Source organism: Thalia democratica, chromosome 3 (assembly GCF_965202585.1).
Source record: "Thalia democratica chromosome 3, ktThaDemo2.hap1.1, whole genome shotgun sequence".
Lineage (NCBI taxonomy): Eukaryota > Metazoa > Chordata > Thaliacea > Salpida > Salpidae > Thalia > Thalia democratica.
The window spans coordinates 35,846,817-35,918,905 of record NC_139167.1 but is presented as its reverse complement, the minus strand read 5'-3'; positions in this window follow the sequence as shown (position 1 = coordinate 35,918,905).

Here is a 72,089-nt window from a genome sequence, read left to right as displayed (position 1 = left end):
ACTTCACCTTATTTTAGAATGATTATTATTCAAAATTGCCATTCTTTGAAAAAAAACGGCCAGCTTGAGTCAGCCTATGATTTACTTAGGTTTATGTAGTAAGTTTCAAAAAAAAATTTTGGTTAAATTAAGCTTCAATACTAATATTACATAAACAAAACAAAAATATGTTATATCTAGAGAATAGAAATAAATTTAAAAGAGTAATAAAAAATTTAACATGAACTAAACATAACTCAACATAGCCTGAGTTTTACACAAAATTACAAAGTATCTTGCTTTTGTAAGTTATTTGAATTAAAACTAAAAAAAAACACGAGTTAACCAATAGTTTCTTCAAATATATTCAAGTTAAACTGTTTTTCTTTTGTAAAATATTTTTTTTTAAGTTTCTTAGGATACTTCTAAATGAAAGACTTTTTTTTTGCACAAAAGTATTCAAGTATTGGCTTTATATTTTTTTAAAGACATTTTTACAATATTTAAGCTAGTTAACATTAAAACAAAATAGAAATGGTCAAGACTACACTTAACAAACAAAATTATTAGAAAATAACTACTACATACTGTTTTAGAATTAGGTAAGTAATTTTTTTATTGGTTTATTTTTATTTAATCATTTTTATAGGACCATTTTGAGCCACTTTGTTTAACTCGACATTCAACCCATTAAAATAAACTTGCACTCAAGGAAGTCAAAATTTCTAATATAAAAAAATTACTTCCTATACCTTCTAGGGGAATAAAAATATTACTTCTTTGATGTTTTAATTTGATTTTTCTCTAAGAAATCAATTGACTTTATAATCTTTAATTGTTCATATCTATAAAAATGAGTTTCTTATGATATAGTTTTAAAAGCAACTTATAACTTGTAAAAAGTTTTACAAAATAAAACTAGCCTAAGAAGAAAAATGAAGTTTAACTACTAAAAGTGCTAATAAAGACAAAAGTTTTAAATGCCAAAAGTGCAATGGTGGTAAAAGCTAAAAAAAATTTTTTATTGTAGTTTTTTTTGTGTGATTTCCAAGGCTGAAAATTACTTTCATCCAAAAACTTGATGGTTGGTTATTAAAAAAACTATGTTTGTTAATGTTCCTGATTATATGGAAAAGTATAGAAAAGTTTTAGTTAAAGATTAAAAGTCGCTTTTTTCCATTAAACATTACAATTTAGGTTATAAATCGCGAACATTTCAACAAATTTGGTTATTCAGTAAATTACTGGATATTATTTCAAACTTACATATCAACTCAGTATCCCGGTGCATGTGTTATTTAGAATAAATGGTTTTAAAATTTTCGTGATAAAACTGAAAAATTTACCAGAAAATAATACTAACATTAACATAACAACAACTAAAAATTTTCTTGCCAAAAAATATTAAACATTTTAATATGTTCGGGCATTCATTTGTTTGAAATTATATCCTCAATGTCTATGATGTAACACTCAGACGCTTAGAAGAATGAAAAAACTCATTTTAAAAAGTTTGTATTCAACTATTCTTAAAAATAAAAAAGATAGGTATTTATACCTATCAAATCTTTTTTATTTATTTTATAAGTTCTTTAGAAATTAAAGATTTGAATTTAAAATAAATGAAAATATCAAAACACATAAATGAAAACTTTAAATGTTACGAATCTTCCAGGAGTACAGATTCTGTTTTACCTTAACTTAACTTGCCCTTTTATTAAGACTTATTTGCTATTTTTAAAATCTTAGGAAGTATTTAGTTGTGTGAAAATTTACTAAAAGTTTTATTATTTTAATATCAGTTTGAACATCACGACACATAAGCATTACAAAAATAATTAATGCCAAAAACAGACTTTTCTACCTACCTACTTACTAAAAATTTATTACAGTAAAACTTGCACAATGAAAAATTTTCATATACTTTATAACGAAGATTATTACCTACTTAATATAGCTTGTTGATAATAAAGTTTTAAACATATACCAAAATCATATACTTTGTCAAATATGAATAAAAATCAAGTGCAAAAAAATTAACTTCTATGTTTAAATTTCTTGGAAAAATCATTTTGCTATTAACGAAGCTTACATTTATAACTTTTGCAATATACTTCAAACAATATTCATAAAATAATTTTATTAAAAATATTTTGCGATTTATGTAGAACTAAAGTAAAAAAAAATTTATATTAAACCTTAAAGTACATTTTTTTACCGTGCTTTGCACATTTTTAGTGAGTTTTGAACTTGGGGTGCACTATTTTTTAAACCCAGTTTAATGTGCACAGATTTCGATAACCGTAAAGACCACTGCTTTAAGCTGGACTAAATTAAAAAATAGACAACAAAGTTATATATTTGATCAAAATTTGAAAAGTAATGCTTAAATCCAGTATTTTGGATTTCGTAACAGTTGTTAAAATAGTTTTTAGCCTTTAAAGTTACTTGCAATAAATTCTTTTTAAATCATTAATAAAATAATTTTAAATTACGTGGCAGTAAGGTGCTGTAAACAGTTATAAACTTTACACTTGACAATTTTAAATTTACATTCAAAGTATTTCAAGTTACATTGTGACGAAATCTTTAAAAACTAATTTTTTATATTAATTTGTTTTGTTTATAAAAATTTTTTAAACTTCCCTAAATCAAAGTAAGTTATTTTTTTGTTATTCCGAGAATAATCGTTTATTAAAAATTAATTTAACCGCTAAAAGTACTTTATTTATGCTTTGTTTTGTTGATTTTAGCATACTTTTACACAAATCATAAGTCTGTGATTTATAAGTATTAACGCTACTATATTTTTTTCTACTAAAAAAAAGTTTGACCCAAGTTTTAAAATATACAAGTATTGTATAAACAATTAATTAATATTTAAATAGGATTTTTGGGTTTGTAAAACTTTTTGTTGATAATGCTACTCTTTTTTTTTTCTTTGCTTACTACTTCATTAACAGCAATAGTCAAAAGCTAACCAAATTTAAAACCATTGTTTTAAATAAAATGAATTGTTTAGAAAAGCAAAATACCATAATTCACTTAATGCAACTAATATTATTGTTTTTTTTTAATCTTTGAGTAACTATCAGTAGCGACGCGCGGTATTTTTAGGGGATGCAAAAAATTTAGAAGTCTTTTTTAAAAACCTTAGTTTGATACTTTAAAAAACTAGTTTAGTGAGATAAAAGTAATAATATGAGTAACAAATACAGTAAATCATCATTTAAAAAGATTAATGTTAAAATATTATCATATTTTCTTAGGTAGAGCATCTGATCCAATGCTCTACATCAAGCGAAGCCCCTGGTAAGGGTGCACGACTATTCAATTTTTGACGAGTCAATTCACGACTATTCAAATTCTGACGACTCAAATCACACTCGGACAATTCGAATCCCGACAATTCAAAGTTCAAAAATTCAAACTTGACAACAAAAACTCCGCCAATTCAAGTTTGGGCAACCAAAATTCCGAAAAATTTGGACAACTTAAATGCGACAATTCAAACTTTTTGTTACTTCAATTCAAATTATGAAATCTGACGATTTAAATTCTAAAAATTCAAACTCTAACAGTTCTAACAACTAATATTGCAAAATGTGACACAAAAAATTCTTAAAACTTACAATTTTTTTCATAATTTTTTTTTTTAGATTTGTGATTTTAAAGTTTTTTACCGAACCTTTTTTACTATAGTGAAGAAAAATATTGCTTTAAAAATTTTAAAAATGGTAGAATTAAAATCATGCTTAAAATTGAGTTATTATTCAGATATTATTAGAAAACAATTAATAGTTGTTACATAAAAAATAAAGTTGTCATCAATTCATACTTATAAAAAAATGTTTAAGCATTAAACTTTTTGATTTCTAATACAATTTTTTATCTATTTCAGCGTTAATTTGACTTAAACATGTACATAACATGTAAAGCAGGCAAAATTTTATGATAGTTTTTGTTGCTTACTTAAAAGATTAAGGTGAAATTGTAACTTACTTTTTAATTTAAACTTTTAAGATTATACATTTTTTCACTCATTATTGTAAATCAAAACAGCATTAACTGTTTAATGAGTCACTTTGTATTTACATATGTATTGCCATAAACACTTCAAAATCATTGTAAAGTGTTGTTCTAAAGCAGGGGTCGGCAGCCTTATGTAACTCGCGGGCCAACTTTCCTAGAAAAAATTGCTCGCGGGCCGCACTATTTGGAAAAAAAAAAACTTTTGAGGGCCGCATTTATCTAAACAAAAGTTCTAATAATCAGCAAAAAATTATTATTCAAGACCAAAAATATGATAAATTAAGAAATATTAAAGCACTAATAAAGAGTATATATTAAATTAAAAGCCTAAATGTAAGTTTTTATTACAAAACCTTTAATTGTTATTTGTTTTTAAATGTATATTTCTGACTGAAAAGGAGTTTGTGGGCCGCAGATTTTAACTTCGAGGGCCGCAGTTTGCCGACCCCTGTTCTAAAGATAACTTATTTAGATTAATTGTCATTAAAGAAGCAATCGATGACAACTGTTTTTATTAACTTTCAAAGTAATTATACTACTTTGTAAATTTTGTTTTCTTTCTTTTTGTCGTATGGTTTGTTTTTTAAGGTTTAAAACTTTTTACGGTGATTGACTGCGATTACTCATTAACTAATGCTTTGAAGTTTAAAGGATGCTAAAAACTTTTTAATCATCTTCAAGTATTTTTATCTAACTATATAACTCTTTCGTCCTAACGCTAAGCATCCAACTTTGAATCTGAGCATAATATTAATTATAGAATAAATATACCGTAACCAACTAAGCATGTTGTTTTATAAAACAAACAAATATCTTTGAAGAACGACAAATAAGAAGATACCTCACAATAAAAGTACAGTTTTATTAAACAACTATATATTACACAGTAACATATTTTTAACAATTTTTGTATTTCTTTTTGAGTTAATACAAAAAAAAAACTAGTGCTATAAAAACTAAAAAAAAAACAGAAAAGACGGTGTTTGCTATAAAAAAATCTTAAATTTTTGTTTTGAAATTGGGTTCAAACTATCGGATTTTAAATTGTCGAAGTTTAAGTTGTCTAAATTTGAATTGCCCGAATTTGAGTCGTCGGAAGTTGTACAATCAGAATTCAAATTGTCTGAGCTTGTGTTACATTGATCCAGCTACAATTAACGGCATGTAATCAATTAGAACTGCTTAAGAAGAAATGATTTAATTAGCTAAGGATAGATTGGAACAAATATTGAATTGTACAAACAAAAATCAATACAAAAGCATTTATATAGTTTTAAATTTAAGTACATACCGTATTTTCATGCTGTAAAAAATATACTTTTTGTAACTTTTTCGTTGATTTAATTTCTAGTTTTTAACAAGATTGGTAGAACAACATTTTTAAAATTGTAATCAAAAACAAGTAGCAAATATAAAAGGTTTTATTAAATGAATTTCATTCTCATGCTTCATATTTTATTTCACAGTATTAATTCATGTAAATAATTATATATAACTACAAAGGTTTCATTGTTGAATACTTTATTTCTAAAAAAAGTTAGAATTTCACACAAGAATACACTAAATACATTGAGCAAAAGGCAATTTAATTAATATAGAAGAAGAAAAGTTTTTCAATAAATATAATGAAATACTACTTGCTTATTAACCTTAAATAAAAAATTAAAAAGACCATATGTGGTAGCAATGTCGAATTAATAAACTATTTAAGAAATTCAAAAATAAATAGAAGAAAATAAATTCGTCGAATTTAAATAATCAAATCGTAATGCATCAAAAGATACCAAATATTTCAATAAAACACGTTATTAATTCATAAATAATTTCATTTCTTACAAAACCACCGCCGTTTCTTGTTTTTGCTTCAAGACTCAAAGACAATTTTGAAGCTTTCACATTGAACTTCTATTCATGCCGTCATCACTGAGACTGCTAACTCCACTGTCTTCAGAACAAAACCTCGACAACTCTGACGTCACAAAACCGTCACTGCGCGCAGAAACTTCACGTGATGGAAAAAATAGTTTTCACTGAGAAAACATACACCGAAAGCCTCAACATTGCGTTTCAACGCAAACACGTTTCATTTGTGGCGGGTGTTGCAGTTCTGACGAACCAATTCGTCGTTTCATAATTTTGTTTGGAGGTTCCGCAGCCAACTGGCGGCTTCTGACTTGCGGCGTGAAGTTCTCGCCAGAGTTGCTGTCTTCAGAAAAAACCCCGCTGTCCCCAGAATCGTTTGACACGTTTAACACTTTTTCTGACGTCATGGTACTTTGGTTCGTCACGTCTTCGCATGCAGAAGCTATGCATAAAGTTACACCGTCGCAATTATGACGTCGTTCGTCGGAGCTCGGAATTTTTTCGTCGCAAACGAAACAGGTGTACGGGAGCCTCGGAAGCTTTTTTCTGTCCATTTTTGTTGAAGATATTTCGTCCAAGTTGACGAGAATCGAATTGCTGAGAAGTGAGTTGAGTTCTGGTTTGGGCACTTCAACAAACTGGTTTGCAGTGTTTCTGCTTCTTGGTTTTAATTTTTTGAGAATGAGTGCGTCGTAATGCCTCCAATTCATTTTAAGGAAAGTTTATTTACTGTTGAAGCAACTATAAATAAACAGAAGTTTTACTTAGTTAGTTTATTTTTTTTTTAATTAGTAATTCTCATATTAGTTCAAAACAAAATTCTGATTAGTAAATTTACTATTAAAAAAACTTAAGTTTCACTAACTAAAGTAGTAGCAATTAATGCTACTTGCAAAATTTTAAAGTATAATTATAAAAAAATTGAATAAATACTTAAAACCATTAAGGTTAGCAGGAGTACAAAATACAAAGCTAAAGGCTATATGGTTAGCTAGATCAAAAAAAATCAATATCATGATCTAAAATTGATATTACTTTATGTTTGCAAACTATTAATATCTACAAAATATTACATTTTCAGCTTTACTTTCAATTACATTAATTTAAGCTTTAAGTAATAATACAAATATTAAATTTATTCACTTTCAAATGAAGAATCATAGATACTTATAAGCTTAACTCAAAAACTTTTATGTGTTATTATGTTTAATTAGTAAAACTTTCTAATCAAGCATTTCTTTGATAACTCAAGTGTTTTGATTAGCAATTAAATTAATATTTTAATTATTTTAAAGAGCGATCAAGGCAGTTGACTTAGTTTTTAAATTAAAACTCAAGATTATCTTTTTATATCAAACACTTAAAATCTTTGAGGTTTTTCAAAGTATTTTAATGTTCCTATTAAAATATTGACTAGAAGTTTTTATTTGTAAAATCCACTTAAATTAAATTTTAGTTTTGGTTTTAATATTTAACGTAATTTTTAAATAAATATTAAGTAGGTAACTATTGAAAAGATTTTTCTTTAGTTAAATTATTTTTTTACAAGAATGACAAATAATCTCGAAAAATAAAAATAAAAATAATTCGGTTTGCAATGTTAAAAGAATTTATGAGTTTGCACATTTTTATACATTTTATTTAAATACGTGTGGAATATAGACGATGATAATCTGGTAGTCCTATTGGGTAGTTAGCTGTTGATTTACAAACCTAACAAATTGAAATACTAACTAACGATCTTGGAATGATATAAGTTGATCTGTGGGAATTTTTTTACTTAAAATCTAATAAAATAGATAAACTATTAACACATTGCGATATGGAAATTATTTTTATATGTTGAAGGAGAGTTATTATAACTACTTTGTTTTTGAATTCAGTCATTATTTGTTACTTTAATGATGATGAGCCAGTCTTGACTGTAGTAAGATTTTATTATTATTTTTATTTATTGGATTGTCAATAAAACATAATGTTTGATAGTTTTTGAAATTATGTATAAATTTTTACTTTCTCCTAATTTTGTATTTGCTTCTAAGTTTTACAAAGTTATGTTATCTATTTTCTTATCATATTTTTTTCTTGCTTTAAAATTAATATTTTCTTCGTTTTTTTTAAACTTAAAACAGTTTAAGGAAATGAGTGGTGTATAGCTCGATGTCAGAGAAGGAGTTTTATACATCTGATCAGGAGGTCAATATCATATTTATAAGGGTAATTCAGTCTTTATGTATGGGAAAGCAGTAAAGTGTCCTAATGTTTATATATATTTGACGTAATTGTTAGATATATTTTGTTCAAACATTAGCAATGGTAAAATAAATAATTTGGATTAGTTATTCATCCCATTAAAGTAAACAGTTTGTTTAAATTATGATTTGTTGTTTTGTTGTGTATTTTACTTCACTTAACTTAATTTAGACTTAATAATTACAAACATTATATAGACTTTCTTAAGTTTTTATTTTATTTTTTCAAAAAATTTATAGTATCTGCGTGCTTTGAAATTTTCTTAAAATCGTCTTAAATTTTGAACACGTGTGTTTTTTTGTTATAACTGCCACATGCAAAAGACTTTTCTGCAAAAAACTCTAAGTTCGCAACTTCTGTTCCTAGGAAAATCAGAAATAGTTTTAACTTTTTGTCACGTTTTTAAATTAGAGTAAGTTTTGCACTTGGTATTGATGGGTTTGCCAAATTTTAAGTATTTTTCAGCTGAAAACCCAAACGTCGCGTATTAAGCATCCTGGTATACATATTATTTAATGTTATAAAATAAACATCAGTCTAAAACTCTTCATTGTTACTATGTGTAATTAAAAATAATTCCTTATTTTCTGTGTAGTTCTTAAAAAATTTTAGAAGGGTTTTTTGTTATCTCCAATAGCAGGAAAAAAAAAATTAGCCATAAAAGTAAAGTTAGGCGCCATCTACAACTTGCTAAAATATTGTGAAAATGCTGCATAGATGTCCATATAAAAACTATCATTGCTAAGGATGGCCAAAAGAACTGCAGATCCTAATGCCATCTAACAAAGTAAGTCAAAAAAAATTACATTTTTTTCAAACTGTTCATTATAAATTATTTACACATAGTGCAAAACTTTGAATAAATAAAGTGTGGCCTGATGGCATAAGGGTCCTAATGATGGCTTTGTAAACTTTTTGAGTTGAAAGTTGTAAGATCTAAACCCATAGCCAACACATGTACAAAACTAAAAGTTGTCTAAAGAAACATTTAATTAAATAAAAAAAAAAGCAATAGTTAATTATATTGTTACATCTTAAAATCCCAGAAGAATTTTTTTTTAATTAGGTTTTTTTTTAGGTATTAAGTCCTTTTGTTGTATAAAGTTCTTCAAGGTTCACTAACAGTATTTTTTAAACAATTTTTAGATGTTACTTTTTTTTCAGTCTTTTTTCCCATGCACTTGCTGAAGGACAGCTAGTGCAGTTCTGAACAAAGCCTTATTTTTGGCAATGTTACTCAGGGTTGCCACACACTCAGAGTACTCAGGGAAACTTTAGAAGTTTTGAAATTTTTAAAGAATGGCAACCCTGGTTACTGCATCTATATTAGGGTGCATCTGATGTCCCTAGTTTAGAGTTAAGCTTAGTTCAACTTTCTGTGCATAGCAAATCACATAAACAAAACAGCACAAAAATAAAGCTTACTAGCTATTATCCAGTGAGAGCAAAATAATTTTAAAAGTTTTACTTTTTCTTGTTTTTTTATATGTTTACCATGCGGGGATATTTTATATTTTATTTTTACTTTAGCTATATACTGTAGAATTTTATCCAAGCAATAAGTTTTTTTTTTAAAGTTATTTAAAAACAAGTTAACTTTTTAAGATATAAGTAATTAAAGTTTGTTAGTTCATTGTGTATTAGTAAGTCAATAAGTTACTACTAGCTCCAATACAAGGGGCTACTGAAGTGCTTGTGTGAAACTCAAAAAGTGTATTAGTAAGCCAATAATTATTTTTGTTTTTATTTTATGGTAAAAAAACATCAGTCTCAAACTCTACCCTTTGCAACAATAAATGTTTTCAGGGAAAAATTGAAGTTATTTGCCTAGCATACAGGCATCATCTACTCTACTAGCTGCTACTAAATTAGTTTTTCTCCTCCTAGCTATAACATAATCAAAAACTCTAGAAGTCTTCAAAAACTAAACACTCATTGGCAAAATATGTTGCATCAGTTTGATGGACATTTTGTTTTGAATTTTTCAATTATTTTAAAATTCACCAAAAATATTGAATAATAATTTTTTTTGTCTGCCTGCTAATGATTAAGAGCTTGTCAAACTAGCCTTAACTTACATTAGAATTCAACTCTCCTAAGGTTTCACTCCTCAACGTCCTGGAGCTGTTTCTAGAGCTAAATGGATAAGCAAAGTCATTTACGCTCTTAAAATAGTTTTGCCTTGGCAACAGAACTCATTAAAAATAATTTTTTACATCACTTGTTTGTAGAAACTGAGAGGTTTTGTTGATTTTTGCATTAACTGTTACATTCCCTATTAGATTAATTGTACTGTAGCTTCAGCAGCTCCTGGCAACAAGTTGGGTTTTTAAAATACAATTTAGAATTACACAAGTACTGATGAGATGTGTGCAACCTCTGCATTAAAAGCCATGAATCGCCATCTCTAGTATCTTGTTAAAGAACTAGTTCCTTTAAATTTGTTTGATGATGATACCAGTCTATCAGTCAAAGCTAAAGTTGTTGATGCTTTAAATCATCAAATAAATCAGGATAAGCCCCAAAGATTTATAAAAAATAATGGGTTAATTATTCTTCCTGTTTGGCCTAATGATAAGAGATTTTGTTGAAAGTAAATCTTTTTTTTTTTTTTTTTTAATCCTAGATTGCAGTCATTTTTTTTATCAAACCGCTTGAACAATGGACTAGCAACAAAGATTAATTAGATGCAATAGAAATAGCAAATTACATGGGTGTAGTCACTGATACTGCTAAACAAAGTGTTAAACTGTCAAGAAGTTTTGTAACTTCTTGGAAAATTAAATAGGCGTTTCAAGAGAATCAACAAATTATCTGGAAGGATAGGGATTACAAACCAGACTTCAGATAAAAAATAGTTCAAGAAAAAAAAATTGTGATTAGTTTTACAGTTGTGTTTAATATAAAAATTCAACTATCAAGCAAAAATTGTGGTAATGTATTTTTGTAAAAGAGACAATGCTCTAAATAAATGTTTAAAAAATATTTGAAAACAAGTTTTTATATGTTCTTTAAGTTATTTTACAACCAAGACTAAAAAATTTTTTTCCCAAAATATCAATATAGAGCAAAATTAAAAAAAGTCTTTTGTTTTTACATACTAACAGCTAGGAAACTTTTTTTTTTCTGCTGTCTTTTTATGTGATTTATCTCCCACAAAAAGTTAAACTACCACAAAATTTTCATTTTCGAGGAGAATAGATGCACCCTAATGAACATATGTTTCTGTATTTACAATTAAGACTTCTTTAAATCACTCTGTTGATGCATAAAGAATTTATGACAACAAAATATTTATTGTAGTTAAGAACTTTTCATGAAAAATTTAATGCACATACAGTAGTAAGCAATTTAAAAACCTTATAAATTTTCTTATTTTTCTAAAATGGTCCATAGATTGTTAAATCTGTTGGTTTGTATTTTTGTATGTAGTCATGATTACTAAGTTGGTTGACTTTAAGCTAAGAAGTTAATTTTAAAAAGTCTTTAGTACAACATGGACAAATTAGCAAAAGTATCTTTTTTTTTATTGATCAACTGGTGTACAAGAAAAACATTTTCTTTTCTAGTCATACTCAACAAATATAGTTTAATGTCAGAGTCCAGGACATAATGTACAGTAACTTTGCCAAAATTAAGATTCTGTTTTTATTGTGTTTATATCAAGGAGGCCATTTAACCTAGAATTTTAAAATTAAGGCAAAAATTGAATTTTCACTTTTTTTTATATATCAAGTAAAGCAAATTAGGTTAAATTCAAAATATCTATTATATAAATTTTTTTTAAAATGTTTATCATTCTATTATAAAAACACATTTATGCTCTACATATTACTCAGGGTGCCAAAAAGCCTGGAATGCTGAAAAAACTGTAATTTGATAGATTAGGCTAAAAAACCTGGAATTTGAGAAATTTTGAAAAAAAAACTAGAAAAACCTGAAAATTTGTTGTAAAATTTTGATTTGACATAAAAAATTATCATATTTATATATATATATATATATATAATTTGTCAACATTTAAAAATATTAAATAACACATTTAAAGTAGCTCTACAGTATCTTTTTAATGTTGTTATACTATTCAACACAGTGTTTTACTTTAAACTTAATTTTAAACTAAAAATAATCCCAAAAACAAGTACTTTCAAAAACCTGGAAGAGATTTCTCAAAAATCAGTGGCCACCCTGTTTACCTATAAATATTTTTGGCCTCGTAGATATTTTAATTTAAACTTTTTAAATAATAAAAAAACTTTTAGTTAAGGAAAATTTGTCTTCAATTCTTATTTTTTATACAGAAGTTAGAGCTAAAATTTAATTTTGGATAATATTATAAGTATTATTTATTAACAGAAAGCAGTATCTTAACAAAGAATTTTCAGCTAACAATGGATTTTTCATGAAAAGCTGCTAATAAGTCCATTTAAACCACAGGTATGCTGTTGGTCATCATTTTTCAATTGATTCTAGTTTAATTAGTTAAATATGAAAATAAAATGCTAGTTTGACTTGGCTGGTTGAAATCAAATAAATAATGCTTATAAGTATCAATGATTTCTATCAATTTAAAACTTTTTTGGTTCTTTTCACTAATCGGTTTCTTACCTTGTTTTTTTCTGTTTACTTTAAAAAAAAGAATAGTACTAGTTTGCATGATGATATAAAAAATGGCGAAATGAAGACATTTAAGCAGTCAAAGTTTCAATCACCAGAATCAACTAATCTTGATATACTGCCTTTTGTGTGCTTTGTGACATCACAGTCACACAAAACTCAGTGGCGGATTATTGTAAAAAGTTGTTCAAATTAACAATCCTCTTTGAATAAGACTGATGCAACATCAAAGACTTTTTGTTTGCGTTTTGAAACTGAGGCACATTATGACGTCATTATAGGGAGTTATTATTGGTGATTGTTACTTAACAATGGCTGCTTGAAATCATGGTTACTTCATCTTTGGTAATCTGACAAACTTTTGAATGTTTAATTATAAAATAAATGTGTCTATTATTTACAATGTTATTTTTTAATATTAATAAAAATATTTCAGGTGCAGTGGATCATGATTCTATTTTTGTATGTTTGTGGCAATTGAGCGTGTAGCTAATTCAAATGCTGTGGGTTATTTTCAAGTGTCTCAAGTGTTTTCCCATTTGGTTTGAAGTAAGTTGAAGTCATTTTTTTATACTTATTTTATAAATTTTAAGTATGATGTAGAACATTTCATTGAGTTAGTAGCTTTGTCTTAACATTGTTTTTTTTAATCTTAATATTACTAATATTTTTTTTTAGACAAAGCATAAAAACTAACGGTGATTCTAACTACACTTGAGCTGATTTAAAAAATGTTTTTGTCTTTTTAATTTTTTTTTATATGGCCAACTTGTAAAAAATTGTTAAATTATGCAGATTACTCACCATACAAAAAATTATCTGACTAATATGAAAATTTGATAGAAAATGGTCAATTTAGTTCACAGGTAAATGTTTGTTATATGTAAATTTTTAAATTAGTTGTAACAAGTTTATATACTTAAATTTCATCTCTTTTAAGTAATGTAATAATTAATATATTTACTTAGTTTTGTAGTGATTAATTAAAAGTATTTGTTTAAGAAGTAAAGTATTCGATTTTTAGATATCAGGTTCTTTTCTAGTTTATTTAAGTGTTTTAAATCGTATAAGGTTAGTCAAAAGTAAACTATAACCTTCAATAAATTTCAATCAACAACTATTATTTAAGTTATATATATATTACAACTGTTATTTATCAAGGCCATGTTGGAGTTGATTTATTTTTAACAAATTAAAAAAAATTGAAATTTTACAAAAAAAATTGAAAATGAAAAATATATTCTTGCTAAGTTGCAAGTGGTTTTTGAATACATCAAAATTCATTCCAACAATAGAACTTTATCATATATTTCTATAGTCAATTTTTTTTTGATATAGTTTTTTTTTAGCTAGTAACCTAATACTGTTTTTTGTTGATTTGACAAGTTGTGTTTTGAAATATATGAATATTATAACTTTATATAAAAAACATCAAAAAACTATTGTGGTTTTTCAATAAAAATAAAAAAATTTCAAACTTTGTATTACTTCTGAAAATATTAGTAAGGCACTAACTGTAAAATTAAACATGATAACAAATTTAAATTTTCTCTTTTTATTTATTTATTTTATTTGATTCTTTTTAAACTCACCAATATCTCGAAAAAATTTTTATTTTTGTTAAATGGTTTAACGTATCTGATGCCTGAAATACAACTGCACAAAATTAAATTAACTTTAGTTTCAAGGTGACAAAGTATAGTCTATACTTGGTTTTAAATACATAATTCTTGATAATGAAGTTTTAATATTAAGTATGCATGATGTGATGGTATAATAAATGGCTCAAGAGCTATTTTTTATTTTGTTTGACCAAAAAAAGTACTGTTCATTTTAAGGGCATGGGGGTTAAAATACTTATTTAAAAAAAGTCTTATTGAAAAAATATAAGCTACCACTTACCAGTTAATGTTATGCGCTTGATAAAATTCGAAATAATTTCTGAGATATAAGTGATCAAAGTGAGAGAGTCCAATAAGTTCTCAATAGGAGGGAGGTGCAAACTAAAAGGCAAAAGTAGATTATTTCACTAAAATCTATTTTTTTCCTCAGTTTTTGAGCAATTGTTTATCAGAGTTGTTTTTTTAATGAGTTGTAAACAACTTGTAGAAAACTTTTTGTCTAAGTTTTGTAATAAAATTCTTTTTTTTTTTTGCTTAAAATTTTTGTGTTGTTCATTTATTTTAGTCCGCATCCTACAAACTGTTTATAATGTTGACAGGGTTGCCACAAACAAACCTGTGATTTGACAATACAGGCTAAAAAACCTGGAATTTTTATAAATTTCTACATGTTAAATAGTGTAATTTTGATTTGACACGAAAAGTCTACTAATAAACAAGAAAAAAAATTGTCATCACCAAAAATTGTTTTTCTTAAAAACAAATTTAAAGTAGCTTTATAGTTTGATTTCAATGTTGATATACTACTTAACACATTTTTAATCTTAAACTTAACTTTAAACTAAAAATAGACCCAAAAACGTGTACTTTCAAAAACCTGGAAGAAATTCAGAAAATTTAGAAGATATTTCTTGAAAACCAGTGGCAACCCTAGAACCCAAAACATTTGAAACAAATTGCTTTGAAAATGAATGAAAATATAAATTTTTAGTGAATGTTTTCGTGAAAAAAATCGGCCTTAAAAATTTTATATGGTTGTGTTGGTTTTTTTACAAAGCTGGTTATATTTCAGAAATTTATTAATAGCTTTTGTTTTAGAATAAGGATCTACATTCTACATCATATACTTTATACTTTCAAATAAAAGTAAATTATATTTTTGTAAAAAAACAAAGTTGGACCCACTGATCCTTATGCCTTTAATTGAAATGAACTAAAAAAATTACGATAAATAAATATAACATCAAATGAATGAATTTTTTCAAAACAGCAGATGAATAGAATATTGTTCTTTATTCAGATGGTGCCAGACTAATCAAGGCTGATTTAGCGGAGCTAATTCAAAAGAAATCACTACGTTGATAATGCCAACATTTGTTTTTCTAAGGTTTGTTGTATTGTTTTGAAAAATATATACGTCCTCTTCATATAAAAGTCATAGAAATTGATTATAATTATTTGTGCTATTCTGTTTATTTATAACAAGTTAAATTGTAACAAATGAACTGAACATATGTAAATCAAATCTAGAAATATTCATAAAAAATAAAGATGTATTAGTTTATAGTTTTTATGATCAAATGATAATGCAGTAGTGTTTTTTTTTTTACTTTTACGACTTTGGGGTTATTGTTTTTATTAGTTTAAAGTTTAAGTTATTACTCTGGTTGTTTTAGTTATTTAATACTTAAATAAATCTTTTATTTTGGTTCTTTTCACTAATCGGTTTCACCTTGTTTTTTTTCTGTTTATTTTATTTATAAATGTAGAATAGTACTAGTTTGCATGATGATATAAAAAATGGCGAAGTGAAGACATTTATGCAGTCAAAGTTTCAATCACCAGAATCAACTAATCTTGATATACTGCCTTTTGTGTGCTTTGTGACATCACAGTCACACAAAACTCAGTGGCGGTTTATTGTAAAAAATTGTTCAAATTAACATCCCTCTTTGAATAAGACTGATGCAACATCAAAGACTTTTTGTTTGCGTTTTGAAACAGAGGTACATTATGACGTCATTATGGCTAAAATTGGTGATTGTTACTTAACAATGGCTGCTTGAAATCATGGTTACTTCATCTTTGGTAATCTGACAAACTTTTGAATGTTAATTTATAAAACAAATGTGTTTATTTATTTACAATATTATTTTTTTTATATTCATAAAAATATTTCAGGTGTAGTGGATCATGGTTCTATTTTTGTATGTTTGTGGCGATCGAGCGTGTAGTTAATTCAAATGCTATGGGTTATGTTCAAGTTTCACAAGTGTTTTCCATTTAAGTAAGTTGAAGTAAGTTGAAGTCATTTTTTAATATTTGTTTCATAAATTTTAAAAATGATGTAGAACATATCATTGAGTTGGTAGCTTTGTCTTAACATTGTTTTTTTTACTCTAATATTATTAATCTTTTATTTTTTGACAAAGCATAAATACTAACGGTGATTCTAACTACACTTGAGCTGATTTAAAATAATTGCTTTTGTCTTTTTAATTGTTTTATATGACCAACTTGTAAAAAGTTATTAAATTATGCAGATTACTCACCATACAAAAATTCATCTGACTGATATGAAAATTTGATAGAAAATGGTCAATTTGGTTCACTGGTAAATGCTAATTTTATGTAAATTTTAAAATTAATTGTAGCAAGTTTTTGTATTTAAATTTTATCTCTTTTAAGCAATATAATATATTATTTACATAATTTAGTGGTGATTAAGTGAAATTATTAGTTTAAGAAGTAAAGTATTCGATTTTTTAGATATCAGTTTATTTTCTAGTTAATTTGAGTGTTTGAAATCATATAAGGTTAGTTAAAAGAAAACTTAAACCTTAAATAAATTTCAATCAACAACTATTGTTAAAGTTATCATAACAACTTTTTTTAATCAAGTCCATGTTGGAGTTAACTTATTTTTAACAAAATTAAAAAGGCTTAAAGTTTACATAAAAAAAGTAAAAAATATATTCTTTTTAAATTGCAAGTGGTTTTTGATTACATTTAAACTCATTCCGACAATAAAACTTGATTATATATTTCTATAGTCATTTTTTTTCGAGAAATTTTTTTTAGCTAGTAACCTAAAATTTTTTTTTGCCAATTTGACAAGTTGTGTTTAAAAAAATTAAGAATATTATAACTTAAGATAAAAAACTTCAAAAAACTATTGTGGTATTTCAATAAGAATAACAGTTTTTTGAAACTTAGTACAAGTTATGAAAATATTAGTAGGGACTAACTGTAAAATTGAAAAAAAAATATTTAAAACTTTTAAAACTTGATATTAAATTTAAATATTCTCTCTTTACTTATTTTATTTGATCCTTTTAAACTCACCAACATTGGTTCATATAAAATACTTTTATTTTTGTTAAATGGTTTAACGTATCTGATGTCTGAAATTCAACTGCACAAAATTAAATTAACTTTAGTTACAAGTTGACTAAGTATAGTTTATACTTGGTTTTAAATACATATTTATTGATAATAGAAGTTTTGATATATAGTATGCATGATGTGATGATATAAATAAATGACTGAAAAGCTATTGTTTATTATTTGACCACAAAAAGTACTATTCATTTTAAGGGTATGGGGTATAAAATATATTTTTTTAAAAGTCTTATTGAAAAAATAGTTAAGCTACAACTTACCAGTTAAAATTAACCGCTTATTAAAATTCGAAATAACTTATGAGATATAAGTGATCAGAGTGAGAGAGTCCAATAAGTTCTCAATAGGAGGGAGGTGCAAACTAAAAGGCAAAAAAAGATTATTTCACTAAAATATTTTTCTTTCCTCAGTTTTTAAGCAATTGTTTATCAGAGTTTTTTTTTTAATAAATTTAAAACAACTTGTATAAAACATTTTGTCTAAGTTTTGTAATAAAATTCTTTTTTTTTGCTTACAATTTTTTGTGTTTTTATTTTATTTTAATCCGCTTCCTACAAACAGTTTATAATATTGACAGGGTTGCCACAAAACATGGAATTTGACAATAAAGGCTAAAAAACCTGGAATTTTTATCAGTTTCTACATGTTTAAATAGTGAAATTTTGATTTGACACGAAAAGTCTACTTACAAACAAAAAAAATTGTCATCACCAAAAGTTATTAAAAAAAAAAAATTTTTAGTAGCTTTACAGTATCTTTTCAATTTTGTTATACTACTTAACACATTTTTAATCTTAAACTTAACTTTAAACTAAAAATAAATCCAAAAACGCGTACTTTCAATAACCTGGAAAAAATCAGAAACCTGAAAGAAATTTCTCGAAAACCAGTGGCAAGCCTAGAACATAATCAAAACATTTGAAGTAAATTACTTTGAAAATGAAGGAAAAGCTAAATTTTAAGTGAATTTTTTATGAAAAAAATCGGCCTTAAAAATTCTATACAGTTGTGTTGATTTTTTTACAAAGCTGGTTATATCTCAAAATTTAAATAATAGTTTTTGTTTTAGAATAAGTATCTACATCATATACTCTACACTTTCAAATCAGAGTAAATGAAATTTTTTGTAAAAGAAAAATGTTGGACCCACCACCCCTTATGCCTTTAATTGAAATACACTAAAAGAATTACGACAAATAAATATAGTATCAAATATATAAATGTTTTCAAAACAGCAGATGAATAGAATATTATTGTTTATTCGGATGGTGCCAGACTAATCAAGGCTGATTAAGCGGAGCTGATCCAAAAGAAATCACTACGTTGATATCATCATTTGTATTGCTAAGGTTTTGTATATTGTTTAAAAAAATATATATATACATCCGCTTTATATCAAAGTAATAGAAATTGATTATATTTATTTGTGCTGTTCTGTTTATTTAAAACAAGCTAAATTGTAATAAATGAACTGAACATATGTCAATAAAATCAAGAAGTATATATAAAAGATGAAGATGTATTAGTTCATAGTTTTTTTTGATCAAATGGTAATGTAGAAGGGTATTTTTTACTTTTACGACTTTAGGGTTATTGTTTTTATTTGTTTAAAGTTTTAGTTATTACTCTAGTTTTTTAGTTAATACTAAATAAGTCTTATATTTTGGTTCTTTTCACTAATCGGTTTCTTACTTTGTTTTTTATGTTTACTTTTTTTTATTTAAATTAAAATAGTACTAGTTTGCATGATGATATGAAAAATGGCGAAGTGAAGACATTTAAGCAGTCAAAGTTTCAATCACCAGAATCAACTAATCTTGATATACTGCCTTTTGTGTGCTTTGTGACATCACAATCACGCAAAACTCAGTGGCGGGTTATTGTAAAAAGTTGTTCAAATTAACAATCCTCTTTGAATAAGACTGATGCAGCATCAAAGACTTTTTGTTTGCGTTTTGAAACAGAGGCACATTATGACGTCATTATGGCTAACATTGGTGATTGTAACTTAACAATGGCTGCTTGAAATCATGGTTAATCATCTCTGGTAATCTGACAAACTTGTGAATGTTTAATTATAAAATAAATGTGTTTATTTATTTACAATGTAATTTTTTAGTATTCATAAAAATATTTCAGGTGTAGCGGATCATGATTCTGTTTTTGTATTTTTGTGGCGATCGAGCGTGTAGCACTATAATTTAAATGCTATGGGTTATTTTCAAGTGTCACAAGTGTTTTCCCATTTAAGTAAGTTGAAGTCATTTTTTATATTTGTTTTATAAAATTTAAAAATGATGTAGAACATTTCATTGAGTTGGTAGCTTTGTCTTAATATTGTTTATAACTCTTAATATTACTAATCTTTTATTTTTACACAAAGCTTAAATACTAACGGTGATTCTAACTACACTTGAGCTGATTTAAAAAAATGTTTTTGTTTTTTAAATTTTTTATATGATCGACCTGTAAAAAGTTATTAAATTATGCAGATTACTCACCATACAAAAATTCATCTGACTAATATGAAAATTTGATAGAAAATGGTCAATTTAGTTCACAGGTAAATGTTTGTTTTATGTAAATTTTAAAATTAAAGTAACCTTTTTTTAAATTAGGGGTAGGGAGTACTTGGGTGATATTAGCTGAATTAATGAGGGGATATGATTTGGATGTGTTTTAGCTTTATTAAGAAAATGCTTAAAAAAGTTAAAATTTTGCAAAAAAAAGGTTGCTGCCCAAAAAACTAATTTTAACCCCAAAAGTCGCATATTTTTCAATCTCTTGACTTTAATTGTAATAAAATCACTTATACATGTCCCAGACTTATAACTTATATCTTAAATGAAAGCTTATAATTGTAGGCATAAGAAGACGTTTCAACAGATTTTGTTGTACTATGACGTATTTATTAATTAAAATATGCAAAATTTGTCTGTAAAATCGTTTTTTATTATTATAAAAACCAACTCCTTCTGCTGTTTTTACTTTTAGTTCTTTTGATTTTGAATGTAAAATATGTAGAGTCAGCTAGCCAGAAAGATATTACTGATGTAATGCCATTTCAATTGCATGTTGATATAAATATTAAATACATTTTAAATCACTTTCTGTTATTAGAAATCATGATTATTAAGAGCACCTGTCTAAGAGTAAAAGATCTTTGCCTATATGTCATAGAAACTGCATGTAAATTTATTAAAATTAGTCTAATTTTGTTTTTAAATATAAAGAGTTTTTAATTAATTAAATAATAATTATTTATATGTACTAAGTTTTTTATCTTAGCTTTAAGTATGTTATTGTTTTCACATTACTATTAGTTTAAGTTTATAAAGTGTTATACATTTAAATTAATTAAAACTTGGTTTGTTAGTTTGTTTAAATGTTTTAATTCTCTAATTTAAAAGCATAGTATCAAATATCCTTTATAGTTTTAAACTCATAGCAGTTTATCATTATTGTATTTACTTGTACAAATGCTATTTACAAGACTGACCACTTAGTAAGGTATAAACTTATATCTTTATAATATATAAAAAGCTTATACCTTGATAAGAGCTATATTATTCTTAACTTAATAAAATTCATTTTTATTAGGTATGCAGTTGATATATTAACTATTATTTAATTTATTGGTAATCAATAATATTAATTTAAGCATATTCATTTTTTTTTACAAAGCTGGTTATATCTCAAAAGTTAATTATTAATTTTGCTTAATAGTAAATATCTACACCATACACTCTATGCTTTTTATAAGAGTAAATGTTTTGGAAAAATTCCCCTTATGCCTTTAATTAATTTACACTAAAAGAATTGCAGTAAATAAATATAATATCAAATAAATATTTTCAAAACAACAGATGAATTGAATTTTATTGTTTATTCGGACGGTGCCAGACTAATCAAGGCTGATTAAACGGAGCTGATCTAAAAGAAATCACTACGTTGATAATGCCAACTTTTGTTTTTCTAAGGTTTGTAATATTATTTTGAAATATATACATGTCCTCTTTATATAAAAGTCATAGAAATTGATTATATTTAATTGTGCTGTTCTGTTTATTTATAACAAGCTGATTTGTAATAAATGAATTGAACATATGGAAATAAAAACAGCAAATATTTATAAAAGATAAAGGTGTATTAATTCATTGTTTTTTTTTTGATCAGATGATAATATAGGGTATTTTTTTTTGTATTACGATTTTAGGGTTATATTTTGTATTTGTTTATAGTATTAGTCATTACTCTCGTTGTTTTAGTTAATAAGTCTTTTATTTCATTAGTTTTTGGGTTAAGGTGGGTCGGTATAAGTTTACAAAAAAATATAGATTAAAAAGGTAATATTATAGTGAGATTGATTCGGGGTATTACTTTTAATAAACAACAAAAAATAAGTTCAGGGGAAAGGGTATATTTTGCATAATTTTTTAACTTGAGATGATTGGCTTAATCGTTTGATTGGCTGTTTTGTTTCGTTTGATAAAATGTTTTTAATTAATCTTAACTGACTTTTAGGTTTTCTACATAATGCTTTTAATCAAAAAATAAATACCTAAGAAAACGTACGACAAAAAAACTTTAGTGACTCAGTTTTACATTTATTTTACTTTTTCAGGGTTCTGCATTGGTCGAGGGTATCCTGGCAGCGGGTTGCCATCGTTACGTGACGTCACCTTAGTAAAACGCAGGGTCAAGTCAATAAAGTTACTAAAAACCGTCATGTTTCGTAACTAGAACTAACAGCGTGTTTGGATGAAAAAAATATTAATCTTATACTTTTTAAAGTGTTTTCTTTATAAAATTTTTCAGCATAAGCTTTTTTAAATGCTTATGTATTAATTACGACTTTATTAATTTACATAGAATTTTATCATTTAAAAAAAGTTTTAAGTATCTGATACAATTGTTATAATTAAAAAAAAAACTTTCATACCAATACAAATATATTTTCTAAGCTTTTAAACTTATACTGTGCTTTAGTTAACAATAATTGACATGTATAAATGAAGTAGTATTTTAGCAGAAATCTTAAAGGTAACAAATTTTTAGCCGTTTTTGTTAATCCGTTAAAAGTTTTTTTAAATATTGAACTCTAGCCATGGATTTTTCACTCTTTTTAATGTTAGCCCATTTGGCAGAAATTTGAAAGTATTTGCCTTATTTTTTAAGTATCACCCCTTTACTAGTTGTTAGCCTTTTAACAACTCATTTAAAGAAGCTTCGCGATATCTTTTCAATGTTTTTATACTATTTATCATAGTTTTTAACTAAAAATAGACTCTAAACGTTTAATTTTATAAACTTGACTTTAATTTTATAAACATGGAAAAAAACTGCCTAAAATATTTGGCAACCCTATTTTAAAGGTCTCCGCTTTTTTTGTATATATTGTGTGTGGTCTTAAGATAATTATACAGTGATAGAGTTTTGTAAAAGGTTAATGTTTGAACTAAAGTTACAGTTTGTTTTAAATATTAAAAATTATAAAAATTTTTTTTTTGAATAATCCTTATAAACAGTTTAGGATAAACAAAAATAAATGATGTTTCCCTATTATAATTGTCATAATGAATTACTACTAAAATTAAGTAACAACTAGTAAAATAGATATGCACAGTTTAAGCTTATACTAATAAAAAAAGCATAACTAGTACAACATTTTAGTTTTGTTATAAGTAGTGATCTACCGAGTCTGGCAATATTTTTTAAAGATCCTGATCCTAGTTTAAAAAATAAATCTTGATTTCTAATATAAATCCGGATTTTAGCAAAAAATTCCGTTTGGATCCAATTAATAAAAACAATAATTAATATTTAGAAACATAACGTATAGAAAAACAATCATTTTAAGTTCATCAAAAAAAATTATTTAAAAAGACAAGTTTGTTAGTTTCTACTGTATTAACACTTACACAAACTGTAATTGATGTACACTGTAGAGCAGGGTTTCCCAAAGTGGGCGATATCGCCCCCCTGGGGGCGATTTTAGTATTTTGGGGGGCGATAATTAGTAAGGGGGCGAAAGGGTGGGCGATAACTAGTAAGGGGGCGAAAAGGGGGCGATTTTAAAATTTTGGGTTGTCATAAGATTTTTACTTTTTTTCTTGCTATTTTACTATTTTTAGCTTGCTATTAATTATTTGACGTAAAACGTAAACAAAAAAGTTTATTTTATTTATGAAAAAAAAAAAGAAAAAAATCTAGTGCTTATGACTCCTACTTTCAAGTAAATACTATATTTTCATTTATATATTTCCATATTTAACAATTACATATATCATAGACCAGTGCATCTGAAATGGGGTTCCGCGGAACCCTAGGGTTCCGCGAAGCCAACGAAATTGAAAAAAGAAATTTGAAAGAAAAAAAATATATAAATCATAAAACTTAAAAAAAACTAGAACACATAAAATGGAAAACATATACAATTATAGCATTCATTGATCTGCTTAGTGTGTATCTAGTGGTAGAAATTTTAATAGGTATTCATTATTAATAGGTGTCCTAGTTGCGCAAATTTTTGTAAATTTTTTGAATTTCTATTTTAGTTAAGTCATTAAAATACTGGTATTATCACTAAAGCAAACAATGTAGGAGCGATCAAAACAAATTCTAAGGTTTACACAATAAAACTAAATAAAAGATCGTTATCAGAAACTTATTTCTGGTATATTATATTGTTTTAAATGCTGTAAAAATGTATAAAAAGATGTCTATTAGCTTGATTTAAAATTTAATATGTATAAAAGCTTATTTTCTACTTAAAAAATGCTACTATAATGAAATGAAAAATTATAGTGTCGAAAATTATTTCATGAGCAAGGGTTTAGAGTGGAATAAATATGTCGGCATTTGTACTGACGGTGCAGCATCTATGACTGGGTCCAAAAATGGTGTAGTGAGGAAAATAAAGAATAAAGCAGTTGAAGCTAAATGGATACATTATTTTTTACATAGAGAAAATTTGGCAACAAAACATCTTCCTTCTTGATTACAAGAATTTCTCTCAGCGTCGATTAAAACTGTTAATTTTATAAAGAAAAGTGACACAAAGGCCAGATGTTTCAATAACTTATGTGAAAGTCTAGATGCTAACCATCTGCGACTTCTTTATCACAACGAAGTTCGCTGGCTGTCGAAGGGGCGGACACTGGTTCGTCTCGTTGAATTAAAGAAGAAGGTGTTCGCCCAGTAAGTAATGGTTAGCAAAGGTTAGCAATGGTAATTTTGCGATGTTTCACCGGTTTGATGAGGCCCATGAAAAATGCAAAGAATTCAACTTCTCTGACGAAATATACAACCATCTTAATCTTTTGTCTATAAAGTTTAAAAATTATTTTCCTGAAGATGTTCGCATCGGAAATTTATTGATTTTGAATCCTTTTATGTGTGATATTGCTTCAGAAGAAGAGAATCTTCCTACAGATACAGAAAACGAATTGCTGCAACTATCTGAAGATAGCAATTTAAAACTGAGTTTCAAAGGGAAGGAGTTTTTAGATTTTTGAATATGTGCAATTTCAGAGTACCCCGTCTTAGTAAAGCGTGTAGTAAAATTCATTTTACCATTCACCACCACTTATCTTTGCGAGTCCGTCTTTTCGCATGTAACAAACATTAAAACGAATCAAAGGAACTGAATGCTGACTCCAACCTTATCTGCCTGTCTCCGTCTCAGTCTATCCAAAATCCAGCCACACATTGACATGCTTGTTGCTAAGAGACAAGTTCAAGCTTCGCACTAAATGTTTTTTATTTATTTTTGTTAGGCCCCTTACCCGTTTATTACAGTAATCTGTGAATTCGATTAGGTTCATGTTCATTTCGTTATTGTTTGTAGCTCTCATGTTTTTATTATGCAAGGAAAGATTTTTATGACGTTGCGATCAATCATGTTTGTTTTCGTTTACTTATCATAGGATTATAAAATACCTATTGCCTCTGGCGCACTTTGAGTTTGACTCGACTTAATACTATTACAATTGGTATGATTTCTAACAATGATATAGTTTTGCAGAAAAATTAGTTTTTCACTGAAATTCTTTTGTTTTTTGCAGGAAGTATTATATTAAACATTTTATGTAAAATTAAATTAGGGGTTCCGCGGAAAAGTTGAACTTTGGAAAAGGGTTCCGCCACTAGAAAAAGGTTCAGAAGCACTGTCATAGACGATTGGAATCCCTCTCACTATTTTATAACCTGACATATATGTTATTTGAGGTTATAAATGGTTTGTAAAAATTTATGTTATTTATTACTAACTATCACCTCATGATATTTCCAGTTGCTTTTTGAAAAGTCACTAAGTTAGACTAAGAAATAAAACTATACAGGGTTGCCAATTTACCTAGAAACCTGGAAAAACCTAGAATTTGACAATTTAAGCAAAAAAAAAAACCTGGAAAAAATCTGGAATTTCTAACAATTTTAACATTCTAAGTAGTAAAATTTATATTTGACACAAAAAAGCTATCATACAGATAAAAGTATGGATCCCTTCGAGGCAAATACTTTTGAAGTAAACGACTTACAGGAAACCTTCTCAGACTTACAAACTGACCTTGAACTTAAAGTAAATTCTTCCAAAGAACGATATGAAAGCTTTTGGACTCAACAAAAACTAAGGCAAAAGTATCCAATCATTTTAGAGGAATTTAGATTGTTGTTTATAGCTTTTCCTTCTAGCTATGTTGTTGAGAAAGCTTTAAGTTCAGTTATCAACATCTTGAGCAAAGGTCTAATCTAGATATATAAAGGAGGTGACTTAAGGCTCTATTTTACTAATTAAGAATTAGATTAGAAAAACTTGCAAGCAGTCATATTCCTCACTTTTCACATTATATTAGACTTCAGTAGCAGACATTATTTATGGAAGTTTTTTAATTTTATTTGATCTTTTGAAGTATTTCTTATTTAACCTGGTTTGTATTGTATTTAAGTAGTCTTTTTATAATAATAACTTTATTAAGCTATTTATTCTACAACAGGTTTGCATAATGCCTAAAAAATATTATTTACGGTAGACTTCCTCTTGAGTTCGCACTTTTTACCAAAAAAAAGTGCAAATTTATATTTTCTTAAATTTAACTAAGTAAAGTCTATTACTAACTAAATATTAATAAAACAAAATATATATAATATTTAATAGCTTATATAGATCTATTTATTTTAATGAAAGTTTGTTTTATGTTTTAGTGGATTTCATGTTTATTCATAACATCATTGCATATAACATATTGAAATTTGTCATTTTGTAAAAAAAATATGGTAATAATTTTTTGAGTTTGCACTTTTTGATTTTTTTCAAAGTGCGAACTCAAACGGAAGTCTACTATATTTATTAAATGGTTTATGTTTTAAAGATTTTAATAATTTTATTTTGACCTGGTTAATTTTGTAGTTGATATTCGTTGTTTTACATTACACTAAAAGTTTTTATAGCATAGTAATTTCTCCAAATAATAAACAAATACTTCGGAGTAGACAGTAAATTCAAAAAATACTTGAATAAGAACAACATCAAATTAAGTTACAGCTGTTTGCCAAACATTGAGACAATCATAAAGAATCATAACAAGAAGCTCACAAACTGCAACAAGAATGATGAAGATGAAACATGTAACTGTAGAAACAAAGAGAAATGTCCTTTGAAAGGCGGTAACTGTAGGGCAAAAAATGTCATATACCAGGCCACAGTAAAAACTGACAATGCAACTTAATCATATATTGGTCTAAGCGCCAACCAATTTAAAAAAAGAGTGGCAACCCACAGAACGACAATAAATAGCAACCCAGAAGATAGAAATTATATTCAATACAAACAAGCAACTGAGCTATCAAAATACATCCACACATTGAAGAACGAAAATAAGAATTATGAATTGACTTGGACAATACTGGAAAAAGAATATGAATCAAGACCGAGAATCGAGACGTGCAGGTTGTGCTTGAAAGAAGCATTAAAGATCCTACAAGCAGATAAGAACTGTATTAATAAAAGATCAGAAGTAATGAGCTCTTGCAGGCACAGAAACAAATTTTTATTATTCTATTGGAATGAGTCTAAAACCTAATAATTTAAATATTTTTAGCATTTTAATCATCCGTTAGTTTTTTCAGAATTTTGTTAAGAATTTGTTGTGTTTTCGTTTATATTACTGCATTTAGTTTTTTAATTTCTTTTATTTTTATTTATTAATTAATACCAATATTTAGTTCACCTAATTATGCATTTTTCATTAAAATTTGAATAGTTAATGTTTATTTATTTTTTACGCATCAATGAGTTCAGATTCACATTACTGCCAATGTCTAAATGTTATTTACTGTTTTGAAATTATTTGAAAAGGTCGGCTAAGGCTCACCGAAACCGGTAATAAACCAAAGCAGTGCTTAAACATTTGTTTTATTATATAGCATAGTGATTAAAATATTTGTTTGAAAGACCTTTATTTGACAGGTTTTTGTTATTACTAGTTTAATCTGTATACAACTTATATCACTATAAAACTATTATCTGATTGTAATATTTTGACAACCATTAAAGTTTTTATTTTTAAAAAGATTTTTTTGGTTTTAAAAGAGTATAAATTTGAGGTCTCTATTTGAAATGACTTCTACTTTTTCATTTAAAAGTTTCTTAAACACAATTTTATTTTCTAACTTGATTTATTATTGTTCAAAAGTTTATTATAATATAAGGAGTTTTAAACTATTAATACAACTGTTTTTTGTTTTATCTGAATTTAATATATATTAGCAATTAGAATATACTTAGTTTATTTTAATACTTCAACACTAGCTTTTAGTTTTTCACTATTTTCCTCTGTTAAATTATTGTAGGCTAATAGCTAGAAAAAAAACATTTTAAACAGAATTAAATAAGCTATCAAAAAGACTGCTACAGTTACAAAACAAAATTTAAACCTGTTTAAAAGTTTTTTTAAATTGATTACTTTCTGTTTACAGAATTAACTGTAAAACATTGGATTTTTCTTTGAATTTAAATAAATAAAAAAATTGTTAGAATTAAGGTTTAGTTCCCTAAAGATTATTCCAAGTCAAATGCTATTTCATGGTATTCTACTACAAAAAGATAGTTTTTAAAGTTAAAAATTAAATTTTTAACTTTACAACTAACTTGCTTACAATATATCTTAGCATTAAAATTAGTAAATTTACTGCATTAACTGAAGCTGTTGATGAAACTACTTTTCATGTGAGATAATCAACCAGTCGGTCAAACTTCCTTTAAATAGATCAGAAATAATGCTTTAATATTTATTTCATTATGTGTAAAATAAACTGTTAATTCTTTTATAGTTTTTTAATCTCTGGTATAGATATTTTAAAAAAGCCTATTTATAAAGTAATTTAAGTATTTTGTGCGGCTTAAATAAGTTACTTAGTATTAACTTCTAAATGTCCGAAATTTGTTATATGGGATATTATTAAAATGTCAGGTTTAAGTTAAGATTTCAGGTGGATAACGTACGGCTTAGATCCAGTCGCAGATCCAGTCGAATTTCGACCCGCTAAGTAAATTGAAAACTACTTGTGCAAAATAAATAAAATTTATTTTTTTGATATTTAATATTTTGATATACGCTTTCATTTCGTTTTCAGTTCACAAAAATATTTCATAGATCACAATAATACTAAATCATTTTATTACAATTTTGCTCGAGTTTTTTAATTTTCTTATTTGTAATTTTTCTAAATCATGCAGTCCGCAATTGCATTTTCTAACGAGTTGAAAATAGAAAATATTTTTTAGTAAATATGAATTGCTGACTACAAAAGTTGTCCACCACTGACGTAAAAGTTTCAATAGTTTCAAAGCAGATCATATTTAAACAGGATTGATTACAGATTACTCAAGGCTTTTTAATAATTAAGTATTTTGATACACTTTACTGGGCTTCTAAGAAAATAACTGTAAATTATTTTCTCAAGCCCTGTAAACTACTTTGAAAAGTGCGTGCATAAGAAGTACAAGACTAAATTACATTTCGTACACAATTTTTTTTAGCTCAAAAGTTTGTACTCAAAAGAAAAACTACTTTGTAAAATCGTGGGGGGCGATTTTTTTTCAAGTTACTGAAAAGGGGGCGATTTAGTAAATGAGTTTGGGAAACCCTGCTGTAGAGTGTAGGTAAACACATGGATGTAAGCAGTGGATGTTGGTGCCTCATGGCCCAAAGGTTCAGAGAGATCAGGTTGACCGCCAGAGGGCGTATTGTCAACCTGACCTTTTTCCTCATGCACCTGCTGTAAACGTGCAGAGGCCCTAGTCCGCTTGGTGGATAGCTTAACAAGGGGCTCGTTATTACTGCTTAGGTTATTTTTACTCATAATTGTTTAATATAATAACAGACAGTAAGTTGAAAATGGTACTATTTATATACAAAATAAAACACACAAATAATACTGCGACACTATTTAAAAATATACTTACTAACAAAACACCTGGAAGGTGTCAAACTGAGCAAGTAGTTAATATGTTTATAAACACCCAATAATTTAAACTACTTGAAATACAAGAGTCAGACTATAATGTATAACTCTTTATAGAATAAATTATCTAAAACACAATAGATTAACTAAGTTAATTCTACTAAAGAATTATAAGCTGCCAATCACAATTCAATAATGCAGCTGATACTGAAAAAGCAACCAGAATATATATACTTTGTTAAGAAAAAAAACATATATACTAACACTAATTACAATGTATTTGTCTATTAGTCACGCTTGACTGCACTAAAATTGCCACGTGAAATGTTCATGTTTCATAACAAACACAAAATCCGCAAGTCAGGGTTATTGTTTGTTACATTGTTGCCAAAAAACCTGGAGTTTGAGAAACAAAAAAAGAAAGGAATTTTTAATCAAAATTACAAAAATACCAGGAAATTTCTATTACTTTACAATTAAAATAACGAAATTTCAACCAGAAACGAAAAATTTACTATAAAAGCAAAAAAAAAAAACGTTGTTTTTCTTTGAAAAATACATTTAAGTAGCTTAGCAGTATACTCCAATGATCTTACAGACAGCTTTTTTATTATTACACTAAAAAAGACCCAAGTTACTTGATAAACCCTAGAAGAATTTTCCAAAAATGTTTAAGAACTATGTACACAATAGTTATGAAACGTTATCGTTTCTAAAGGTAGGTCGGCAACGGCCCGCGAAAGGTCAAATCTGCAGTCCGCGAAAGGTCAAATCTGCAGTCCGCGAACATAGCAATTTTCAAATTTCTACTAGTTATCCTAGGATTTGTTATGAAGAGTAATCTAATCAATATATAAATACGTTTAACCAAAAGAATAAAATAATTACTTTTACTTTGTTAAAATATTCACTTTGCAATTCAAAGAGAGGCTAATAAATCACAAACTTTCATCATGTAGAGAGAAGTCATAAACAAGTTGTACAGTTATATATTATTTTTGATGTTTTGTTTTTTATAACAAAACCTATCAGATTACTGTACTTAAAAATGACGCCAAATTAAGTTATTTGCTATTAATTAACAAAGTGATGATGCACAACTACGATATTTTTAAATATTTATATATTTAAACTTCAATTATTTTTATTTTAATACTGATTCAATAATCGATGAGTTGTAGTTCAACAGTAGTACTGCTTCTAAAATTTTCAATGAACTGTAAAAAAATCTAAAATAACAGTATTCCTAAATGGTACAACTGTTAGCGTTTATATCAACTTCATTTTAGGTGCAAGTGTCAAACTGTACAAGCCCGTGTATTTAGTCGCTGCGAACTCTTCTACGGACCACTTGTGCTTATCTACGTCGTAGCAAAGAGCTTTTGCTAAACAATTTCCGGGTATAACTAGTTTGCTTCCAATCGAAAAAGTGTTGGCAACCGAATACAAATGGCTCAACTCAATCGACTTTGGTGTTCCTTTCAACGCAACAAATTTTTTGCACGTAGAATCAAACATTTCGAAAGGTTCTTTTAAACTTCCAATGACAAACAGTTTGTTTCTCATGGCAACTAAACTGTGATTGCTCCTTCCTTTTAACATATTCGGCATTGATGTCCACGTACAGGCTACGTGATCGTACGCTTCAACAGTGTTTAAATTATAAAAACCGCCATCGTTGAAATCGAATCCTCCAGAAACAACAACTCTTTCTTCATGGACTGCGCAAGCCGCACTCAATCTGGCATGCATCATCGTTTTTATGTTTTCTTCCCATCTGCTACTTTTTGTATCGAACTTCACACAAGAGTTCATCGGATCACTGCGTTGATTGCGGCCGCCAATAAGGTAAATTTGATCCGTGAAACTGCAAGCGCAAAAGCATATTCGGTGGTTTGCTATTCCGGCTACACTACTCCAACTGTTGTTAGCAAATGAATACTTCTCAACGAGCATCACAAACGGATTCAAACGCTGATGATTGACTCCTCCGAAAACGTAGACGTCCCCTCTGCAAAAAACTGATTTGTGATCTACCCGTTTTATTTTCATTTGAGCAACCTCTTCCACATCGCTGAAGTTTTCGACATTAACTTTTTTGCTGCTGGCAACCTTGGGAACGCGTGATTGGTCTGTTGTGTTGCCACCGCTGAGTAGTATATCAAGCATGTTGTTAGTAAAGTACCTGCTTGTTCTGTTTTGAAAAGAAGTTGTTCTGTTTTTAAAAACATTATCCAGCATTGCAACACAGTCATCGATTTTGCTAAAGGACGAACCACTGTTTTTGATACTGTTTAAAGCCTCAACTGGTAACAAATTGAGACGAATTTTCGATAAAAGTCTGCTTGCTTACTTACGTCTTCGTTCAAAGTCGTAGCTCACCCAAGTATCAGCTGCATTCATCACTTCCATTTCAGAGTAAACACGTAATTCGGAACTTGAAACAATCTTTATAATCGCAGTAAGGTCTAAGTTTTTAAAAGCATGTGTTTCACTAACCAGTGTGAAACAACGTTCAATGTAGCATTTAGCTAGTTTGGCAAGCTCCGTAAAGCAAAAATAATCAGCAATTTGGTAAAACATAGCCACATTTTGAAAATTGACTGTATTTTTGATTCGCTTGCAGTTTTTGTTTTGTACATCTTCAAGTAACAAGATACCCTTTGCTTTGATTATCCTTAAAACCGTTATTAAGTCGTGTTCATCTACGTTTCCTACAAGTTAAATTAAATTGAGCTTTTGTGTCTTATGCATAATAATTTTAAATTGAGTATTATTAATGGTCAACAACTACATTGTTTATTGAATGATAAAAAAAAATGGCTTAAAATATTTGGTCCTAGGACCCAGTGTACGAAACAAACTTTTGGTTCTCGAGTTGCATACTACTTAAATACCTTTACAATGGAATACAAACTAAGCATATTTTTATAAGTCTTGTTTATTTGTTCAACTAAATTTTTATTTTTAAAACTCCATTTAAATCAACTCTAATACTTTTGCTTATTATAATAATTGTTACTACCTGAAAATTTGAAAGTACAAAAAAACTTGTTGTTATAAAGCGGTTTCCAAAATTATTTTCATAACCATCCGTATTCTAGAGGTTTGAAAAACAGTCGCCTCCGTTTTGATGTTACCTTAATAATACTTAATTACCCTTTTAATTTTGGGATCCTTAATATTTATTAACTTCTGATAGCTAAAATCGACTCATATTGCCTAATTTAGAAAACCAGGGTTTAAATACTTTCTATCAAAAATTATAAAAGACATACTTTTAAAATCTTTGAGATGCACACAAAAATCAATTTTATTCTTTAAATTTTCAAATTGCTTTAAAATTACTTAGATTAAGTTGTAATTGCTTTAAATACTCAATCTATTTACGCATATAATATTAACGATAGTTTATACATTAAGGTGAAACTTTGACTAAGGTTTTTTATCATTTTTAAATCTAGTTATATACTATAAAACTTATAAAGAACAAACTTAAGTCTAAAGCTCTAAAACATTTATTAATTAGTATTAAACATTGAAAACAGCTAACTTGATAGGGCATCATCTGTATATGTCTGCAAATCTATGTCATCATTAATAATAGCTTGTTAAAAGACATTGACAATGTTGTAGTTTGTGTTTCCAGAACAAACAATTTGTTTCTTCTTTAGAGTATTGTTCTCATATTAAGTAAGTTAAAATAACTCTAAAAAATAAAATAAATTACTTTGATGCAATACTTTTGTATTAAGAGAAATAAATGTTCATATAAATACTAAACTAATAAATAAAATAGTTGTTAAAAAATGGAATTACAGTTTAATAGATTGGAAAAGCTTGTATAAAGAAAAATAATTTGTCAGATAGCTTTTATTCTAAAAACATTCAAAAAATATGGATTAAGTTTAGTCATTAAAAGCACTTTTTTATACATGTCATTATTCAAAACCTTTTATATATATTTTGTAACAAATAACATAATATTTATAACTGTTTTCAGGCAATTTTTTTTCTATCTGACCTATGTCTTAAAAAAAACTAGTTTTAATTTTATTGATATTATTTACATATTTACATTCTAAAATCCAAATTTTTATGTTAATTCTATACTTTGAAACTTAAAAAATTACAACAAAAACCCAATGACCTTTAATCAAAGTAGTTTGAATATAACAGAGTTGATTAGCTAGTTTTCTAATTCTTTGTAACATATTGATATGACAATAAACTTAATAAATTTTCTTAATATGTTTAGTACTTAACATTACACAGTAAAAAATTAAAGTTAGTTATTATACTTAAAATAACCGCGTTTCTTATCAATTAAGACGAAACTTGAGTAGAGTAGTAAAAGAAAACAAAATAACTTCAATGTAGGGTTGCCATAATTAAGTGCTGGACAACAAAAAATTTGGCTCTTCAAATTCTAATAGTTTTAAGTTATTGTAAAATATTTATTTTAATATATATACTTTAATTTTTTTTTACTATTGTAACCTTAACAATTAGAATACATGAGTATTTTATACTTGATTAAAATTTAAAAAATCTTCGAAAAATGGCTAAAAACATCTTTGAAACTTACTGTAATAAGGCTAATACAAGTAATTATGAACTTTATTTTTTTTTAAAGATTTTTTTAATAATAAAACCTTATTACTTAAACATAAGAAAAATTAAAAAAAAAGTCTACAAGGTTGTGGGTTACTTAAAGAGTTAACTTATATGGTTCACACCCACGCCATAACCATAATAAATAATACTCAGGTGATAACAATTATTTTTTAAACTTATTCTGATTTTAAATAGATGACACTTAGGGCTACTACTTATACAAACTAGGCATGAAAATAAATTTAAATATTGTATTAAAGAAAAATTAAAGAATTGCAAAAATTAACAAATATATAAAGATCTTCAAACTAAAAAAAATCTATTAACTGAGATCAAAACTTTTACACACGAATTAAATCTAAAAGGAAAATACTATAAGAATGAATGATGAAATTTATATTTAGAAACTTGAAATTCAGATAAAAAATCAATTATTTAGCAATAAACATTGTTTAAATTTTTTTTATAATAAACAATATAACAAAAAATAAACTTAATTTGAAACTACCCCTTAAAGGTCTTGACTAGAATATCACTTCAATCGCACTGTGGTTGGTTAATATAGCTATATCTTAAAAATGTAAACTTGTTTCAGATCAACTTGATTTTTGGTTGACTGATTTTATAACATTTGATATTCAACTAATGTAACAGCAGTGAAACTGGTTATCCAATACAATTTATTTTTTTTTGCAATAAGCCCCTTAATGTATTATAAAAGAATTTGAAAAGTCTGAACTAATATTGTCATGTAACCGCCATAATTAGAAATTTAGAAAGCTACATTATTTATATCGTTTTTACATTTAATAAGACTGTCGTGCTTTTTGTCTTAACAAACTATTCGCAAAAAAACAAATTACAGCCGCTAGATTTAAAATAACTTTATATATAAAAACCCTGCTTTGTACTGTAATATCTCTGTATTGAGTCACTCATAATTTATAAAGTATATTCAAAAATTACTCGGGCGTGAAAACACAAGTCAAAAAACATCCATTAAGTATGTATTCTAAAATCCTTAATAAAGACATTTTTCAGCTCTGCTTTAAAATTAAAATATATGATTAAAATTACAACTTAAAAATAAAAAATATTAAACTTATTTTTGATATATGAAATAATGAAACAGATAATACTTTAAGTAAAATTGACCACTAACAGTGATACCAAATACTACAGTATGTGTTTGTCATCAAAGTAGCAGAGTTTAAAAGCTGAGTACCACTTGCCAAAAACTTTAAAGTTTCAAATGCTAATTAATTGATAAACTTAAATGTTTATAAAAACTTTTCGAACTGTATTTAAACTAGTAAATTTAACAGAAATTTTTTTGTACACATTTAAATAATATAATCTAAATTTTAAAAGTCTTATACAAAAGAATAACCTTTTCAACTGCTATTCTCTTTGAATGAATCCAAAAATCTCGACTATATTGTAGAAGATTCCAAATAAGTTTTTAATTATACGATTTTGTTAATTAATTGTTCTCTTAAAAGCTTTCTTATTGTTAAGTTTACTTAAAAACAAGGAATACTAATTTCCAAGATAAGTTTTTAACGTAAAACTAAAATTAAGAGCTTTAAAAATTTCTTTAAAAATTGATAAGAATGTGAATTACAACAAATTTAATTAAACTAAAATAATTTAATTAAATTTGTTGTAATTCACATTCTTATTAATTTTTTTATTCCTTTTATAAATTTTCTATCTAGGAAATAGCCAAGGCAAATGATAGTGTAATATACATCATTTTGCTTTGGGGCCAAATTGTAAAAGATATTAACATTTTTTATAAAATAACCATTTAAGAGTTTAAATAACATGCAAACTAAGGGAAATAAAAGAAAAAAAAAAATTTTTGGTTATAAGGCAATAATAATAAAAAAAAAAACCCTTTATTTTTGGAGGAACCCCATGAAGTAATTTTAACCCCAAACCAAATTTTTTTTTTTTTAAACTAAAGACAAAGGTGCGTTCTTTAAAATAATAAAAAAATTTTATAGATAGCTTTTAAGATAAGGTTTATGTTTTTTGAAAAATTAATAAATTTGCCTATAAAATTAACTTTATGCTCGTAAAAATAACACTTGAAATCTCAAAAGGTTCTAAAATTTAGCAGAATTATAAAACATGCTTTGTATTTCAGCTTAAAGTAATATAATTTTTTATCTATAGTACAGGTTATTTTTATAACATTAATTAATATTTGCGATAAGTATACTAGGCGTTTATGGAATTTTCAAACGTTTGTTTCTAATCAACAGTATCTTATTATTGAAAACTTTTAACAACGCAATCAAGAAATTATATATCTCAAATAACTTTTTAAATCTATATTAGTCATCAAGTTATGAATATTTTCTAGAACTAAAGATAAGTTTACAACCAAAAAATTAGGTGAAAGTTTACATATAAATCTAACTTAAGTGTAATTTGTCAGAACACTCGACTTAACTTTTCATTTAGTTTTTTTTTGCGTTTTGACTGACTATTTTGTTGTAAATAGTAAACTTAATATTTTCGTTTTGTTTTTTCTTTTTCCATTTTTTGTACAACAATATAAAAAAGATTAAAAACTACTAATTAGTGATGTACCGGACCCGGATCCGGACTTTTTTTTTTCAAATTAGAATCCGGCCGGAACCGGATCCGGACTTTTTTTTCAAATTAGAATCCGGCCGGAACCGGATCCGGATCTTTTTTTTAAATTAGATTCCGGCCGAAACCGGATCCGGACTTTTTTTTCAAATTAGAATTCGGCCGGATCCGGATATCAGACAAAAATGGCAATATCCGGCCGGACCCGGACCCGGATAGTGAGTCCGGTACATAACTAGTATAAACTAGCCTGAGTCAGAATGAGGGATTTTATAACAGAAAAAAAAGAACTTTAATCTAATATTAAGTAGAACAGCTAGCCACAAGGTTTACAAATTTAGGTGTTATTTACAATTAAAAATCTGAAATCAAGTTCTTGAACAAAATACACTAGAAAATTACAAAACATTGAAAACTGGATCAGCTCAAACTCATTCAAAATCTATAAAAAAACTAGCCTGAGTTTTTATAAAAGTCTAAACTAGCCTGAGGCAGTCCAAGATTTTCTAAAATTCCCAAAAATTTTCAAACTAGCAGGGTTGCCTTGCCACTGTTTAAGTCAATAAAACTAGCTAGACGGGGTATAAACAAGCCTGAGTCAGAATGAGGTTTTTAAAAACTGAAAAAATTACTTTAATCTAATAATCAGTAGAACAGCTAGCAAAGGTTGACAATTTGGTAGTAAAGTTGTGGACTGATTATGGTACACTTAACTTATTAGTACTACCCATCATAATTAAATCCTACCTTATTTAATTAATATCTAACAAATACTAAATTCTAACTGAGACTACTATCTATAATCAGACACAACAGTTTTGAGTGATGAATCTTTTATATAGAACACAACAAGAAATACTTGCATATACAAAATTATTAATTACTTTGGTAACACTTTAAAAACTGGAAGCTATTTAAATCTATATCAAAAGACTTAAAACAACAAACTAAAAATTAAATAAAACTTTTAGTAAACAAGAAACTGTAAAATTTTTAATAAACTATCAAATTTTAAACCTGGCTTAAATATTTAAACAATTAAACACCAGTTGAAATATTTACTTTTAAAACAAAACACTACTTACAATAAGCATTCAAAAAAAAGTTCAAGATATTTTGTTGCTTTAAGCTTCACACCAAACTAACTAACTGCTTACATATAAACTGCCTGTCATGTTCTGATGTTTTGTTGCATCAGTATTTAGTTTGAAACATTTCGTCCTATGATTATCTGGCTCGTAAATTCAGACGTATTAACTCTAAATATTCTCTGAGCTCAACTTTAAACAATAAATAATACAAGTATTCATTCCAAAGTTTTCAATTTTACAACATATGTAAAAAGTTGCATTTCTGAAATGTTTATTTCATAGTTTAAATGTAAACAAATGTAAATTAGTCACGTGTACAAATGAGCCAATCACGGTAGGTGTTTAATATTAACTGAGGAAATGACTCTTATTAATTTACACAGGGTTTGTTTTTGAAAAAATACTTTTTAGTATGCTCTTTTTTACTAACTAGATCCGGGTCCGGACTTTTTTTTAAAATTAGGATCCGGCCGGAACCGGATCCGGACTTTTTTTTCAAATTAGAATTCGGCCGGAACCGGATCCGGACTTTTTTTTTAAATTAGAATCCGGCCGGATCCGGATATCAGACAAAAATGGCAATATCCGGCCGGACCCGGACCCGGATACTGAGTCCTGTACATCACTACTATTAATACACTACAGAAGATAAATTTTAATTAAAAATTTAATTTTCAAAGTTATTTACAATTTATAACTTAATATTTTGTTTTTTTAGTTGTATTGTAAGTTAGAAAAAGGATTTTCTTTTTCAGATTAAATTATTTTTTGGTTAGATATTGTTAGTTTTTCTTAAATTATTAAGTTATTCAAAAAAATTTTAGCATACATAGCGTTTAACTATAAAAAGAAAAACTTTCTTAAATCAGTTACATTTTTACAAAAGTGTATACTTTTTGTTTTACAAAACCTGCTTAAAAAAGTTCAATACGCTTTTATTTTAAAACCAGTTTTAGAACTTGGTTTTATGTATAAGGTTTACTTTCTTAACAGTTTTATTTAATTGTAATGTTTTGTAATACAAATTTAAATACCCTGTTTGAGCTTTTAACCTATTATACAAAGACTTTAGCTTTATTTAATTAGGTACATATTCATTGAAGTTTACTCTTTTTACAAATGACAGCTTAAAATTAACTTGATTTACGTGATACTTTTTTCGATTTTTTTAGAAAATACTACAAGAAGCTGCGTAAACTAAAAAGAAATAATTTACATCTATTTTAAGAAAAAATTATTAATCGCAGTAGTATCAGAAGAGTAAAACAAGTAATCCAAGCTAAATTTGATAAAGTTTTAACTAAACTCTAACGTATTTTTACAATAACTAATAACAGTAAAAACTTTATCTTAAATTTAAACCACTCAGGCAATAAACAGACCAAAAGTATTTGGTTAAAGAATTATTACAAGTTGTTAATACAATTTGAATTTCTATTAAAACTGCCAAATGTAAATGCTCTTTTAAATGTTTGATAATATTTCTACTTAGTACAGTTAAGTAGTGTTATTAAATTAACAAAATATTTTGAATAAAGTATTAGTCAGTATAAAGAATTTTTAGGGTTCACTAAGAAGTTTATTATATGTAAAATACAACTGTCTTAGTGGTAGACTATAACGTATTTTATAATGTACATAAATTAAACACACTCTTGTTAGATTATAAAACGTGTTTAAAGTTTTTTTAAACGGATACCGCGAACGTTAAAGCTTAATCGTGATTTAAATAGAACATAGCCAACTATCTGAATGAAGAGAATTTTCCTTAAACAAAGCTTTACTGCATAGTAGGGAGATTCCCTTGTGTAAAACTATCGCTCTATAATAAGGATAATCCCTTTGTAAATTGTTATTAATGTTAACAATGTTCATACCGGTTAAATAAAAGTCTGGTAACCTTAAACATGCAAAGAAAGCTGCAGTTAAATTTTTTTTTTAAAAGCTATCACTCTAAAATAGTTTTATTTCTACGTGAATCTGTAATAAAATATGTACTTTGCTTTTTTTTTTAAATACGAAGAAAAACCTTAAAATAAATCAAGTGTAAGGTTTATTGGTCAGTAATTTAAAGGTTTAAAGTATTCATCAATGAGTTTTAAACAGAACAAAATTCTACAAATGCAACAAAATTTATCTGTTTATTTTTAACAGAAAGTGACTTTAATTTGAAAGGTAAGGGAATTATAAAAATTAAAAGCAAAACTTAGCTAAAAAAAATAACTACCTTGTTCGGTTTATTCGATGCTATTGACTAACTTTAAAACACTTTTCTTTTATAAAAACGTCCGATGTTTAAAAATTAGCAAAATAAGTTTAAGATTTAAATGAAAGTTTAAATTTTGAATAGTATCTACTAAACACCTCTATAGATTATTATACTTGGGGAATACCCACCAACGCAAGTGTAATCTACCTGGGTGTTGTAAGTGATCGGGGTGTAGGGTGCTGTTGCAAAAGCTAAAGATGGAATGCTACTGCACTCTGTGTAAAAACGAACAAATTAAAGTATCAGTTAAGTCGTGAAATGTTATTGTATTGAGTTAATACTGTTGATTACGAGTTTTAAAGTGAATAAAGTTCGACAAAAGACCTTTTTTACTAATAATGTACCTTCGTAACATTGGATGCTTGATACGCTAACTTCACCAGATATTCCGCACTTTGTCGACTGTTTTGAACTGGGGAATACCCATCATCGCAAACACAACCTGGTGATATCTGGGTGTAGTAAGTTATCGAAGTGACAGGAGGTATTCCGTCAACATACGCAAAACTACTATTGGGATATTGTTGCATTCTGTACAAAAAATAATAAATAAAAGAACCAGTTGTGTAATATATTTTAGTGAGGTACATAGTTTTGTTACATAAATGGTTTAATTGATTAAAATTACTCAAAGCTTTTTTTTCCTTAAAAAGTACTTTCGTAACATTCCATGGTCTAACTTTACCGGAAGTTACGAACTTCGCCGGCTGAGTCGTACTGGGGAATACCCATTATCGCAAACATAATCCACCTTGGTGTTGAAAGTGATCGGTGTGACGGATGGTACTCCATCAGCATATGCTGTTGCAATATTATTTGATATCTAGATAGTTTAATTTCAAAAACTTACGTTAACGAAAGTTCAAACAACTAAGCTTCGTCTAACATTTTAAAATTATATTAAATAGAAGTTTTTATTTGATGATTTTTGTTTCTGTAATAAAAATAAATTTAGTTTATACTTACTATGAAGTTATGCTTATTGCTGAAATACGATTAAAATTAAATCAACAAAAATTGTAGTTCATTAAAGTTTATTATTTTGTTTTTAACTTCATAAAAAATAAATGAAGCCTAAATGTACCTTGATAACAAATATATTATTTATTGAATGTTTAATCTTTTAGTCAAGCTAGGTTATTATGCAGTGAAACGTTTTTCTAAACTGTTCAAATCTAAAATAATTGTAACATGTAATTTATATCCAACGACATTAGGCATAAATAAATTGCTTCTGGTGGGATATATAAGTAATTTGTGGCTAAGTTTTACAGTGACTTAATGAAAGCTTTATTCTCAGACTTTAAGTAGTTTTTATTTTTATCAGTAGAAAATATTCATAATAGAAAGCTGTTTTAAAAAAGTAACAAATTAAAAATTATTAAATGCAAACTATATAACTATACAAGTAAGTTTTTTAGACAATAAAATTTTTTACTAAAACCTAATTAAAGTATAAAAATATTTATGTTGTCAACTATACTTATTTCTTTTTGTTAAAATTTTTATAAACTTAAATTATTTTATTTAAAAAGTTATAAATCGGAACAAAAGTAACTTTGTTTTAGCATTGGTTTATACAACTTATGTCTTAATTAAAAGTTAATGATTTAAGTAATTTAAACGGGATTTTAAATGCTATCAATTAAGTGTTATTGCACCTTATACTTGGGAAAAATGGCAATTTTAATTTAGCTGTTGTCGCGTACAATTTTAACAAACTTATAAAAAAAAAAACAATAAGTTATGATATTTTAACATTTTACTTAGCACTTTTTGTTTAAGCATTTAAAAAGGACTTAATTAAAAATTTTATTAATTTTGTATAACTTAAATAAGCTGTTTTGTCTACTTAGATAATAGTCAGGGTTAGTAAAGGTATATTTTTTTTACTGATAGTAGTTTGTAAGAGAAGCATTACAAATAACTGTTTTGTAAAAGTCATAAACGTTACAAGCGTACTAGTTTGTTATACTGTTTGTATTGTTTGTTTATTAACAATAAGCACGAAGTATTATTATAAAGACCTCTCTTGATACTTTAGTTTGGATTACATCTTGAAAAATTTAGAATGATTTTTTTATAGTTTTTCAGTTAAGTTGGAATTTTTGACATCTTCTCGAATGAAAATTTTGAAATAAGAAAATTCTGCATAACTTGTTCCACTGGAAAAATCAAATGAAAACGATTGTATTTGAAATTACAAGAATTTTGTTAGAAGTCTTACTTAACCTTTACTATTTCGCAAACTGCTAACACCTTCTACCTCTTAGTTTAATTTCCGAATAAAAAATACAAATTTTTATAAAATATTTTTATTATTGATATTTTTAGCACAGTTAAAACGAATTAATTGAAATTGAGTAGTTGAGTTGTTTTAACAGGGATTTTATTTATTATTATACTTTGAAACTAGTTAATATACAAATTTGTTTTCTATGGTCCATTCTTAAAATAATTTGATTAAAGCTGTATAATCTATTTATAAAAAAAAAATAAAAGTAAAAACAGTACATACTATTTTTAATATAATTCTTAATTTTACGCTATGCCAAGGATATTTGAAAAATTCATAGATCAGAAAAATATTCAAAATTGCATAATTCAACAACACAAATACAAATCATTCAAAAATAATTTATTCATTAAATTATAAGATTGAAACGTCACTATAGGAAAAATACAACTTTCTAAACTTTTGAAAACATTCGTAAAGATTCCAGCAACCAACAACAACATGGTAGAAAGATTCGTTTGTCTACTAATTTTATGTGCTCTTTTCCAAGCGGGACATCTGGCAACGGCCGACGCCGACGGAACTCCAGCAACTCCAAGCACCACTTTGCCCATCGACCGGTTGAGCCTGCTCGGCTTCAGCGACATGATCAAGTGCTACCAGCCCGGCGAGTCGGAAGCGTCCATTCTCACGTCGTACGCCGACTACGGGTGCTACTGCGGCAAGGGCGGGTCGGGAGTGACGTTGGACGAGACGGACAGGTGCTGCTTCGTGCACGACAGCTGCTACGAGAGGTCGCACAAGCTGGAGGAGAACTGGTGGGACGTGACGTACACCGCGGGCTACGACCACGAGTGTAAGGACCAGAAGGTTTTTGATTTCAAGTTTTAACACAACTATTACTTTTTTTGTCTGTATCTATCGTTTTTATTTTTATAGCTTCCTAAATAACTTTTTCATAGTTTCATTCTGTTTATACACTTTTTATGATTATTTTCCAGGTGAAATGTAACGCGACGAAGAACGACAAGTTCGAGCAGTTTGTGTGCGAGTGCGACCGGGTGGCCGCCGAGTGCTTCAAAAACCAAAGGAAGACCTTCGACAACGACCTTTTCGGCGACGTGGACATCGACGAGTGCTGCGGGGATAAGCCGACCAGCAAGTGCGAGGCGTGGACCGGAACCGGGTACCAGGCCAAGCCCGAGGCGACCGAGAAGCCGAAAGTCGTGAATCCCAAAACCTCGACTTCGACCGCCAAGTCTGCGGCGCCAACCAGCGGTGGAAATTTTTTGACGGTCGCCTTTTTGGTCGTCGCAGCACTCTTGTGTTTTGAGAAAAAGATGTGAATTAAAAGAAAGTAGTTTTATGAGGCGATAAAAATAAATGTTTTTTGAAATGACAGAATGTGTGCGTGTTTTAAACTAACGAGGTTACTTAGACTTTATTATCTATTTAAGTTCTATGTTTAAGTTGTAAGTTTTATTTAAGTGTTGTTTAAAACTATAAACCAAAAGTGGACTTTAAAATAACTTTTAGTGTCTCTTTCAACCTATCTAAACTATCTAAAATTCCAGTAAAAATTTTTGATTGAAGCTTAGTTGTCCGGTTTTAGTTCATTTAGGTTTTAGTAGTAATCTTCATAAAATTAAGAACCGTTTATCCCGCTTTAGGGTTTTACTTCTATTTTGAATACTAAGACGTACGAAAGTCAAAAAATTGTAGCCGTCACTTTTAATTCTAAAACGTTAAATAAACTATACTTTTACATTTTCAAAAATTTCTCAATCTATATTATTTGTTATGGTCGTAAAAAAACACATTCAAAACTATGACTTATAAGTTTATTTGTACAACTTTCATTTAGCTGGTTTCTTTTTTTTTATGTACTCAGGCTTTCGAATTCTAAATAGTGCCACCAGAACATATTGAAAATATTTTGTAAAGACCTTAATTTAAGATTGCCATCGAAATTGATTGCAAAAAAAGTTAAGTGTTTGCAATCGTTCTCGGGTCCAATAAAATAAGAAAAAAACCGAGTCACTCACAAAGGTTGTCCATAGGTTAAATTCTAAGAGTTCTTTTTTATTAAACCTTAATTTTTAATATATTGTATATATACTTAAAATTAAAAAAATTCTTAAAAATTTAAAGAAGAAAAACTTCTTAATTTCTTTTTAAGTTTCACTGCAGAAAATATTTCTCGATGACGGTAAATTTTTTCCAGATTTCGTTAGACCGCCGTTGTTTAATAATCAAACAATCAATAATAAAAACTGCTAATAAGGAAATGGCATTTATCATTTGGAAATTTCTGCAACTAAATTGAAAACAATACTGATAAATGCTTATCAAATTTAGTTGAAAACAAATTTAGTTATAAAGTTTTCTGTTTCAACATAAAGCTTACTTTTTTGTCAAAATCTTGATACATATCCAGCATTTTCTATAAAAAACATAATCCTGCTTGGATTGGTGTTGCTATTTGCTACCAATGAATCGAGAAGGCTTTCTTATAAGACAGTAAAAATGAAAAACCCGTTTTTCCAATATCTTTGTCGTGCATTTGTAAAAATTTTAAACATCTAATGGAAGCAGTCTTGATATTCATGGATTATTGCTGACCTTAAACTTATCTAAACTGTTTTGTGTTCAAAGAAAAAAGCTTTTTTTGCTCTCGACTATCCTACATAAAAATCTTAAAAGCTCAAGGTGTAAAGTACTGCGTGCGATAAAATACAAAGCTTCTGTTAGCAACAAACCATGTTTGTTATTATATTTTCATTAGCCATAAAGATTATTTGGTTTTTAAATACTTTTATTAAAATTTATTTCTTGATTTAGCTGTGTACTCAACTGTATTCATTTGCTCGCTTGCGGTTTCATTTACTATTACAGGCTATCAACGTTTGAAAGTTCTAAAACTCTAATATTGTATTGCGAAAAAGCGACTACGTGAGTTTTAGTGCCCGCAAGCTAGTAAGCAACAATAAACCCGCTTACTGTAATAATAGCAATCACACAAGCAATTAAGACTGCACCTGTAAGCAAGTGTATTCTCGCACCCAACCTGTTAATTAGCGGTAGAAGGTATCACTTCTCCCATGAGTTCAGGCATTCCGATTCGTTGCAGTGCAGCAACGTGACCAAAACAAGCGTATTTTTCGGTTTTTCAAACGGTCGTAGGTTAGTACCAGGTTAACTAAAATACAACTGAAAGCCAACAGAAAGTTTTTTGGCCAATGCCGGACTTGGAGCGCACGGTAAATTCTCTTGCACGTGAGGCTCGTTGTACCTGAGAAATGGCGGAAGTACACTTATTGGTTATAAAGTTCTCATTGCAATCTTACGGGAACCGCTCAGTTCCAACCCGCGATCATTTCCCACCCGAACAAATCCGAGAACTGCTTAACGACCAAGGCTAAGGGGTAACATTTATAGTAAAAAATAAATAATAAGCAAATTTGATCGCGGTTGGGAATTGTTAGTGTAATGAATAAAAGATTACGCGCTTTCCCTTAACTTAATTATTTATTTAGCTTTGGCGGAGCGGATTTACTAATCCAGCGACCGCATAGTGCAAACCACGATGTTTATAAAAAATTCAACCAATCCTAAACTAAACGTTAACTAAGCGCAAGTCATACTCAATTCTGGCGGCATAAAAGCGATCAACCGTGAAACAGGTCGTTTAATCGGTTTAATCAAAGTAACTTTATACCTCTACCAATTTTAATAAAGTTGTTTACACAGATTAGAACAATTAAACAATTTAAAAACATATAACAGTTTATTTTTCACAATAAAGAAATCAAAACTATAAAAGGGAACTAATTTATAAAAGAATCTTTTGATTTTCGAGCTACGCACATCTTATCTACTTTAATTGATTTTAGATGATGTGAAATACATTTAAATGAAAAATTAAAGATTTTAAGAAAATATTGTTAAAGTGATACTAAATTATAATTAATAAGAAAAAACTATGTAATATAACTTGCATTTAATTAAAGTAAAAAATAATTTTTATCTGGATAAACTAACTTGCTTAGTTTTAAGTTCTATGTTATCAACTTGGCATAAGTTTTATATAAAAAAAAAAAGTCTTAACTGTTATAAGCAAAGAGAGAAACCATAAAAAAAACTCTTAAACAAAAGTGTTCTATACTTTTAAATCTTTATATATCTTAAAAAATTACTTAAGAAAACTGTCATGCTAAAAACAATTTATTGTTTATCTTCTCAAGTTTTTAAAGATTTCATAAATTAGATAATAGAAGCTATTTACTAAGAAAATTCGCATTAAAAATGAGGCTTATTTAAATTAAGAACACACTTAACTTCAGTGAAACTGATCGTAGAAATTTTTTTGGCATAATTGATTAAAGAAACTTGAAAACTATTTACGCAACTAAATATTATTAAAAAAAAACAAGAAAAATGTTTTAAAGCTAAATATAAAAACGACCTTAAGCATTAGTAACTTTATACACTATTTAGAACTTTTGATGAATTAAAAAACATTTGAGCATTTCTTATTACAAAATATTTTAGTTAAATTTTGCACCACAATAATTATAAAGACCAATCGTAGTTTTGCATGGTTCTTTAGTCCATTCATCAGTATCAACGTTACAACAAGTTTTGCACGGACTACGACCTTTAAAGAAGATTATTTTGTTTCCATTAGATATAGACTTCCAATAGAATCTCAAGGAATTATAATGTGATTTCTTTAGTTTTCTACGAATTTTCTACATACAATGTCAAAAACTTCACAAAGACCACAGTATGCTTTCCTTGCACTAAACACAAACAGCTTATCTTTTACAGCAGCTAAATAGCGACTATTCTTATGATTTATCATATTAGGCATGGACACCCATTTGTCAGCAAACACATCATATGATTCTACTGTGTTTATCGGAAAGTTACCACCAAGCCCACCAGAGACAACAATACTTCCTTGAAAAACTGCACGGGCCGCAGCTCTTCCGATCTCCTTCACACAAGAAACTTCTTTGAGACTTTTCTCTCCCACGTAAAACTGCAAACATGAGTTTGTTGTTGTTGTTAGCCGTCTGTCGTCCAGGAGGGACACGTTCAAAATTCACCCGATCAAAATCCACCCGATCAAAATCCACCTAGTCAAATTTGAGAACCGTTTACCGATCGAGGGTAAGGGTTAGGGGTAACAGTGATAATGAAAAAAAATATGTAAACAAAAATCAAAAAAAAATTGTGGACTTTGTTAGTATACCCGTCCAGGGTGCCTCCTGTAACGTATATTTTGCCCGTAAACGCACAAGCGCAAAATCGGCAAGCTTACATGTCGGTTTGCGCCCCAAGTGCACTGGTGGAAGGTGAACATTTTTTAACGAACTTTGTCACGTGATCACAAATGTGAAGACCGCCAAACACGTGGACTTCTCCTTTTGAACAAACTGCTTTTGACATTCTTCGACTTAGTTTCATTGAGGAAAGCTCTTTCACACTTTTTAAACTGCTTCCACCGATTTCGTATGTGGTACTAAAAAGTTCATGAGGAGTCTTTGCATCCCGTTCATTACCTCCACATAACAAAATGTTACAATTGTTTTGACTACAATACCTACTTGTATACTAACTACTTGACTTGCCTTTAAATGTTTTATTTCTGTTTTCCATAACTTTTTTCAACAAGTAATATATTTAAATACAACTTTATAATATATATATATATCAACTTTTATGAATAAGAAACTGAACAGAAAGAAACAATCAAAGTTACTAATTAAATTGTATTAGTATTAGTTAAATATATTCAATGATATGTAAATAAATTGATAAGTCAAACAATTCCATTTAAAATAACTTAGCAAAAAATCCAATTTTAATCAAAAATAAGCTATGTTTTTATAAATACTTACCAGCAAAAGTGAAAGTTTCCAAAGTTAAGAATGGAACCCTTTGAGTCGTAACAATATTCAAAATTAGTTTTTTAACAATTTAAGTTGCCTTGTTTTAGTATTAAAAGTTTTATTTTTCCTGTGTGTTACTTTTTCGGTTATAACATTTTTATACACTTTTTTAATTTTCAATAAAAAAACTTACAAAACTACGTCATACTAGTTCAACATTATTGAAAAGCAAGTTAAACCTAACAAAAATGCAAAGCAGAATTCTCCCCATGGGGTCATTAGCAATAAAGGGGCACAGTGGGCCATAAGGTTATAACTTGAAACTCACACTAGATATTCTGAAGTTGATGATAAAGGAGGTCTTAAGCCTTTTTTAGTGGCAAAATTCTCGAAATTTTGTCTTGAAGCAGCCAAGGCTTTTTTAATTTCTTTAAAGGGGTCTTTTCAAAAAAAGTTTGGAAAACCGTGATGTAAAGTCTCCCGTTGTTAAATAATGTTTCAATTTAACAAAATAATCTAATTTCCTAATACTTTATTTTTGTTTTTAGCAGGGAATGCAGAGGAAACAGGATACCAATTGAAACACGTCCAAACAATAGACTCAGAACAAATGTCGAGTATTATCCTTAATCGATCTTACTCAAACAAATTTATTGTTTGGTTATATTAATGCAGACTCCCATTGTGTTTTTTATTTATATTTAAATTTTGAGATATATATTTAAAAAAGGTAAAAATTGATAAAGTCAGTTTTTGATAGCGTTGACCTTATTGTATTAGTATTTCAAATAGCATTTAAAAAAATGTAGTTTTTATTTATAAATGTTAAGTTGTTAACTAATTAATTCTAATTTGGTAATTTTATCATAAATGATAAAGAAAAAAACCGCTTATAACAAAAAGTATTAAACAAGTTCATTTGTACTTAAAAGAGCTGCAAGTAAGAGCTTTAATGTACAACTGTTTTGGAATAAAAGTCAAGTATAGTTTAATATTCAAAATTAGTTTTTCTCAAGCATAAAGTTTCAACGTAGGTAAATAATAACTAAAATAAACAAAACTAAGCATAATTTAAACTTAAAACAAACTAAGTTCTACCTACAATTTAAAAAAATAAAAGTAAGTTGAATTTAAACAGGACAGCTGCAATTAGCACAAGTTTAACGTTTTTTAGCTTTTAAATTTTATTTGGAAGTATGTAATAGATTAAAAAAAAACGGTCTACAATAGACTCCACATTTATTTTTAAGTATTTTTTTTTGAAAATTTTCAAATGTCACTATGAAAGTTTTATGGTTGATAAAGTTTAAATAATTAAAATGATAAAAAATAGATGCTATGTAAATATTATTCTGAGAAGTGAAAAAAACTTTATTTAAATATAACCAAATATTCATGCTGTTTAAGTATGATGGGTTAGGTAGGGATAATTTTAAAAGTTCTTTCCGTTATTTAATTTTTCCAGTTAGCATACAGGAATAAAAACTTTTAAAGGTTAAAAGCATCAAAATACTTATATCCAAATTAAATATGTAACTGAATAATCTATGGAACTTTGTTTGAATACAAATGAAATAGGCTAGCTACAAAATAAATAGACCCAACATAACTTGCTCCGTCTCTTGTTTAATATATTTGATCTGAATCTAGTTTTAATAACAAGAACCGGTTGATTTTTTACTAATAAGATCTGTCAAAATCTTAAATAAAAAAGTGCAGAATCTGATTGTTCACTACTTAGTGGTAATTTATATATGACATGATTCCAACTCCTTAATGCTACCAAGGATAAATAAAACAAAGCTTGGTTGATAAACTGTTTCAAAAATCGAGATTACACAAGTGGTAACTAGTTTATGTTTGAAAATTGTTGCAAGCATACTGTATATCAAAAACACTTTGTTTTTAAAAATTCTAAAACAAGCAAAATACGTTTATATTATTGTTTTTATTAATTTACTAGGGTGTTTTTTATACACGGTATACAATATACACTGATTAACTTTAAAGTTTTTACTCTATTTCTACTAGTTACAACCACAGTTGCTAGATTTTATAAGAAAAAATCGCTAAAGTTTACAAAATTAAAACAAACAATTGTTTATTCGTTGTTTATTCATGTTCAGAATTCTGATTTTTTTTAAAATTCTAGCAACCCTGGTAATAACATAAAACATGAATGCTGAATATTCAAGTTACTCATATTCCATGTGTTTTGATTATATGAAAGTTTGAAATTTTATTGTATTATTGTGTTCTTGAATCGGTCCAGATAGAAAGTAATAAAGTACTACATGGTTATTTTAAGTTGCATTTTAAACTATAAATATAAAAGATATAAACATATTTATTAATTCATTTTTTTAAGGTTACTTAATTTTTATTTATTTTGCTTTTGATAGCTACAATCCACACTAAATTAGATACACCTGAATTTAATATTTTATAGATTTTTTATAAATATATTATATTTTTTTATTTAAATAAGTAGTTTTAACAAAATGTTTCCATAGTATTATATATGTATTATATATCAATTACAAAATAATCTATTTTTTGTTAAATAACTTCTACAACTTTTTGAGCTTGTAAGGTAAATAATAAGCTAAAAAAATTATAATGATATGGTCATCATTATATGTATATATACTTACAGTACATACTAACAGTCAGTATTTTTGATAACTTTATGTTAAATATTGAAAAATTAATACTTTTACAACCATTTTTTTCAAATGTTCTTTGACATATGTTAACAAAAAGAATAAAATAATTTCTGTAACTGATTAGATAATCAAAAGTTTAAATGCAGTTTTAATGATGTTGGTTGCAAATTCACACTAATGTTGGTTTCTGATAAAAAATACTTAACTAAACATTTAAAAAACAAAATAATATAAATCAGAGTTTCCCAAAGTGGACCATGACAGATGTTCAGGATGCATTGAGCAGTAAAGGAGCCACAGGGGGGCTATGAGGTCATAATTTGAAACTTGCACTAATTATTCTGGTATTGAAGATGAAGAGCAAAAAAAAAAAAAACTCTCAAGTGTTTTTAATTATAATTTTTTATGTAATCATGTTAGGGGGGGTATAATTTGTTTAAAAGAGGCCATTTGTAAAAAAAAGTTTGGGAAACCCTGATATAGATTATCTATTTTAATTGGTAGGAGTTTTCATAATACAAAAAGCGTGGCACATTAGATATTTATAGAAATTTTTTTCAATAGAATTAAACTTTATGTTTTACATAAATAATGCTCTAAAAGTTTTAGTTTCGACTAGTACAAACTTTTAATTTTTTGTATAAGGTTCAGTAGTTTTGGTAAAATAAATTCAGAAAAAATGTTTAGTATTATCCTTTTCCAGGCTGCACGGGTCAGGCTATATCAGGTTAAGTTAGTTTTTTTAGAAAAGTTGGAAAAAGTCAAGTTAAGTCTTTTTTTTTGGTCAGATGGACAAAAAGTCAGTTTGTTTAATTTAAAACGAGTGTGAAGTTAGCTTAGTAAGTTTTTAAAGAACTTTAAAAAATGTCCAAATCCAAACTTTAGATGCAATTATTTTCCTTATCGTAATAGCTAAATAAAAACTTTTTATTTTATTTTAGAGAACGGTCCTTCTGTTTAATTAAAAAAAATTCCTAGAATTCCTAATTCCTAATTCCGAAATAAGGCCAAATAGTACGAAATATGAGTTTTGTTACCGATTTTTACTTAGCTCGAATTAAAAAAAAGTAAATTTTTTTTTTTTAAATTTTCATATATAAATGTGAATAATGTAATACAATTTTTTTTTCATTTGTTAATATTTTGTTTTATTTGGCCTTATTCCCGAATGAGGAGTTTTTATTTAGCTATTAAGATGAGGAAAATAATTGGATCTAAAGTCAGAATTTTTTTTTATTCTTGAAAAACGTTACTAAGCTAACTTCACACCCATAAGTTAAAATGGCAAAAAGTAAGTATTTTTAGGTCAAAATGGTAAAATGTCAGAATTTGTTTGTACTATTTTAGAAAAATCCTTAATTTTTAAAGCCTTAAAATGATAAAAATATGACAAAAAGCTTTATAGTCGGAAAAAAATTGAAAAATTTGTCTTGAAATTTACTTATAATATCATTAAATTCCAAACTCTTCTAAATGTAAAATTAAATAAAAAAATCATCTATAAAGTCAGACTAAAATTTCAAAATTTTTCTGAAAACATGTTGAACTAATACCATATAATAAAATTAAATATTTTATGTAATAAGTTCATACGTATGATTTACTTCTTTAAATAATGAGGGATGCCACTTCACTTGGAAACATGGGTTTTGACAATTTAGGCAAAAAAAAACCTGGAAAAACCTTAAGTTTTAGAAATTTTGAAAAAAAAAACTAACTAGAAAAACCTGGAATTTTAACAATTTACACATGTTCAGTGGTAAAATTTGGAATTGAATTTAAAGATCTATCATATAAATAAAAAAAGTTTTATCATCAAATTATTTTATTAAAAAACATATTTAAATTAGCTCAACAGTATCTTTAAGTGTTAATTAAAATATTTAACACAGTTTCTTACCTTACCTTACACTTAATTTTAAACTAAAAATAAACCTAAAAATATGTACGTTTAAAAACTTGAAAGAATTTTGGAAAAACTGGAAATTTTTTTGTAAAAACTAGTGGCAACCCTGTATGATTTTTAAGAGCTATTTAAACTTTAGTAATAAGTAAAAACAGATTACAGTATTTAATTTTGTAAAAAAAGATTTATAACAAATAATTGGAGAAAATATTATATAAAACAGATGTATGGTTTACTTCTATATAGTTATTATTAAGTTTGTTATGTAATTAAGAATAGAAAAGTATTTAATCATATTTTTATTGAAAAATTTTGATTTTAAATACTATGAGAATGTGGATAGTTTATAAAATAGAACATGGTTAAGTTTACTTATTTGTAAAATTTATAGGACTACTTACGTTTTTAAAATAAATAAAAAGTATTTTTTTTTGTTACAAACTTGATATAACCCTATCATCTCATTTGTAACAAAAAAAATCTTATTAATTTAAAAAACTTGAGTAGTTCTACAAAATTTTAAATAAAATTCAACTTATAAATAAAAATATGAATAAATACTTCTATATTCTTATATACTTAACAAACTTTATAATAACTCTAATAAAGTAAAACAAACGTCTGTTTAATTTAATAGTTTCTCCAATTATATGTTATAAATATTTATAATACAAAATTAAATAGTATAATCTGCTTTTACTTGTTCCGAAAGTTTAAAAAACTCAGAAAAAATTATATAAAGAAGTAAACCACAGTCATAAAATTATTGCATAAAATACTAAACTAAGTGCTTTATTATAAAAAAGTTTATATCTTAGTTAAACACAAAGCAGTTTTACTAAAAAGATTTACAAAATACACTTTTGTGTATATATCAAAGCTTCAATATGGAAAAGTTTTTGCCACAGATCATAAATAATAAAAATATTTCATACAACAACTATTTGTTCAAATAAGGTATTAATTCAACATGTTTCCAGAAAATTTTTGCATTTTTAGTCTGACTTTATAGAGGATTGTTTTATTTAATTTTACCTCAAGAAGAGTTTAGAATTTAATGATTTTCTAAGTAAATTTTTAAAAAAATTTTGTGATTTTAGTCTGACTTTGAAATATTTTTCTTAATTTCACCATTTTTAAGCTTTAAAACTTAAAAAGCTTTGTTAATTAGAACTGACAAATTCCTACATTTTGCCATTTTAACTTAACAAACTGACTTTTTGTCATTTTGACTCCAAAAATTGACTTAATCTGAATTTTTCCAATTTTTCAAAAAAAAAAAGACTCAACCTGATCTAGCCTGTCCCGTGGCAACCCTGGTAAAGGATATTGCTAAACATTTGTTCTGTATCTATTTTATCAAAACTGCAGAACCTTATATAAAAAATTAAAAGTGTATTACTTTAAATAAGGCTTTTAAAGCATTATTTATGCAAAAACATAAAGCTTAATTTTATTTAAAAAAATTTCTATAAATATCTAATGTGCCAAGCTATTTGTATTATGCAAACTTTTACCAATTAAAATAGATAAACTATATTAGGGTTTCCCAAACTTATTTCGAATGGCCCCCCTAAAACAAATTAGAAAGCTATGGCCCCCTCTAACATGATTACTCAAAAAACTGCAATTAAAAACACCTGAGAGCTTTTTTTTTTTTTATCTTCAACTCAAGAATATTTAGTGTAAATTTCAAATTATGTCCTAATGACCCACTATGGCTCCTTAACATGGCCCACTTTGGGAAACTCTGATTTATATTATTTTGTTTTTTAAATAATAAATAAGATAAATAGTTTTAAAATAAGCACTACCAAACCAATATACAGTTCTTAACTAAGATCTTCATGCAATCTTATTTATATAACATTTTGTTTTCAATCCATATCTGAATTTTTTATCTTAAATTCTAATTTACACGAAAATAACAAGTTAATCCAGACTTGGTATTTTTCAAAAATGTTAGAACCCATTTTTTTGCAGCTTAAAAAAACATATGCAAACAAAGACTATAAAATTAAATCAAAAAAAAAATAATTAGCTGTTTAAAAATACAATTTACAATATGAAAAATAATTCTGCACTAACCCGAGTTTAAAAAAGTTTTAAAGCTACGTTAAAACTAAAATTGAATTAAATACTTCATTGCCCCTATTTGATCACCACAAAAACAAAACAGTAATTTCAAATTTTTAAAAAGCCAAACTTTTCAATAAAATATTTTTAAAATGTATTTAAACAAGATCAAAATCATCAAAGTTTTAAGCAACCTAAAAAAATGCAGTAGAATGAAAAGTTTTATTATAAGTTATGAAGACATTAATCAACGACGAAGCACTTTAAAGATAAAATAATTAGAGCACCAGAGAAAACTCCACCTTATTTTATTAAGCATGCTATTCCATCATCAGTATTTCCTTTATTATTAATTTTTTATTGCTCCTTAGCATTGTCAGAAGTACCTAAACAATAGAAAACATCTTATGTAATTCCAGTATACAAAAAAGGTATCAAACACGACCCATTAAATTATAGGCCAATATCCTTAACCAGTACGTTTTCCCGAATTTTTGAACACATTATTTCCCAAAAAATATTTAATCACCTCTTCGACTTTAATTTATTAACACCAAAGTAATTTGACTTTTTTCCCCACCGATCATCAGGAATTCAACTATTGACATGTTTACATACTTGGTTAATAACTTACTTGAACAATGAATTAGTCACAGTGGTCTATACTGACATCAAAAAAGCTTTTGAATCTGTGTCACATATATAACTATTAAAAATTATGACTCAATATGGTTTTGATGATAACTTAGTGGATTGATTAAGCAAATTTTTAAATAGTAGGACACAAAGTGTACTCATTAACAACACATTATCAGATCCTCTGAAAATTATAAGTGGAATACCACAAAGTGGAGTCATTGGTCATCTTCTTTTTTGAATTTACATCAACGATATTACTTTTAATACTCACATTCAAAGCGAAATAATTCTATTTGCAGATGACGCAAAAGTATTTAGCAAGTCAGAAACTTCTTTACAAATAACATAAGATAATATTCATGAATAGCTAAAAACAAGAAAACGATCAATAAAAATAAACCCTTCCCTAATAACCTTTTAATTAATAAAACTAAAATACCAGCAGTTACATTTTTTAAAGACTTAGGAATACATATATCTGAAAATCTAAAATCGAACGAAAATGTAAATTATTTATATAAAATTGCTAAAAATTCATCATATTAAATACTTAAAATTTTTAAGACCAATTCTGCTCGTATTCTTACTAAATTATTTAAAATCTACGTTCGCCCTAAACTCGAATACAATACCCCAATATGGTCACCCTATTTAAAAAGACATTATTGGGATTGAGTCTGTACAGAGAAATTTTAACCATTTTGTTTGTAATAGATGCAACATTTCAAATACCTCATACAAAGATAGATTGGTAAAGCTCAGATTGGAGTCTCCAGAGTATAGAAGATGGCAGTTTGATTTGATAACATTTTTTGAAATTGTTAATGGTTAATAAACAATTGTTCAATCAGTATTTTGTTTTTTCTAAGACCAATTATAATTTGAGAGGAAATGATAAAAAAAAAATGTAAATACAATTTTATAACAGTCAGTGGCAAAATTCTTTTTTCTGCGAAACAATAAATATGTGGAATAGGTCACAGCAGGATGTGGTTTCGTGTAGGAGGGTGAAACATTTTCGATTAAAACTAAAAAAATAGATTTAAATAATATAAACACAAGTAAAACACAGTGATTATCGAAATTATAATACTAATATCACTAAGTATAATTTTTCTTCCCTACGCCTTCCCCCTAAAGATTATAAGTTGTTATATATAATTTTTGTAAATGTATAATCTTTTATAGTCTATGCATAAGTTTTTATATGAGAATTTTTTTCGTTTTGATTTTTGTGCATACTAAGTTATAATTGATCATACCAGACTATTTGTTTGTAATTTTTTACTATGTTATGTTTAATTTTTTAATTTTTATTGAATGTAATTTGTTTGTTTCTTTTTTCGTGTGTATTGTTTAAGCGGCTCAGGTTTTAATGCCCTAGTCCATCTTCGCAAAATAAACTACAATAGTAATAATAAATTAAAGCAGTTTTAAAGTGTAAAAATTTAGAGTTTAGTACACATACTACATGATATTAGTCAAAGAAAAGTGTGTATAGTTTAGAATACTTATTAACAATTTGTAGTAATTAAATGCACACATTACAATCCATAACTAAATTTTTATTGATTTTAAAATATTTTTTCAGTTTATGTTCCATTTGAAATCTTTATTTATATTTATAAAGTTTATTTGATACTCAATATACTAAAGCAAGTATCAGAAAACACAATCGTTTAACTAGAATTTTAATTCTTAGTTGCAAAATTAATTGGGCAAAGTTAACACAGATATATTTTGTTTTTGTATAGTCGATAAATCAATAGCTTACCCTACGTTTGTCTTTTTAGTTCTTCTAAGATATTTAGAAACTGTTAGAAGGCAAAAATAAAATACATAGACTAGTGCTTGATAAGTTGATATTAGTACAAAAATCTATAAACTTAACAAATAAATTTTATCCAACAGAAACTTAATACTAATGCAATGAACTCAAGCACATTTAACACTGAGTGGCCTGCAGTTTTTGCCGGAAGCGAAAGTCTTCCGGCTTTGAACAACACGAAGTCCACTTGTTTCGGAAACTCCTTGCTCCAGGTCTTCAACCACACTCCAGCCCTGCTCAACCGTCTGAAAAGTGCGCCAAGCAATTGCTGCTACTTTTTTTCTTCCTGTTTGAACTGCGTGCTGAAAGGGTATGTTGACGTTTTAGAGCGAGGCCAATTGGAGGGAGTCGCTTCTTTGAAAGTCGACAACCTCATCGAGTACATGATGAGGAGGAGCTCGATGTTGTTCGGTCATCACAACGACTCGGACGAGCTGTTGACGCACGTGGTGAACAAAAAGGTCTCGTCATCGCAAAACATCCTGAAAGAAATATTCTGCTGCGACAACCACTACTCGTACACGTGCACGCGTTGCGGCAACGAGTGGCAATCGGAAGCGGACCAGTTTTTGAGAGTCGTGGCGCAAACGGGTGCTGCCGATCTCAACCTCCTGCTTTATTGCGAGACGGGCGGAAAAATCGTTGAGCGCACCTGTAACAAGTGCCGCAAGGTGAGCAAAAGCACGGAAAAACTCGTCATTGACAAACTGCCTCCGGTGCTTACTTTAAAGCTGCCGAGCTTTGACAATGTGAAGGACAGAGTGCGTTTTCATGAAATAATAGACTTTGGGGCTGTTATGAACGCAAAGAAGTATGAGCTGTATGCTGTGGTTGTTCATGTACCAGGACATTACTATGCCCATTGCAAAGCGCCTAACGGACAATGGAATACGTACAATGATCTTGTGGTCAGTAAAGTTTCGTTGAGCGACGTTTTGTGCTGCAACGCTTCGACAATCTACTATAAAGAAAGTAAGTTACTTTAAAAAGACTTAATACAAAATTACAGTTAATTCACAGATGAAGAATTTATAAAATATATTTTTTAATACAGTTCATCTTAAGAATAGAAATACTTAAAAAAAAAAACTAACAGAACAAAATATATTTTTATAGCAAAACAACATTTATTAATGTCTAAAATTACTTCAACACTTTTTTTAGTAGCCAAGAACAAAGAAGAGGGTTATGGTTGTGTAATGATGTGATAGCATGGATGATAATTATGTTCTTTTTAGCTGCCTGCTTGAATTTAGGTTAAACATAGTTATTATTTTTTAAAGTATACTTACGGGCATTTACTTTTTTTTTTGTGTTGAACATGCATTAGAATTTGAAATAATTTTGATTTTACCCTTAACATTTATAATGTGTATTTCTGCTTATCGATTTTTCGAATTTATTAGGTTCACATTATTTATATTTTTATGTCAATATGCATTCTATAGATTTTACATGTGCTATAAACTTCATCACTGTCTGAAGTTCAGCATCACTTCTTTTCGAACGATCATGTCTTTTCTGGAATAAAAAATTAGGCACTATTTTTATTTCTTTATCGCACTTCGATGTCTTGAAAAAGAAATTTTATGACGCTATTTTCTTGTCTTTTAACTTAAGCGTTTTACTTTAGAGTGTAGATAGACAAAATTTTATTTACAATGGACTACTATCAACTTCAGAAAAATAACGGAATTAGTGATAATTGTCTATTAATAATTAAAATTTTGTGTAGACATATAAATATGGTTGGGTGAAACTTTTATTTCGAAAATCCTTTTTATATCTCAACATAGATTACACCAGGCAACTATAAGCTTGTTGTATATCTTTAATGTTGATTAAGAAAACTAATATCTTAATTTTTTCAGAAAAAAAAAGAAAAAAAATATTAAGTATATCAAACATAATATGAATTTTAGCTAAAATCAACTTAACAATAAGTGGTGTAACGATATCTGCACATATCGCTCTGAAGAGAGTACAAAAAACGCAAAAAAACACGACTACGGTATAAAAATCACCACGAGAGAGATCAAGCGTGGTAGTTGAGTCGTTGTAGTCGTGGTAGCCGTAGCGTGGTTGCGTTCGCGTTAATATTAGTTAGCATTAGTTTGTTTTTTTGTAGGGGTAGGCGTATGTGTTTATTTTTCGAGCACTACTTTTGATTATGTTTAAGACATACTTTTGAGTCGTTTACTAAGCATCATTTTGTAATTCGGCATTGATTCATATTCTTGCTAATCTTCTTAACTTTCAATTAGCGAGTCGCTTAGTTTCTTTTCTAAGATCCTAGATTTTTACATACATTGTACAACAAACATTGAGTGTTAACTCATATTTGTTTACTTACTAGAATTTAACCTACTTAAGCGTAACTTATATATCTAGCATTAATTTATAGGGTAGACTATATAAGACCTTTTGTATAATACGTTTAATTTTAACACACACTCACTAACACGATTAGTAACACTAATCACCTATATTTGAGTATGAGCACTAGCAGCAAGAAATCCATAATTGTGTCAGTATACGACCGCTCGAGGTTAGTTACTGATGGTGAAGAGGGTATGGATGCTAGTTACCACATACCAACTATAACCCCTGAGCTGATTAATTTAAGAGAAGATATTGTAAGAGGTGAATTTGTTGTGGTAAGAAAATTGTTAGCTAAATAAACTCCGGAGTACTTCTAGTTAAGATCTCATTAAAATTAGCATATAGCAAATAAACAAGTTTAAATACAAAACAGTGATATAAAGTTTTAGTTAAAACAAATAAATCGATTTTTCAAACTTATTAGGGCTCGTTCACATTATTTATATTTTTTATTTCAGAATGCATTCTATAGATTTTATATGTGCTCTTCATCACTGTCCGAAGTTCAGCATCACTTATTTTCGAACGATCATATCTCTTCTGGACAAGTGTGAAATTAGCTTGGTAATGTTTTTCAAATATTTTTAAAAAATGTTAAACTTTAGACCCAACTATTTTCCTTATTTTAAAAGCTAAACAAAAACTTTTTTATTTATTTTAGACAACGGTATTTTGGCTTTAATTATTTCGGAATTAGGCCAAATGCAACGAAATATTAACAGTTGAAAAAAATAATTCTGTATAACATTTCTCACATATAAAAAATACATATATAATTTAACTTTTATTTTAATTCGAGCTAAGTAAAAACTGATAACAAAACTTATATTTCGTACTATTTGGGATTATTTCGGAATTAGGAATTCTAGAACAAGGCTAAAGAGTACAAAATATTAAGAGTCGAAAAAAAAAGTTGTACAGAATTCATTTACTAATAAATATGAATATTAAAAAAAAAATCATTTATTTTTTTCTTAATTTTTTATTGAATTCGAGCTTAGGAAAATTAATAAAAAAACTCATTTCTTCAAGGGGCCCAGACTAAAAGTCAAACCCCAATCCAATGGACTTTAAAAAAAAGTTAAAGACTAAGGACCGTTCTCTAAAATTTAAAAAAAAAATATTTTGCTATTAAGAACATAATAACAATTGGGTATAAAGTTTGGACATTTTTTAAAAAGTCTCGAAAAACGTTACCATGCTAACTTCACACTCGTCTTAGGCACTATTTTTATTTCTTTATTGCACTTCGATGTTTTTAAAAATAAAGTTATTTTACGCTTTACTCTTGTCTTTTAGTTTAAGTGTTTTAATATAGAATGTCAATATTGATTATAATTTAAAATTTAATTTATCAAATCAAAGTTAATTTTTTTAAATGGGCTACTACTAGCTTCAAAAAAAAACAACAAAATAATATAGTACTATACAACATAGTTTTCTTTAATTAGAACTTTGGAAATTTAAAACTGTATTAATGCTTACTTTATTAAACTCTAGACCTTAGTTACTTTTGTTCGTTGATTACTAGATTTTTTTAAGTAATTACGGCCGGCAAGGAAAATTGGCCTATCTTTTGTAAAATGCTTTTACGGCTCATACAATTCAGTCCAAATCAGGTTCAAGTTTTTTTAGTATCCGAACTATTTTTATAACAAAGTATTCTACGGTAACTGATTTATGTCCAATTAAATCTACCTTTGTAACGACTATAGAAATTAATATTGCTCGGCATAATTTTTTTTAAGTGAAATTTTTGGAAAATGTTCTGTTTTATTAAGCTTAATGTTTCATATTGCTTGTTTAAAACAATACTTCCTTAGTTTAATTTAACAACAATTTTAAGTATTTGATGCCTGCGGCGCGAATAACTTGTTATAGAAAAATTGGTCTTTTTAAAAAATATTTGTTGTTTAAAAACTTCTTTTTCGGTTTTTAATCAATTTTTTCTTTAAGTCTTAGCTTTTAAACCAACTAAATTAATTATGTACTATATCTACGTAAAAATGAGCTTATTTTGATTGTAACTATGAAGTTTTTTTTTTCTAAAACAAGTGTTTTATTATTTTTGTAAAAATAGAGGAGTTAAAAAAAAATTTTTTAACGACTAATAAATACTTGCTATTACACAAAGACTGGTGTGAGTGTTTAAAATAATACAGGGTAAAATACATTTGTCTTACTGTATAATTTAAAATCAATATAATCTAAAATATGTTTAAATGCATATTTATCAATTGTCTTTTATTCTATTTTTAAACACCTCCTAAAAAATATTTTAACTTAATATCTACCGCTATAGGACTTTTAAAAATTGATTTTTAAACATGTATGTAAAATACACTTTCAATAAATTTATCTTCATTAAGAATGTAGTATGAGAATTAACCAAAGATTTATAATTATAAATATTATTAACCAATTTCAGAAATAAAAGAATTTAATAACGAACAAAAACGAAAACTGACACAGATACTACAATATTCGAGTTATTAGCTCAAATGTCTTATATAAAAATTGATTCATCTGAACCAATCCCACTAAAGAACTTGTAATTATTTTAAATGTTGTGTTCTACATTTTTAAAATGACTAAATTATCAACATTTTTGAAAATGGAGAGATGTAAATTTGAATATATATTAATAACCAGACAAATTATCAATAAACTTTGTAAAAAAAAGAATTTCTGAACGAACAAAAACTTATGCAGATACTAATAAGTTGAAGTTATGGGCTTAAATGTCATTATAAAAATTGATTCAACTTGATCATAGCATTAATGATCAAATATCTTTTTTACAAAGTTTTACATTTTAATACAACTAAAATTCAACATTAATAAAAACGAAAAAATTACTATATATTATTAACTAAAATAATTATCAAACAACTTAAGAAAAAAAAAGAATTTAAGACGAAAAATAAACAAAAACTTATGCAGATGATAATTAATTTAGGTTTTGTGCAATACCTCTGAGGAATTCCATAACAGTTCTTTGATTGCGCCCGGTTACAATTGATTTTAATCTTTCGTCTAGGTTTTTGTAATTTTTCTGTTTCTTTTTATGAGGTTCACCCGAGTTCAATCTTTCGATTTGATTGCTTCGACTTTTTTGCTCTTTCATTAATTTATCAATACATTTAAACATTCCAGGTTTGGCACACTGCTTGACAGCTTTGAACCTTCTGTGCCAACCCTCCACACAATTGTTAGTCCGAAAGCAGTTTGAGAGTGTTCTTTTATTAACATTCAAAGTGGTTGAGCGTCAACACCATTGCTACCAATATAGGTACTAAAAAAATACCTAATAATTGGTATCGCTTCAGTTGGACAGTCGTTTTGCCGAAGCAAAAGATCTGCAGCCTCAATTACCCCTTCCACCGGCAAAAACGCAAGAGCTGAAATGTGTTTTATATACAGTGCAAAAGAAGTTTTTTGGTAGACTTAATAATAATAAAAATTTATATGTACACTGTAGACATGTTATTTTAAGGTTGATTTAAAAAAAAAAAAAAAAAATTTAATTAAATCTATAATAGAAAAAAACTTAAAACATTTCTAAATATTTTAAGTTTGCAGACTGAAATAAATAACTATATTTATGTATAAAAATTACCTTAGCAAGGCAATTAAAGTCTTCGTCCCAGTATTTTTCACAGCTGTAAAAAATAACATTTGGATCTTTTTTGAATGTTTTACAAAAATATGAATAACCTCCATTACATGCGACAGAGTTATTCCTTTGATTTTTTGTGAATTCAACTGCCATATTTGTGTTAATTTTATGAATATAAATTAAGATTAATGATCTAAGATTTTGTTAATTTAATAATGTTTCCAAAAAAAAAAAATAACTTTTAAGATGACTAATATGCTTTATAACTTCTTAATTAAAATTATATTTACATTTTATTTTTTATAATTTCCTCTAAAACTATAATTGTTCTGGGAAAAAAAAAACATAAATCAAAAAATATCCAACTTCTTAAAGTAAGTAGCAGCTACATCATATATCTGTTCTTTGTTACGAAAAAATCTAATTACATTGCTTCCTCGGTAATCCAGCCTTATTAGGCAAGCTATTTTTGAAATTACGGCCGGATTAGCCTTTGGCTGGATAAGAACAAAATATTGCTTTTTTTTATTAATCTACCTTAATTATACTATGCATGTATACAAAATAAAACGTATAATAAAACTTCTGATATATTTACTTATTTAATTTTATTCAAAGAACAAAATAATTAAAACAGAATATAAAGTTTGTTTCTTGTAAGTATCATTTTTATAAAGTTCAAAATTAATAAAAAAAGACTACACTCTTAACAGTTTAGCTAATTTAAGATTTCTTTCAGAAAAAGATAGAATGGAAGTTTGTTTGACAGAGCTATCTCGTTTCTTAGCTGAAAACACACGGATTTGGATGAGTTTTGACTCATCTTCAGGTGTGGCTTCTGTTTGGCAACGACAGTAAGCTAAGTAATCATCCATTTACTGCATGGCTTCTGTGTGAGAAAATGTACACTCAGAAGGCTGGGAAACATCAATTTCGTCTTAAATACCATCATCAGCCTCTTTTTAGTTATCTCCATGATTATAAAAATTCCTCACTCGTCCATACGCTCATAGCCAGGACCATTACAACACATCCAGTTTTGAACATCATCTTCTGTAAATGTGACATTTAATCTCGCAAATTGCTGTATAAGCTCGTTATGTTGAGTTTATAACTATTTATTGTAACTAAGCGCGAAAACTATGAAATAAAACATAAGTTTGGAAGAAATACTAACATTATAACTTAACAATATATTGCTTGCTTCGTTATAAAAAAACAATACTTTTTTTTTGAGTAAAACAGTGATTTTAGCTAAATTAAATAAGTCTACTTCTTGACTGAAACCAGCCGGATTAGCAAGGAACCGGATTAGCAATGACTGGATTAGCGAGAAAGTAGTGTGTAATAAACTACAGAACGTTCACTTAATTAATATTAGTTATATTAGTTCTGTTTCAAGACAAAAAAACGTACTTGTATGACTTATGGAAAGTAAATTTTAAACTATATACAAATTTTAGTAGTCTGAAAACTAAGTAGTTTTATTATAAACATAAACTGCTTCTAATAAATTATTTATTACCAGTGTTGCAAGCGTTATATTTTTTATACCACCTAAAAGCTAATTACTTGATAAAAGTTTTTTTAATTTGTTTGTTTAACTTAAAATTTAACGCTCAAGCAGTTGATTAAAAACATAGCATTTTGTTTTAATAAGTATGCTCTTTAAAATTTTGATGTGGTCTGACCAGTATTAATAACTATCTATCATTACTCTGAAATACTTTATCATATTAACAATTGCTTTATCTATTTTGACTTCAAAACTGATATTTTTTCATAACACTCTTGTAATTGTTGAATTAGTTTAATTCTACTTTTATCTAGTTTATTTATGTTACAATACCAAACAATGTTCTTTAATTATTCTTAGTCCTTAATTATATTTAACTATTGGAACTTGAGTTATAGCTAACCGAGCGAATTTTCTTTAGCAAAGGACTAAATTTTCGTATTCACTGGTCGTAATATAAAATATAAACATGCTCTCGAGCCACACTTTTACAAATATGGGCCACAGTTTGCCGAAACCTTGTGTAGATCATTAAAAAAAAGTTATCTTAGTGTAGCAGAGACATTTCTAGGTTTTTTCAAATGGAGAACTATTTTTTGCTTTAGTTTAAAATGATTCTTCTTTTAACAATAAATTAAAGTTATCTTTTAAATAAATAAGCATCTACCAACTGTTAGCATATTTGTTAACCATAGTATTTAAATACATAATGTTAAACTATCAATAACGTTTTTCAGTCAAATATCTAATTATTTTTTGTCTATTTCATAAATAGTTTCTCATTTAATAACCTTGTTAGTTAAGATAAATTTAAAAACTATTTAATTTATCAAATGTTGTTAATATTTCATTATCTAATAGCAAAATATAAAGAAAAGACATAACTGATTTGAAATATAAAAGAACACGAGATAATTGAAGTTAAATGGCAAATTAAAGATCATGTAGTAATGTCACTATATAGAGGTCGTGTTTGAATAGTTTTGTAAAGTCTAAGGTCTTTTTTAATGTATAAGAATCAAAACTGTAATAATAATAAAAAACACACGTTATAAACATTATATATAACTTTAATAAATATGTAGTTAGAAGTAAAGTTGCCATATATATAGTTGTAAATAACGCATAAGTTAATGAAAAGTCTTTTTTACAAACAAAGTTTCAAAAGTTATAAGCAATGAAAAGAAAATAATTTTCTTACTAGCGCATATCACAAAAACAAACCTTTTTTACGATAAAATAAAATGTTTGCATTTTGTTATTGCATTTGGTTTTTAAAGCATTTTTAATACTCGTTGTTTTAACATTTACAATTTTGGAAAGAAAGCACAAGCGAAACAAGTAAAATTTTATAAATACACAGCTTTTTTGGTTAACACACGAAACTTTCTTTTTCTCTTTTTCGTCTTTTTTCATCGTCGCACAGGCTCCATTAACCAGTCTAAACACGCCCCTGCTGTTAGGTACAGCTTATTGAAAATGAAAACAATAAAAACTTGTTAAATTAATAATTTCTCTCATTAAAAGTCAATATAGTTTTTTTTAATTGTTAAACGTTATTCAAACAACTTTTTTGGTCGAAATATATGAGGTAATATGAAATTTTAAACTTATAAAGAACGGAACTTGATTGAAACTTATAATCAATCTTTCTTTTAAATTTTACATGTACAAAAATTTAACGGATTATAATTTATGCACAAAACTAATGATCTGAACTAACCGTATAACATATATAAAGACTGATAATTATTTCATTTAGAATATTTATGAACTGGATTGAGTCGAATGAGAATTCATTCGAGTGATAATTTACCTGGATGGGAATTGAATGTGAGGGAATTTATCGGGTGGGGTTTGATTTGGCCGGTATTTAATTCGTGTTGGAATTGTGCGGGTTGGATTTGATTCGGGTGGGATTTGATCGGGTTGGATTTGATTCGGGTGGGATTGGATTCGGGTGGGATTTGATTCGGGTGGGAATTGATCGGGTGGGAATTAATTGGGTGGGAATTAATTCGGGTGGGATTTGATCGGGTTGGAATTGATTTGGGTGGGATTTGATTCGGGTTGGATTTGATCGGGTGGGAATTGATTCGGGTGGGAATTGATCGGGATGGATTTGATTGGGTGGGATTTGATTCAGGTGGGAAATGATCGGGTGGGATTTGATTTGGTTGGGAATTGATCGGGTGGGAACTGATCAGGTTGGAATTGATTCGGGTGGGATTTGATCGGGTTGGAATAGATTCGGGTGGGATTTGATCGGGTTGGAATCGTGTGGGTGGGATTTGATCGGGTTGGAACTGATCGGGTTGGAATCGTGTGGGTGGGAATTGAGTGCGGGTTGGAAATGTTAGTATACCCTCTTAAGTATATAATGTCGATTAAAAAACTAAAAAAGAAATTTTATTAAAAAAAATTAAAACAAAAAGAAGAAAAAACAACATATATTTCAAGCAGAAATTTCAAATTAAAATAAAATTAATTTAACTATAAAAGGTAATTAAAATGTTAGCTAAGTAAAATCCGGAGTACTTCTAGTTAAAACTAATAAAAGTATGGAAGTAGAATATAACAAATAATTAAGTTTAAATAAAAGTTTTTTTTTATTAAGTTATAGTTAAAACAAAGTAAGCCAAAAAAAAAAAAAAAAACTTCTTATCATTTGTTTAGGTTAACACAGCAGAACCTTGATAATAAAATCTGATAAAGTCAGTTCAATTGATAGCTTTGACATTATTGTATTGGTATTTCAAATATTATTCAATGACATGGTTTTTTATTAACAACTATTTTGCTAACAAAAAGTATCCGTGGTGTACGACTCTATAACCGAAAGGTTCTTAGTGCGCCATATTCTTTGTTAAGTATTCAAAACTTTTTTTATCGTAAACTATAGTAGTTGTTAACAAATTGATACTAGTTTGGAACTTTTATCAAAAATAATATTTAAAAATGTGTTCAAAAAGCATTCAATAAAGTCATTTGTACCTAAACGAGCTGGAAGTAACATTACTTAATGTACAACTGATTCAGGATAAAATAAATTATGAAAAGCCAGGTATAGTTTAATATTCAAAATAAGTTGTTCCCAAGCATAAGGTTTCAAATAAATATCAATGACATCTAAAAAAATTAATCGTTATTCAAACATAACACAAACAAAGTTCCACTTTTAATAACAAGAGTCTAGAGCATTCTCTCTATTCTTTTAGATGCAAGCTGTTTCCTCAATGTTATATAAAAATGACATGTGATTTTTGATACCAAAATAAATTACGAGAGTAAAATGGCCAATAAAATAAAAGCTAAACTAAACAACAGGACTAGACTTAACTTAAATATTTTTAAACTCAATAAATGTAATAATAAAATTAAAAAAAATTTTTGTGTAATATCACAATTTTGTGCACCCCTAAATGACTTTCGTGTACCCTAAAAGTTTCGTGCACCCCAAATACAATTTCGTGTACACTAGTGTGCACCAGTGTACACCGTGCCGTGCCGACCACTGATCTAGTTTTAAAAACAAGAACTGTTTTAAACTATTTACAAATAAGATCTGTCAAATTAAAAAAAAGCGTTAAATCGGATAGATCACTATTTAAAAGCAAATCATAGCTGGTAAGATTACACCTCATTAATGCTATCAATGATAAATTTAACAAAACTAAATTGATATACTGGTTCGAAAATTGATGTTACACAAGTAGTAATTTACTTAAGTTCAAAGACTTTCGCAAACATAATGTAACTAAAAATACTTAGTTTTAAAAAAATTTTTAAATAAGCAAAGTATATTTATTTTACTTTTTTATCAACTTTATAGGGTACTGTGAATATACAGTATAAACTTTTTAACTACAACGTTTTAACTCTATTTCTACTGGTTACAACCACAGTTGCTAGAACGTCTAAGAAAAAATCTCCAAAATTTATATAATTAAGACAGACAATTGTTTGTTCGATGTTCAGAACTCTTATATTCAAAAATTCTAGCAACCCTGGTAATAACTTAAAATATGAATGCTGAATATTCAAGTAACTCATATTACATGTGTTATGAATATATGAAAATTTGAATTTTTTTTGTATTATTGTGTTCCTGAAGCAGTCCAGAGTCCAGACAGAAAGTAATGAAGTACAATATGGTTATTTTAAATTGTATTTTAACCTATAAATATAAAGGATAATGCATTTTTTAAGATTACTTAATATATAACAATTTTTCTTCTGTTAGCTACACTAAACTCTAAATTAGATACACCTAGATTTAACATTTTTACATTATTTATAATTTTTTAAAATAAGTAATTTTAATAAAATGTTTTCATAGTATGTTTTATGCTTTTTATATCTAATATACATAGCCAATTAATCTGTTTTTTATGTTAAATAGATTCTACAACTTTTGAGCTTGTAAGGTAAATAAAAAGTAAATAAATAATTTATATTGATATGGTCATCATTACATATATATTTAATTATAGTCCACACTAACAGTTAATATTTTTGATAAGTTTATGTTTAACACTAAAAAAATAAATTTTTTACTACAATTTAAAAAAAATGTTACTTGACATATGTTTACAAAAAGAATAAAATAATTTCTATATCTTGTTAGAAAATCAAAAGTTTAAATGCAGTTTTAATGGTATATTAAATCAACACTAATGTTTAATGGTTTAACACTAATTAACTAAGTGTTTTCAATTGTAGATTTTTGAGTAATCATGGTGGAAGGGGCCATAGCTTTTTAAGTTTTTTATAAGAAACCCTGATATTGATTATCTATTTTAATTGGCAGTAGTTTGCATAATACAAACAGCTTGGCACATTAAACATCTATAGAATTTTTTTCAAAGAACTTAAACTTCATTTTTTCACATAATAATGCTCTAAAAGTTTTATTTTAAAGTACTACACTTTTAATTTTTTGTATAAGGTTCTGCAGTTTTGATACCATAGATACAGAACAAGTGTTTAGCAATATCCTTTACCAGGGTTGCCACGGGACAGGCTAAATCAGCTTTTTTTTTTTAATTGGAAAAAGTCAGGTAAAGTCAATTTTTTGAGTCAAAATGACAAGATGTCAGTTTGTTAAGTCAAAATGGCAAAAAAGTAAGTTTTTTAGGTAAAAATGGCAAAATTTCAGAATTTGTCAGTTTTAATTTACAAAATTCCTTAATTTTTAAAGTCTTATTGGTCAAAAATAATCAAAAACTTATAGTCAGACTAAAATTCCAAAATATTTCTAGAATGTTACTTAAAAAATCATTAAATTCTTAAGTCTTCTAATGGTAAAATAAAAAAAAAATCCTCTATTAAGTCAGACTAAAGTTGCAAAAATTTTCTGGAAACATCTTAAACAAATACCTTATTTGAACAAGTAGTTGTTGTTTTAATCTTTTTATTATTGATGATTTGTGGCAAGAACACTTTCATATTGCAACTTTGATATATACACAAAAGTCTATTTTGCAAAATTTTAGAAAAAATCTGTTCTTTTTAAAGTAAGTTATTAAGTTTTTTATAAATAAGCACTTAGTTTAGTATTTTATATATTAAGTTTATGTGTATAGTTTACTTCTTTGTATAATTTTTCCAGAGTTCATTAAACTTTAGAAATAAGTAAAAGCAGATTATAGTATTTTATTTTGTATAATAAAAATTTCAAAACATTTAATAGGAAAAAATATTGTATAAAACAGATGTATGGTTTTCTTTATTATAATTATTCTAACATCAGGGTTGCCACTAGTTTTTTCCAAATTTTTCCAGGTTTTTCAAGTTTCTTCAAGGTTTTTAAAAGTACACATTGTTGTGTCTACTTTTAGTTTTAAATAAAATATATTGTAAGAAACTGTGTTAAATAGTATAAAAACATTGAAAAGATACTGTAAAGTTACTTTAAATGTGTTTTTCAATAGAAATTTTTTATAATATAATAAATCTACTTGTGTCAAATTAAAGTTTTACTACTGAAAATGTTGAAAATCTTAAAAATCCATATTTTTCACGGTTTTTTGTTCAAAATTTCTCAAATTTTTGGTTTTTCAGATTATTTTTACCTTAATAGTCAAATTCCAGGTTTTTTGGTAAAATGTCAACCCTGTAAATTTGTAAAGTAAGAACAGAAAAGTATTTATCAATATAATTATTTAAATATATTATTTTCAATATTATAAGAATGTGTTTAGTTTATAAAACAGAACATGGTCAAGTTTATTTATTTTCAAAATTTTGTAGAACTACTTATGTTTTTGAAATAAATAAGAGTATATTTTTTTGTTAAAAATGAAATGATAAGGTTAATATCATGTTTGTAACAAGTAATCTACTCTTATTTATTTCAAATATTTAAGTAGCTATACAAAATTTTAAAAATAAGTAAACTTAACCATGTTCTGTTTTATAAACTAAACACAATCTCACAATATTAAAATAAAGTTTTCATACAAAATATTGCTAAATACTTTTATATTCTTACTTACTTAACAACCTTAA